This window comes from Lathyrus oleraceus, chromosome 1 (genome assembly GCF_024323335.1).
Source record: "Lathyrus oleraceus cultivar Zhongwan6 chromosome 1, CAAS_Psat_ZW6_1.0, whole genome shotgun sequence".
In the NCBI taxonomy this organism is placed as follows: Eukaryota; Viridiplantae; Streptophyta; class Magnoliopsida; order Fabales; family Fabaceae; genus Lathyrus; species Lathyrus oleraceus.
In genome coordinates this window covers 72,064,584-72,136,672 of record NC_066579.1, presented here as the reverse complement: position 1 = coordinate 72,136,672, position 72,089 = coordinate 72,064,584, and the positions used below count along the sequence as shown (strand labels likewise).

The 72,089-nt window shown below is 35.6% G+C and overlaps 4 protein-coding genes across 8 annotated transcripts in view; 3 read left to right on the top strand and 1 right to left on the bottom strand.

Annotated features, from left to right (window-relative positions):
- The window catches only part of LOC127116115 (probable ADP-ribosylation factor GTPase-activating protein AGD14), a 9,661-nt gene extending 5,079 nt beyond the window's left edge, over positions 1 to 4,582 (bottom strand). For 2 of the 3 annotated variants that reach the window (XM_051047360.1, XM_051047362.1), the window contains exons 1-7: positions 4,382 to 4,582; positions 3,993 to 4,160; positions 1,465 to 1,526; positions 947 to 1,034; positions 782 to 843; positions 605 to 701; positions 34 to 444 (exon numbers count right to left, since the gene is read on the bottom strand). In XM_051047360.1, coding sequence (XP_050903317.1) covers positions 34 to 444; positions 605 to 701; positions 782 to 843; positions 947 to 1,034; positions 1,465 to 1,526; positions 3,993 to 4,091 — 819 coding nt within the window. In that variant the 5' untranslated portion in view covers positions 4,092 to 4,160; positions 4,382 to 4,582. The remainder of the gene's footprint in view (positions 1 to 33; positions 445 to 604; positions 702 to 781; positions 844 to 946; positions 1,035 to 1,464; positions 1,527 to 3,992; positions 4,161 to 4,381) is intronic. The other variant, XM_051047361.1, reaches the window with a different exon arrangement.
- Positions 4,583 to 6,293: 1,711 nt separating this feature from the next.
- Positions 6,294 to 6,899, top strand: LOC127092031 (uncharacterized). The gene has a single exon (XM_051030805.1). It carries the CDS (start codon positions 6,294 to 6,296, stop codon positions 6,897 to 6,899), a length of 606 nt encoding a protein of 201 aa, XP_050886762.1.
- A 31,456-nt stretch (positions 6,900 to 38,355) lies between these two features.
- Positions 38,356 to 39,602, top strand: LOC127116099 (protein SODIUM POTASSIUM ROOT DEFECTIVE 2). The gene is made up of 3 exons (XM_051047359.1): positions 38,356 to 38,980; positions 39,094 to 39,169; positions 39,280 to 39,602. The coding sequence occupies exons 1-3, from the start codon at positions 38,786 to 38,788 to the stop codon at positions 39,414 to 39,416; spliced, it is 408 nt and encodes a 135-aa protein (XP_050903316.1). The 5' UTR covers positions 38,356 to 38,785; the 3' UTR covers positions 39,417 to 39,602.
- Positions 39,603 to 64,985: 25,383 nt separating this feature from the next.
- LOC127116073 (uncharacterized) lies at positions 64,986 to 68,872 on the top strand. Of its 3 annotated transcripts, none has more exons than XR_007801074.1 (3): positions 64,986 to 65,623; positions 67,203 to 67,292; positions 68,535 to 68,872. XR_007801074.1 is itself a non-coding variant. In XM_051047358.1 (2 exons), the coding sequence occupies exon 1, from the start codon at positions 65,140 to 65,142 to the stop codon at positions 65,614 to 65,616; it is 477 nt and encodes a 158-aa protein (XP_050903315.1). In that variant the 5' UTR covers positions 64,986 to 65,139; the 3' UTR covers positions 65,617 to 65,623; positions 68,535 to 68,872. The 3 variants fall into 3 exon arrangements, 1 of the variants encoding a protein (XP_050903315.1); XR_007801077.1 differs by having other exon boundaries at positions 67,203 to 67,367; XM_051047358.1 differs by lacking the exon at positions 67,203 to 67,292.
- The last annotated feature ends 3,217 nt before the right edge of the window (positions 68,873 to 72,089 follow it).

Genomic DNA, 72,089 nt, shown 5'->3' with positions numbered 1-72,089 from the left:
CAAATGAAACATCAGCATCAGTAATAGTTTCACCTGTGTCAATGCTGAGGCATCGGCAGCTTTTCCATTGTTCGGTTTGGGAGGTCCACTTATCCTAAGAGGTACTACATTTTCTCCCAAAATTTCTCTAACGGATGGACCCACAGATGGGCTAGAAGAGCCCAGATTTCTGGCTTGTGCAGGGGAATGCCTTTCCGTCTTGTAACCTCCATCTGATATTCTACGATCTTCACGACGCCAATCATTGATAACTGGAGGACAACCGGGACTTCTCTTATAATCACCAACTTGCCTACTTTCTTGATCATATCCAGGACTTCTTCCACCTGGACTAGACCTGTCACTATAACGGCGTTCATGTGAGTCTTCATATGGAGGGCTTTTAGATCCTCCCTGATAGGCCTCAACTCTCCTGTTTTCATATGACCCATCTTTGTCACCACTCTGAACAACATGCAACACAAGAGAGAAGACTGAAGTTAGAATTTGCTGACAAACTCATCAATTCTAAAGCAAAAGCAATAACACACAACTTGAAATTGAACCTAATATTAAAGTGTCAAATATTTGCTTAAAATAATAATCCAGAAGGGTGAAATCTTACGTTTTTCACTCTTGGTGGTTTGTCAGAGGTACTATCTCCGGTGAATCTCCTATCCACATAAACATGCTTAATAAAGTCTCGGAGCCTGTTAACATTACTGGCACCAAATTTGACAATCAAAATAAATGAATAACGCACTCTGCAACAATACATGAAAACGTACAAGCAAGTACTTACTCACTGTCAGGGAAAGAATGATGTTGTGCATCCCATTCTCTAAAATAAACCTTTCTTGCACGCTGCAAGTATCAAATAAAGCTGAAATAAACTTCAAGAATATATGATATCAAGTGCATTGAAAAAACAAACAGCACAAGTTTTGGCACAAAAAGGCATCAATACCTGATTTCCTCCTTCTTGAAGTGCAGTAACTTCTTGCGAAGTAAATTTAGCCATTGAAACTGATTTCACACGATGTGTAAATTCACGGCTGTCAATTTCCACAAAAAACCCATGAGTTTAGAAGAAAAATGTGCAGTTGAAAGGAAATGTATTGGTCAAATTTTTCAAGTACAGCACAATACTTTTTAAACAAGATACAGATCATGCTTATCATTTATACGCAGAATACATATGAGAGCATACACATTAGACTTAATACAGACCAAAAACACTACAAAAGTAAAAGTACACAACTTGCAGTAAAAATATGTTTCAAGTTTCACCAGAGTTTAAGCTCATCAGCAAAAAGCATGTTTAAAATGCAAAGCATAAAAGCAAAAACAAATGGAAAATTTTCAAAAATTAGCATTACTGCTGGCTAAAGCAGGCCACCATGAACCATAAAAACATGTATTCAACTCAAATCACAGGGTTGAAATATAGGTACTAAAATAAGCAGAACTCTTATAAGGACTTACTGTATTCCACTACAAGCAGTGCAAACAAACGTCCAGAAATTTGTGCACACATATTGTGGTCCCTTCAAAAGTATAAAAAATAATAATTAATTTAACGAATTTGTTATAGCGTCAAATGCAATGATTTCCTTTCTAGATTCTGAAGAATGCAACTAAAATGCTTTAAAACCTGGTTAGAAGTTTTAAACATATAAAAGTCTATAGATAAAAATATCATTATCAGCAAAGATTCAAATTTGTCTCTTTATTAAGGAACCTATTTTTCCATGGAATTTAGAGAGAACCAGCAGGTGTGGGGCACAGTATTTATCCATGTGATTTTTAAACACTAAAAGAAATGATAATTTAAACACTTAATCCATGTCCCCCGTCCCGCGAGGAAAAATTCCGGGTCTTTGGGGCCATAAATTGGGAAATTCCTGCGGGAATCCCCACTGGCGGGTGCAGATTGACACCCCTAAAATAAAGTTAATTATAGTTTCATTCCTATCCGAACATAATATGAGTATGGTTTCAGATGGAACTTCGAATTGGTATTTTTAACTCAGAACTGGACCTTAAATAGCATTGTTTTTTCTCAATGCTCAATACTAACAACAAATATGACATAATATATATAAATTGAAAAGGCTGATGTTGGTCCATAAGTTACTTTACATAATATAATCCAAGGACAAAATACATCCAGCAATTAATAGTCAAATAAGCAATTATAGCTTAAAAAGGAAATCAATATCCTTAATAGTATCATTAATAGGAACGCTTCCCATTATGTAATGTAAAATGAGGAAAGGGTATACGGTGATAGTATATGTATCAGTAGCCGATCTCTAAATGGAACTGCTTTGATAATAATGTTCATCAGCAGGTTTCAAATGCAAGAACCGGTGAGCCCAAGTTGACTAACAGAAACACAAGTAATATGAGGGTTCCGGATAACACGTCGCCTTGCTAGCAGTTTCTATCCAAATTAACGATATATAAGAGTGAATTCCCAAAATCTAATATGAAAATCTTATTATGAGCAGCTCTTTAAATGGAAGCGATTTAATAACAGAAATTTGTTTGTTCATTGTATTGTCGATGGCGGACCATGGTGGAGAGTCAAAATCCTTCATACCAACCGCTTTGCAGTGTCGTTATAGTGGATTATGGTGGAAAAACCCACAATATTGGCAGATATTTACCATTGCGGCGAGCCCAAAACCTTCATGTGTCCGCAATAGCGCTGCCATTGTTCATCAACGAGTTTGGAATGAAATAATAGGTAAGAACCATGTTTCCCACTGCAAACACAAGAAATGGGGGCTATATATAACGTATCACCTCGCTAGCCACTAGTCGAATGCATGATATGAAAAGGGTACGTTCCCAAAACCTAATATAAAAATCTCATGAACATAGATTATGCTTCTAATCAAGTAAAGCCTCGCTCCAATTTTCAACAATTTACCCCTAAGTGGAGAGACCATAGATGTGTTTGGGTATAGAACTTAATAAAGTATTTATTCAGAGAGATATTATAAAGAACTATTAATTATCAAATGCTTACTCTGGTGAACTACTTAAGAAAATCAATATTGTTAATCGCTTTTCACATAGTGGCAGTTCGATCAAATTCTGTTATGCTACCTTGTCATAGCGCTGTATAGCTTCTATTTGACAACACCAATTAAAATAACCCAAAACCTATGAACCTACCATAACTTAATTTTACACGACTAACTTATATCATTAGATGATTTCAAATTACATTACATATTAAAAGAATACATTTACCCCACACTCCAATTCTCAACCATTTACCCCAAAAATGGAAAGATTGTTAGCTAGTAGCAATTCATTTAAAGCAGATAAATTCACATGCTCGAAGAGGTAAAGTCGGATTCAAACCTATTATCTAACAAAGAGTTTAAAGCTAATGAGATAGTTATGTTTTTGTTATATTTCGGTTATTTAGTTAGTTAACCTTCAAGCTACCACTATATGACACTAACACATTTTTCTCATTCAATTCGAGTATCACAAAGCACCATTTGATAGAATCTAATTGTTTTATACACTATTGCTCTTATCTAATTCTCTAGTTTTCTGAGCAATAGCTTCTAAATTTTATAGAATCGGATGTAATTTTCAATCGCATAAGCATCTTAGTAGACTGTTGCACTTAGTATGCATTTGTGATTCCACAAATTCCGTTGGAGTTAATGAGTTAGTTATTTTTTTGTTACAGTTGGATTATTCTTCTAACCACCACTATATATTCCATCTGATATTTCAATTCGAAAATCAGATAGCACATTTGAAAGAATCATATTTAATCCATATATCTTATCTAATTCAGCTAATTATAACAATAGTTATGATGCCAATTCATTTTTTCTCATGGAATTCAAGTATCACAAGATCACATTGCTCTATTTCTACTAGTTAACCTCTGATTTACTAGTTTTTCTCAGCAATATCTTCTACAATTGAAAGAATCTAATCTAATCTAATGTAATTCTCAGTCACGTAAGCATTCTTACCAAACTGTTGCAGTTAATGCATCTTTGATTCGGTTCGAGCCTAAGAAGAGCTCGAATCGCGTGCTCCTGTTTCTCGTCCTCCCTTAACCGACTCGCCATCTCAACTTCAAACTCCAAACTCGATTTCAATCATCAACAGTCAATGAAGTTCACAATACGATCGCAGTTCTGAAAAGACAAACGAAAAAGAAAACGTTCGAGCAAGTCAAAATCAAGAACTCGAAAAATCTGCAAGAAAAATGAAGTTAGAGAAAATGAAAATATTGAATCGAGTGTTTCTTGATAATTTTTTTTCAGTGAAGTGAGCAAGAAACGGAAAAGAGTAGAGCTTAGAAACAGAGTTATGCGAAATTGAAGAAGATGAAGAAGAAGGTGGTTGTGAAGTGAACCCTAAGAAGTTGAGGAACTGAAGAAGAAACGGTTGGAAGTTAGAATGTTGAAGTTCTGGGAGTTTCTTTTTTTAACTATATTGAAAGATTGATAACTGAAACGGAAAGGAGAAAGAATAAAGAAGAAAAAACAGAAAGCTAGAGAATCGGAATGTGTGAAATGAAATGACGGCTTTGGACAGGTCAGAGAGAGAAAGAGGGTTTTAGAATCATTCAATATTCACTTTTTTTTTATCAGACGGTTTAAATATGAATGTCTATGTGTAGTCACAACTGAGTTACCGCAGAGAATCAACTAATATTTTAATTTTTAACGAATAAATAAAATAAAAAATTAATAAATACAACTTAAATTGAATTACAAACATTAAAATTATTTTTTACTTTAGTGACAATGCAATATAAATTATATTAATGATGGTCGAGGTTTTAGTTAATTTTATTGAGATATGTTGTTGAAAAGAAGTTTCACGACTCGATGAGACCTAAGTCATTCTTTGATTTGGTAAAGTTTTGTCGTTCTTTGAAGGTTTTGTCGCTTCATGAAGGTGTTGTCGTAATTTATTTGTTGTTCACAAGTTGGTGTGAATGTTGGTTGGGGTAAAAAAAAATTTATTGTTAAGGTGTTTGGAAATTTATGTTTGGTTTGTTGTTTGTAATAAGATGCATTGTTTATTTGTTTTATTTTTAAAAAAATAGATTTTTTTTTTTATATTTTTAAAAATGATTTTTATAATAAAATAATTTTAAAATATTAAAAAAATTAAAATAGTTTTTTATAAATTAAAAGATTAATTTTATCTTATAACATAAATATACATTATTGAGAAATAAAATATAGTTGAAATCGCAATTTCTTTAAAAATTTGTATCTCAAAAATTATTTTTTATGAAAAGCTATTTAAAATACCTTCAAAATTAAGCAATTTTTTGAAATTTTGATATTCAAAAGAAGTTTTAATAAAATGATGAAATATCTAAAATTACATTTTAAGAGTAATTATTCAAACCAAATTTTCATTTGAACTTTTTATGAAAATTTTCTTTGTAATTTTTTTAAGCAAAATATATCACACTATAAAAATTATTTTAAGAAAAATTAAAACAAATATATATGTATACTCCTGATTTTATGATTGAGTGTTTGACCTATATTAGTTTTGGATGTTAAGGAAAGGTTGTTGAGTGGTTTGGTAATTTTTTTGGGTTGGAATATGAATGTAATATTGTTGTTGATAACCAATAAGAACAAATCCGTAAGCTAACATTCTTCTAAAGTGAATTTGAGGTGTTGAACCGTTGCTTAATTATTACTGTTAGTTAATTTAATTATTTGTTTTTTAATATGTTTAAAAGACTTAGTCTTTACAGGTGTTATTAGTGTTGTTAGTTTGTTTAGTGGGTAGCTAGTTTTTAGGAATTTTAAGTTGTGGCTTTGTTGAATTGTTCTGCTGTACTGCCTATTTATAAGGCTATCTATTTTCAATAAAATTACTCTCTCCAATTCAATTATCAATATCTATCAGTGGTATCAGACTGTGGTTACGTGAGAGGGAGTGCACTGTGAGAGAAACAATGTGAGGGAGAGAGCCAAGAAATTGCAGAGTTGTTTTTCTTTCAACACACATGGCTTCCGACACCCCACTTTGATGGTCATTATGACCATTGGAGCATGCTCATGGAAAACTTCTTGAGATCCAAAGAGTATTGGCAGGTTGTGGAATCTGGATTACCAGAGATAGGAGATGAAGCTGCATTGACTAATGCACAAAAAACAGAAAGAGAAGCTTTGAAGTTAAAGGATTTGAAGGCAAAGAATTACCTCTTTCAAGCCATCGATCGAGCAACCTTGGAGACGATTCTTTACAAAGACTCCTCCAAGTAGATTTGGGACTCTATGAAAAGAAGGTATATGGGAAATGCAAGGGCAAAGCGTGTGCAACTGCAGGCACTTCGAACAGAATTCGTAACTTTGCGAATGAAAACAGGCGAACTTGTCACTGATTATTTATATAGGACCATGGCAGTGGCTAACAAAATGAGAGTTCATGGAGAAAAAATGGAGGACGTGAAGATTGTAGAAAAGATTCTTCGGTCAATGACTCCCAAATTCAATTTTGTTGTCTGCTCCATTGAAGAATCAAAAAACATTGATGAACTGACATTTGATGAGTTGCAAAGTTCCTTGTCGGTTCATGAGCAAAAAATCATCCAGCAGGACACCGAGGAACAAGCTTTGAAGGCTTCAAACTTTAAAAGTTCCGATATAGGAAAAGGAAAGTGGAAGGACAAGAACCCATATCACAAATCAGATGAGGATTATGCATCAGATACGCGAAAGGGTAACAACTACCGTCAATTCAGAGGCAATAAGACGAATAATGACAAGTCCAAAGTTGAATGTTTTCGATGTCACAGATATGGTCACTACAAGTCTGAGTGTAGAACTAAATTGCACCATGATCGTGGTCAGAAGTCTAACTATGTGGAAGAAAAGAAGAAGATATTTCTCTCTTGATGGCATGTCACAAGGAGGAGAAAATGCATGGAAGTATGTGGTACTTAGACACAGGCTGCAACAACCACATGTGCGGGGATAAATCATTGTTTTCAGACTTGGATGAATCATTCCGAAGCACTATAAAGTTTGTAGATAACTCTACAGTTTCAATCATTGGCAAAGGAAATGTCAAAATCTATACAAAAGACAACACAAAACATTGTATTGGTAATGTTTACTTTGCCCCTGATTTGAAAACTAATCTTCTTAGTGTTGGACAACTCCAGGAGAAGGGATTTGAGATTAATATCAAAGATGGGGTGTGTTGTATCCAGAATAAAGAAAAGGGTTTGGTTGCTGAAATAAACATTGTTGGCGTTAGCTGTCAACAAGATTTTAGGAACTATAATAGGAATATAGTTATTAATTGTTAATTACCATGATTTGGCTATAATTATTCAGATTTAATTATAATTAGAAATAGGTTTTCTGTATATATAAATATAACCTATTCCCTCCTTGTAATATACGATTGAAATAATATGAAAGTTGTATATCGGTTTAACAAACATGACATCAAATCGCATGTTTCCGCTACATTTCAGACACACTTCCCAAATTAGTCTCTCAGCGGAATTGAAAGATGAGTCATGGCTATGGCATTTTCGCTATGGTCATTTGAGCTTTGGAGGAATTGCAAACTCTCCAACAGAAGAATATGGTGAAAGGTTTGCCACAGTTTCAAAGACCATCCCAAGTTTGTGAAGAATGTGTTGTTGGAAAGCAACATCGAGAAACTTTTCCAGCAGGAAAATCACGGAAAGTGTAGATGTTTTTGATTGGCTGCATTTTATGTTAAAACACTAACTGTACTCTGATGTCTTGACTGATGTCATTACATGCTTGAGTAGTATGCTGCAGGATTAGCTAATACATGATTTACTGAATGTCAAACTGAATGTTATGACATTCATCCCTGACAGCAGATACTGAATTATAGGCCAGTTAGTTTTTCTGCTATAGTTCAGTATTTATTTCAGGCTATTTTTCAGGAAATTAACAGCTGAGCAAGAGACCTAGCATATAGCCTAGTGTCTGGATGTCAAACTGAATGTTATGACATACATTCCAGACAGCATATGCTAAAGTGTAGGCTAGTTAGTTTCTCTGTTATGATTCAGTATTTATCTCAGGCTATTTTTCAGGAATCTAACAGCTGTGCTAAAATCCAGGAAACTAACAATTGTGCTAAAATTAAGAGGCCTAGCATATAGCCTATTTGTTAGCACCCTAATATGTTGAAATTAGGTTAACTTGTTTAACCTTAATTTTAGGAAATTCAAGTACAAAGCCCAAGTGCTGCATTATAAAAGGATGGCAATCCTACTTTCAGCAACTCGGGGGTTTGAAGCGTAAAGAATTTATTATATCATCATATTTCACTGTTGTATGTTTTATTGTGTTTTGTCTTAGGTGTTACTTGTGAGCCAAGCAATTATCACTTAGATGATTGCATTGGAATAGAGTGTTCATTGAGTTGTAATTGTTGTGTCACTCTAAGCTTTTAAGCGTGAGTGTTGTGTTTCTTGATTAAAGCTTTTAAGCACAATCAAGAGTTGTTTGAAGTATAACTTCACCATTGACTTTAAACATATTAAAGGTTATAATCACTGCGGTGATTGAGGGGGAGTGAGTAGGAACTCAGGTCTTAGTTTAGATTGAAATTGCATTGGGTAGGTCTTAAGTGATAGGATTAAACAGTTGGTTTAAGTCCTGAATTAATACCTCTTATAGTGGATTTCCTCCCTGGCTTGGCAGCCCCCAGACGTAGGTGTGTTTGTCACTGAACTGGGTAAACAATTCTCTGTGCTATTTACTGCCCTTTACATTTACCTTCTGCATACATTCCTGTGCACAGAATTGGATGTCATAACATCCAGTGTGACATCGATAGTCTGTTACTAGAATTTTAATTGGCATCAGAGCAGGCACCCTGCCTGTTAATTTCTGGGTGAGATCTAGGGACGTTACTTTCTAGTACCATGGACAAGGATGTAGGATTCTCAAATAGACCACCCATGCTGGATGGTTCTAACTATGATGACTGGAAACCTTATATGATAGCCTTCTTGAGATCTCTGGATAGCAAGGTCTGGAGAGCAGTCAACAAAGGATGGGAACATCCAACGAAGACAGGTAAAGATGGAATCATTATGCAAGTTCCTGAAGAAGAGTGGGACAAGGAGCAAGAGGCATTAGCTCTTGGAAACTCTAAGGCCTTGAATGCACTGTTCAATGGGATAAATAAGAACATCTTCAGACTGGTGCATCACTGCGAGCTGGCTAAAGAAGTTTGGGATACTCTCAAAACAACTCATGAAGGTACCTCCAAGGTAAGGATGTCTAAACTCCAGATGCTGACTACTAAGTTTGAAAATCTGAGGATGAAAGAGGATGAGACTATTCATGACTTCCACATGAATGTTCTTGAAATTGCCAACACTTCTGGAGGCTTAGGAGAGAAAATGTCTGAAGAAAAACTTGTAAGAAAGATTCAAAGATCATTGCCCAAGAGATTTGCCATGAAGGTTACTGCTATAGAAGAGGCTCAAGATATCTACAATATGAAGGTTGATGAGCTTATTGGTTCTCTCCAAACTTTTGAAATGGGCTTGTGTGAGAATGTTGAAAAGAAAAACAAAAGCATTGCTTTTGTATCAAATACTGAAGAGGATTCAGAAGAAGGAAATATTGGAGGTGATGAAAGCATATCAGAAGCTATAGCCATGCTTGGAAGACAGTTTAACAAGTTCATAAAGAAGGTTGATCAAAAAGGCAGACCAAATGTCAAGAACTTTTCATCTAACATCAGTAGAAGATCAAAATATGAAGAAAAATTCAACCAAGGCAAGGGAATCCAGTGTCATGGATGTGAAGGTTTTGGACACATTAAAGCTGAATGTCCTACCTTCCTCAAGATGCAAAAGAAGGGACTATCTGTCACCTGGTCTGAGGGAGACTCTGAGAGTGAATCTGAAGGAGAATCTGCTAAGCATGTCACTGCACTAACTAGTGTCTGTGCCTCTGATGATGACTCAAATGGAGATGAACTTACATTTGATGAACTTGCTGCTTCATATAAAGAGTTATGTGTCAAAAGTGCAGAAGTGTGTATACAAGGAGAAAAGCAGAAGAAACTCATCAAGGAGCTAGAAGCTGAGAAGAAGAAGCATCTGACAGTCATAAATGGTCTAAATGGTGAGATAACCTTGCTGACCTCTAAGCTAGATCAAATGACAAAATCCATCAGAATGCTGACTAAAGGAACTGACACTTTGGAAGAGATTCTAAAGGTGGGACAGAAATCAGGAACCATGTCTGGTTTAGGCTTTGTTAAGGAATCCTCAACTGAACTCAAAAGCTCAAAGGCTGAAGTTCAAAAAATCAAACAGAAGTCACAACCAATGTTACAACATCAGGGAAACAGAAGGATTAACCATCAAAAGAAGAAATTTCAAAGATGGAGATGTCACTACTGTGGTAGATTTGGTCACATAAAACCCTTCTGTTACAGGTTGCATGGTTATCCTAACCAGACCCCTCAAGTCAGACCTAAGCAGAAGGCATCTAAGCATAATGCCCCCATCAAGAAACAACAATGGGTTGCTAGATTAGCTCACACATCTCTAAGGGCATCTACCAGAGAAGACTGATATTTTGATAGTGGTTGCTCAAGACATATGACTGGGATGGGGAACTTATTGGTAGATAGACAACCTCATACTACCAGTTATGTAACATTTGGTGATGGAGCTAAAGGAAAAATCAAAGGTGTTGGTAAGCTGAACAGTCCTGGAGTTCTAGAACTGAATAATGTGTTGTTAGTAAAAGGACTAACTGCTAATCTCATTAGCATAAGCCAGCTATGTGATCAAGGCTTCAATGTACAGTTCACTAAGGAAGAGTGTGTTGTGAAGAATGGAGAAAACAAGGAAGTTATGAGAGGAGCCAGATCCAAAGATAACTGCTATCTATGGGAACCTGAAGTCTCAAACTACTCCTCAATGTGCTTCTTAGCCAAGGAAGAAAAGGAAGTGAAACTCTGGCATAGAACACTTGGACATCTACATTTAAGAGGAATGAAGAAGATCATATCCAAGGAAGCAGGTAGAGGAATCCCAAAGCTGCTTATGGATGAAGGAAAAGTCTGTGGAGAATGTCAGGTGGGCAAGCTAACCAAGATGTCACATCCTAAGCTTGGACATCCTAAAACATCCAAAACTCTGGAACTTTTGCACATGGACTTAATGGGACCTATGCAAATTGAAAGTCATGAGTTATCCTCACCTATTATTCCTCATCAAAATGGTGTAGTTGAAAGGAAGAAACAGAATTGTGTATCATTATTCACTGCAGAAGCTGAGTACATAGCATCTGGTAGCAGTTGTTCCCAACTGGTATGGATGAAACAGATGCAGACTGAGTACAATGTCACTCAGAATGTCATAATTGGATGCTACTCAGTTTGAAAATTTAAGGGGCAAAGTGGGAATATGTCGTTCTGAGGAATTATAGCAACTAATGATGTTAGGTATTTACTGTTTAATATTTCAAATTATTAAACATTTGAGAGTATGCTTTGATTGGTCAACAAATAATAGCTATTACTCTTGCAACAAGTGTTACCTCTTCCATTGTTTCAACTTTCAGTCACGCAAGCATTCTATCAAAGAGACTTTTCATTTCGCCTCTAAGATATTCATCATGTCTCAACAATCTAACTCATCTTCCTCCAAGAACATGTCTGATTCCTCTAGCTCTGAACCATGCAACCCTAACAGAGAAGATCCTGTTGCTGACTCTGCGAATACCTCACATGCAAGAAGACCTAAAGAATTTGTATCAGGCTTCTCCTCAGCAATCGCTCTTGAGGAATAAACCAGAGAAGGTTCCAGGTATGTTCACAATGCCATTGCCACTATGGTGACTGGAATACTGTCTGGTAATCATAAGGTCCTTGGGGTTTCCATTCCCTTAAACACTATTGAACATGATAGTGTTGCTTATCAAGAAAATATTGAGTCTTTAGGAAAGAATATCTCTGATGATGTTGAGCAAGCTGATGCTCATAAGGAGTCAAATGTTGACAAACCCTTAGATAATGTGGTTGGTGAGGAAGTTCATGTCACTCATGATGTCAGTAACAACCCTAACTGTGAGACTGAAACAGTAGACCTGGAGGAATTTTCTGATAATGAGTTGTTGTCCTCAGTCGTCCCTAGCATAGCCAAAAGGGTTAGGACTAGGAGAGAAGAGAAAACAGTGGCTCAAAGGTCCTCCAGAAAGAAGATTGATGTTCCAACCTCTTCCAATACAAAGGTGGCAGTCGAGAGTTCCCTCAAGAGGAAAGTTCATGGTCCAACAAAATCTTGGAGCAAAGGGGTGCCCAAGAAAAAGAAGACCAAGTCTGTTGTTGTTGAGTCTGACTCAAATGTTCCATGTGATGTCCCTGACACTCTGTCAAAGAAGAAGCCAACCACTAGCAAGCTTGCAGCTAGTGTCCCTGAGGTACCAATTGACAACATATCTTTTCATTTTGCTTCAAGTGTAAACAGGTGGAAATATGTTTATCAGAAGAGGTTGGCTTTGGAAAGGGAATTAGCTCAGAATGTCCTGGAATGTAAGGATATTATGGACCTTATTCAAGAGGCTGGTTTAATGAAGACCGTGACTCAGTTCTCAAAGTGCTATGAGATATTAGTAAAGGAATTTATTGTCAATGTGTCTGAAGAATGTGCTGATGGGAAGTCTAAGGAATTCAGGAAAGTGTAAGTGTGAGGCAAGTGTGTAAATTTCTCTCCCTCAGTGATCAACAAGTATTTGGGAAGGCCTGATGTAGCTCAACCTGAGCTTGAGGTGACTGACAACAAAATCTGTCAAGTCATCACTAGGCATGGCAACATAACCCGTATCTGCGGGTACCCACCCGAACCCGCCCCGAAGTTGACGGGGAAAACCCGCTTTGATTGGGTTTGGGTTTGGGTTTGGGTTTTCCCCGATTATAAAATATGGGGACGGGTCGGGTAATGGGGACACTAGTACCCACCCCGAACCCGCCCCCGAACCCGTTCCGTTTATTTTATTATGTACATTATTATTTATTTTTTATGATTTAAAATATTAAATAAGTGGCCAATGTTTTAATATTTTGATTTGTATTAATTATTTAAAATATCTGAAATATATGTATGGTATTTTTTTATTTTATTATTTGTAATTTAATTTGGTTTTTAAAAAATTAAATATTTCTATTAAAAAACATTGATTTCACTAAATGGATGGTGGCGGGGCGGGGATACCCGAACCCGTCTGGGACGAGTTTGGGTTTTAATTATCCATACCTGTTTGGGTTTGGGGCGGGGAACGGGGATTATTTAGGGATTCGGGTTTGGGTTTGGGGGAGGTAGAAACCGTCCCCGACCCGCCCCGTTGCCATGCCTAGTCATCACTGCTAATCAAGTCAGGAAGTGGCCTCTCAAAGGAAAGTTGGTGGCCAGCAAACTGAGTGTCAAGTATGCAATGCTGCACAAGATTGGAGCTGCTAACTGGGTGCCCACCAATCATAAATCTACAGTTGATGTAATGCTTGGAAAGTTTATATATGCTGTTGGAACCAAAGCCAATTTTGACTATGGATCCTATAGTTTTGATCAAACTTTGAAGCATGCAGGAAGCTTCAGTGTGAAGGGGCCTATAGCCTTTCCTTCTCTCATCTGTGGTATTGTTTTGAATCAGTTTTCAAACATCTTAATAGAGAATGATTTTGTGAAGTAAAGAGACAGCCCTTTGTTCTTTAATCATAAGTTGTTCCTAGGTACCCATGTTCCTGACATTTTCATGACAACAGGTGAGACATCACGTGTAAGCAATCAAACACGTAAAGTTGCTGTCATTGCAATGCTCAAAGAAACTTGCAGGGAGTTAGAGGCAAGGAAGCTGAACTTGGAAAAATTGATTAGCAAGTTGGAGATGACTGAAGGTGATGTGCTTGGTGAAGCTGTTGCTGCTGCAGAAGGAGCTGAAAGACAAGGTGAAGAGGAAGAAGCAAATGCCAGTCCTGATGATGGCACAAATGATGATGCTGACTCTGAGTCAGATGACTAGAACATTTCCTATGTTTCTGAAAATTGTGTGTAATTTTATTTTGTTTTGGTCTGTAATATTAAGTGTTGCTTTGGCAACATTTTTGACAAAAAGGGGGAGTAACACCTGTACCCCAGGACAACAAATTTGTTTGAAAAGATTTGTTTGAAGTTGAAGGTCCTCTAAACAAGAGGTTGTGTTGCTGTTTGCTGTCTACTTGTGTTGCTGCTGTTTGAAGTTTAACTTCTATGTGTGATGAGTGTATTAGCTAATTTGAATCTATGCTTGGATGTGTGCTTTCTGCTACTGTGAACTCTGTTGTGATGCCAAGTTGTTTTAGCCAAAAATTTGCCAAAGGGGGAGTTTGTAGATGTTTTTGATTGGCTGCATTTTGTGTTAAAACACTAACTGTACTCTGATGTCTTGACTGATGTCATGACATGCTTGAGTAGTATGCTGCAGGATTAGCTAATACAGGATTTACTGAATGTCAAACTGAATGTTATGACATTCATCCCTGACAGTAGATATTGAATTATAGGCCAGTTAGTTTTTCTGCTATAGTTCAGTATTTATTTCAGGCTGTTTTTCAGGAAATTAACAGCTGAGCAAGAGACCCAACATATAGCCTAGTGTCTGGATGTCAAACTAAATGTTATGACATACATTCCAGACAGCATATGCTAAAGTGTAGGCTAGTTAGTTTCTCTGTTATGATTCAGTATTTATCTCAGGCTATTTTTCAAGAATCTAACAGCTGTGCTAAAATCCAGGAAACTAACAACTGTGCTAAAATTAAGAGGCCTAGCATATAGCCTATTTGTTAGCACCTTAATATGTGGAAATTAGGTTAACTTGCTTAACCTTAATTTTAGGAAATTCAAGTACAAAGCCCAAGTGCTGCATTATAAAAGGATGACAATCCTACTTTCAGCAACTCAGGGGTTTGAAGCGTGAAGAATTTATTATATCATCATATTTCACTGTTGTACGTTTTATTGTGTTTTGTATTAGGTGTTACTTGTGAGCCAAGCAATTATCACATAGATGATTGCATTGGAATAGGGTGTTCATTGAGTTGTAATTATTGTGTCACTCTAAACTTTTAAGCGTGAGTGTTGTGTTTCTTGATTAAAGCTTTTAAGCACAATCAAGAGTTGTTTGAAGTATAACTTCACCATTGACTTTAAACTTATTAAAGGTTGTAATCACTACCGTGATTGAGGGGGAGTGAGTAGGAACTCAGGTCTTAGTTTAGATTGAAATTGCATTGGGTAGGTCTTAAGTGATAGGATTAAACAGTTGGTTTAAGTCCTGAATTAATACCTCTTATAGTGGATTTCCTCCCTGGCTTGGCAGCCCCCAGACGTAGGTGTGTTTGTCACTGAACTGGGTAAATAATTCTCTGTGCTATTTACTGTCCTTTACATTTACCTTCTGTATACATTCCTGTCTGCGCAGAATTGGATGTCATAACATCCAGTGTGACATCGATAGTCTGTTACTAGAATTTCAGAGAGCAAAACAAGTCTTGGAGCTGATTCATTCTGACATCTGCGGTCCAATCACTCCAACCTCAAATGGCGGTAAACGTTACTTCATAACGTTTATTGATGATTTTAGTCGGAAAACATGGGTTTATCTTTTGCAGGAAAAGTCTGAAGCTCTATCCGTCTTCAAACAATTCAAGGCGCTTGCTGAAAAAGAAGCGGAGATGTCAATTAAAATCCTACGCAGCGATCGTGGTGGTGAATACAACTCACGAGAATTTGTAGATTTTTGTGAGACACATGGAATCCGGAAGTAGCTTACAATAGCTTACACACCACGGCAAAATGGCGTCTCAGAAAGGAAGAATAGAATCATAATGAATATGGTTCGAACAATGTTGAAGATGAGCGGGATGCCAAAAAGTTTTTGGCCAGAAGCTGTAACCTGGAGCATTCACTTGCTGAACAGAAGTCCCACATTTGCTGTCAAGAATATGACACCCGAAGAAGCATGGAATGGACACAAGCCAAGTATTGAGCATTTCAATTTTTTTGGTTGTATCGCATATGCTCATGTTCCGGACCAGAAACGAATAAAGCTTGATGACAAAGGAGAAAAATGCACATTTCTTGGTGTAAGTAACCAATCAAAAGCCTATAAGTTGTACAATCCATCCACCAAGAAAATTATCATCAGTCGAGATGTGAATTTTGACGAAAGCAAGTTCTGGCCATGGAGTGATGACAACATTGAGCAGAAAGTCCAAGTTGATTTTGATGGAGAAGGAGAAAAAAATGAGCAACCAAGTCAGATTACTTCCACTGATTCTCCAAATTCTGATGTGAGTGCAGATTGCGAAATTGAAGAAACTAAGAGGCGAACTCAACGTAATAGAAGAAGGCCTACATGGATGTCCGACTTTGAGGTAACTGGCATCACCGAGGATTCACAAATTCATTTTTCACTATTTGCAGATTGTGATCCTGTCGATTTTGAAGATGCTGTCAAAGAGCCTAAATGGCAAAAAGCTATGGATATTGAAATTGAGTCTATTGAAAGAAATAATACTTGGGAGCTGATAGAACTTCCAAGAGGACAAAAAACCATTGGTGTTAAGTGGGTTTTCAAAACAAAGCTGAAAGGAAATGGCGAAGTCGATAAATACAAGGCACGATTGGTCGCAAAAGGTTACAAGCAAGAGTATGGTGTCGATTATAAAGAGGTTTTCGCTCCTGTTGCACGTCATTATACAATCAGGTTGGTGATTTCTTTGGCCACTCAACATTCATGACCTATTTACCAATTGGATGTAAAATCTGCGTTTCTCCACGGCGAGCTAGAAGAACAGGTATTTATTGATCAACCTCCTGGATATGTAAAATTTGGAAGTGAGCACAGAGTTTACAAATTAAAAAAGGCATTATATGGACTAAAACAAGCTCCAAGAGCTTGGTATAGTCGTATTGATGCTTATTTTTCAAAGGAGGGTTTTAAAAAATGTCCATATGAACATACATTGTTTTCAAAGTTTGGAGATGGGGCAAAGATGATTATTGCCTACTTATATGTGGATGATTTAATTTATACTGGAAATGATAATACCATGGTTGAAAATTTCAAGAAATCCATGATGTGTGAGTTTGAAATGTCTGATCTGGGAATGATGCACTATTTTTTGGGTATTGAAGCGGTTCAATCCGATGCTGAAATATTTCTATGTCAAAAGAAATATGTGCAGGATGTCTTGGACAGGTTCCAGATGAAGCATTGCAATGCTGTCAACACACCAATTGAGGTTGGTTTGAAATTGGCAAAAGATTCCGGAGGAAAAGAGGTGGACAACACTCTTTGCAAAAGAATCGTGGGCAGTTTAATGTACTTGACAGCCACACGACCGGATATAATGCATGATGTTTGTTTAATCAGTAGATATATGGAACGTCCAAGGGAGGCACATCTTCTTGCTGCTAAAAGAATTCTCAGGTACCTTCAAGGTACTAAGAATTTTGGTTTGTTCTATAAGAAAGGAGAAAGGACATATCTGTGTGGATTTAGTGACAGTGATTATGCAGGAGATATGGATGATCGAAAGAGTACTACGGGATACGTATTTATGTTTGGTTCTGCTGTTGTTTCATGGTCTTCTAAGAAGCAACCAATCGTCACTTTGTCAACAACTGAAGCTGAATTTGTAGCTCTGACAGCATGTGCTTGCCAAGCCATTTGGCTCAAGAGAGTTCTTGAAGAACTACACTTTAAGCAAGATGGGGCAACAGTGATTTATTGTGATAATGATTCTACCATCAAACTCTCTAAAAATTCTGTTTTATATGGAAGAACCAAGCACATAGATGTGAGGTTTCATTTTCTAAGGGATTACACAAAGAAAGGTATAATCGATATCTTTTACTGCAGGAGTGAAGATCAGATTGCAGATATAATGAGAAAGCCTCTGAAGCTGCCTATTTTTTTGAAGCTCAGAAAGTTACTTGGAGTCTGCACACTAAATGAGACTTAGTGAACTGAAGCTGAAGGATTTCAGTTCAAGGGAGGGATTGTTAGTCAATTTAATTATTTGTTTTTTTAATATGTTTAAAAGACTTAGTCTTTACCGGTGTTATTAGTGCAGTTAGTTTGTTTAGTGGGTAGCTAGTTTTTAGGAAATTTAAGTTGTGGCTTTGTTGAATTATTCTGCTGTACTGCCTATTTATAAGACTATCTATTTTCAATAAAATTACTCTCTCCAATTCAGTTATTAATATCTATCAATTACATCTTATTGAACCACATTATTTTCTGGCAATTTGTAATATGAATTACTCTTTTATAAAATAGGTTTCATAAAAAACTGACAGTAATTTGCAACACTATTTTGTATGTACACTTATACATTAGTATTTCTTCATGCAACACAAATTCAAAGCAGTCCAACATTCAAACACTAGTTGTTAGTGTGTCTCATTCAACTAGTATCTTTGGTTGAGAAAAAAAAAGGAGAACATTGCTTTTGAGACTTCTTTGTTAATATAAATTATTATGAATATCCATTTGCTAAATTTGTGTCTTTTTTAAAGTATGTTTTATGAAAAAAAGTGTAAAAACAGTTGTTGTTTATAGAAAAAGTGAAAGGAAATCAAACTAAATAAAATTTATATTTAATTTTACTTTCGAAAAGATGCCTTTTTAAGAAAAAGATGCTTAAATGAAATAAAATTGATGATTTTTTCTTATAATTTGTTAGAAGAAAATATTTTTATTTCCTTCCAACAAGATTGGTTGATTGATAGTCTAAAATATAATTATTGACCTTTCATTCCAACTGCTTGTAGGTTGTGAATTTTGTGGAAGTGCATCAAACTTATAGTTATATTTTTTGAAATATTTAATTTCATATGTTAATATTTCCGTTTAGAATTAATTATACAATTTTGTGAAACGGATATGCAATGGCCACCAGTATGGTTTGCTCTGGCAAACCAATCGGAAAAAATGGAGGAAGTGATTTGAAAGCGTGGAGCACTAAATGGATCAAGGAAGGAAATGTAGAATTCTCTTCTTCATCAACCATGTCGGAAGGGTTATGAAGAAATAGGTTTTGATGATGGTAATGGAAGTATCACCGTGGAGATGTCACTAGGCAAGGAAAAACAGAAGGAACAAGCGAGATTGGTTGATGCAACCAAGTTTTACAGAGATTTAGTCTTGGGAAAAGAAGTTGTGAACCATACTGAAGGAAAAGTAATTCAATGCTGGCAGCACGTGGTAAGGTCACATTCAAAGGGAAAGCGAGTGGAGGGGTCAGAGCATAGCAGTGGACAAAGCAAAAAACACAAACGACAAAGTCATGCAAGTTGTGAAAGTGAAGCAAGTACAATCACGTAAAATGCATTGGTTGTAGGAGACAATAGTATAGTATGAGTATTCCTCCCGATAAGAAGACTGAACATCAGAAAATCAACATTGACCGGAAAGAGAAAAGAAGAATGTAATATATGAGAAGCGTGAACAGGTAGAAGCAGATATGGAAGTAGAAGAAGTTCCCGAGACGCCAGAAACTTGCTAAGAACTCCATGCCTGAAGGGATCCACTTTTATTTAAAGATTATTATGATATTACAAAATAAACTAATACTAGTTTGGAACTGTAGAGGAGCGGTCATCAAAGTTTTTTTTTTCATAATTGTAACCAATATGTGTTACACCATAAACCTGATGTGTTTGTTGTTATGGAGACAATATGTGATCCTACTAAGGTTGAGATGTCCTTCAAGCGCATGAGGTATGACAAGAATCTGGTGGTAGATAACAACAGGTACGCATGAGGGAAAAGTTGATATCTTAAACTTGATATGGTTACTAGAAATCCACAATTTATCCACGTTAGAATCAATGATCCAAGAGGGAGGGACTGGATGTTCATAATTATCTATGTTAGCCCTAGTGAGAGCAGAAGGAAATTGTTATGGGAAGAGATGAAAAAGATTTTCGATATGATGTACAAACCGTGGATGCTTGTTCATAACTATCAAAGTCATTCTTCCACTTAGAACTGAATATGGGGAAAACGAGTATTTGTTTGTAGGGATTAATAAATATATCTATTATGTTAAGAGTATTTACGAGAAACTTGTTAGGCGTGATAATTCCATTATAGGAGTTCAGTGGAGAAACTTGTTAGGCATGATATTTCCATGATCATTTATTAACCAATTATAACAAGAGCTTAAAATCCTTAGGTGGAGCTGGTTGTAAGATTTTTGGTAGAGTGAAGGAAACAACCATGCATGCTCTTAGGGATTTACCTAGAGCCATGCAACTTTGGTTAAACAAGGTTCCTGAAAATATTAAGCTGGATTTCTTTTCCTTGGAATTAGCTAAATGGATAGATTTAAATCTCACTATGAGTAGTAAATGGACTATTTATTGGGAGGTTGATTGTCATAGTTTATGGATGTGGAGGAATAAGGAGATGCACGATGATAATTATGAAAGGTCTCTTTTCTCAAGAATTCATGTTCAATGCAGAACAGATAAGTATGATGAAGCTATGAAGAATAACTAGCAGAGAGAAACTCATTATCATGGTTGGTAGGAAGCCACTCGAGGGAGATTGAGTGAAACTTAATACGGATGGAGCTTGCTTTATAGGTAGTTCATCAGGTTGCGGAGGTATCACTTGAGGTATGCATGGCGAGTGCAATGGTGGATTTTCTAAATTCATAGGGAAAAGTAGTGCAGGGAGAGCAGGGCTTTCGGGAATCTTCGAGGGTTTATCTCTTGCTAAGGATTTAGGATTTTTGAAAGTGGAATTGAATGTGGACTCAAATGTAATTATCGATATGCTTAATTCAGGCAAGACAACTGATATGAATGGATATTTGTTAGTCAAACAAATCTTGCATCTCATGAAGATATTTGAAGAAGTGAAGATGGTCCATACTTATAGAGAACCGAACTTATGTGCGAATATATTAGCAAAACTTAATGCTGATAATGGGAAAGATTTGATCTTCAGAGAAGAAATTATGGATTTTATTAGGAAATTAGTTATTTATGATGTTATAGGAACATTTATTCCGATGTTAGTTTTGTTATAATATTTTTCTTATTGTCGGGGTTAAGTCCTTTTTTTTCCAAAAAAAAAAAATTATGTCATTTTTGTCGTTTTATATTATGTTTAATTTTATATTTATCAAAATTATCTAAAAAAATTAATGATTTTTTTGTGCGGACACACAAATTTTTAACTATTTTTTAAAAAGAATTAGTGACATTTGCGGTGGTTTTCTGGCCATATGGTCTATGAATTTAAAAGTGAAAAATATAGAGGAGTTTGTAGCAACTTTGAGCAGCTGAAAACAACTTTGAGCAGCTGAAAATGTAGTCTCGGTATTTTCTTATAGATTTTATTGTGAAAAAATAGTTGGTAATGAGAATTTTATAGAGCATTTTTTTTCATTAGCGAGGGGCTTTTAACCTTGAAAAATGGATTTTATTATTTTTGTGATATTTGATTTGTCCAAGTGCATTTTGTAATAAACATGGCTAATAGATTCAACGTTAATGAGGCATTTTGGGAAAAATATTGGACACCAAATTTTTTCCCATTTTAAGATTTCATCCAAATCCTTATCTTTGATTGTGATATAATCAAGGTTGTTAATAGGAGTGAGATCCTTAAGATTTCACAAAATTTCTTGAAGCTTTACTAATTTATTTATTTTGGTTAACACCAAACTTTTAGTTTTTCATTTAGGGAAGATTGTTTAGAACACATGTAGAGTTTTTTACCTAAATAACTTATTTTTTCAAAAAAAAAATTCAAAAAAATCCACTTTTCAGATTATTTCTCAAACTACCCATTTTGAAGAGGTGTCGTCAAATGAGTTGGCGTCACCTCTCTAAGTTAAAAGGAGGCGCCAATTGAATTGGTTTGTGTACCTAGTGTTGTCAATCCAATTGGCGTATGTGTGTTAGGTTATAAAGGAGACGCCAGTTGGTCTGACACCTATGTGTGTTTCGTAAGTTTTTTTGAAAAACAATGTATATTTTAGATAAAAGTCGAAATCGGACCAATTGACCGGGATGACCTAACAGACCCCCCGTCCCACATCCCCTAGCTACCTGAACGCGTGGGTCTAACCCACATTGTTGATTCACCCCAAGTGTTTGAATATTTAAGGGCCCAGGAACATCACCACCACCTGCAGGAGATTGCCTAAGATATTCAGACAAATCTGTGTAGTCATGTGTGTGCAATGAAGCGATACCACCATAGCTGAGTTTGTGACCCATGCCAGAGTAGTTGAGATGTGTTTGAGTTATTGGAGGGCGACCAGGACGATTGAAGGGCGATATTGGTGTGAATGATGCGTTAAGGAAAGGTTGAAATGATTGTTGTGGTGTTTGGTAGCCATATGGTTGTTGCATGTTTTGGTTTTGTGATGTTTGAGTTTCTTAGCTATAGTAGGAGGAGGGACGATTAGTGTTAAATGATCACTGAGTGTTTTGTCTAAGGCGACTATGGTAAGATGATATGTTGGATGCATATCGATGTTGGGTGTCTTGATGATGATCTACTTGTTGGTGGTGGTACGGAGTATGCTCTTGGTATTGTGGTTGGGTGTTTGGCATGTAAGGGTCGTAGGTCTGTGTGTTTGTGGACCAATTTTTTTGATGGATAGGGGCTTTTGAGTAATCGGTCTGACAATGTTGTTAGGGGTTAGATGTTGAACCTTCTTGTGTGTAAGTTACCTGACGTGGGTCGTATAGGTACATGTCCTTGGCGAAGAACTCAAATCCAACCAATTTGTACCAATTCGTATAATTACGAGTTGATTTTTCTTCGGTTGGCATCAAAGCGTCAGTTAAGACATGGTCATGTCGGTGCTTCTATTTTCGACACTCAGATCTAGCGAAGCTTTTCCAAGGGCTAAAGTTCCAACCCCGTGCTTGGAGAAAAATAACACATCTAGAAAATATAGATGTGTCTTTGTGTGCATTTTTACACAAAGAGCTATAAAGATAAGTCAAACAAGCGGACCCCCAATTGTAACTTCTTATTCTATCTACATGTCTTAGTAAAGGTAAATACATAACATGCATACTAGAATCACTACCTTTGAGAAATAAAAATAAACCAATTAAAAGCATAATATAACACCTGGTTTTTATTATTCGAGCTTCTTCGGTATAATTTTCATCTAACTGTAAGTTGTTATAATATACCTTAAGACGTGAAAGGAGCATACCTTGACCTCTTAAGTTATCATCTAACAAGTCAGCGTCCAAAAGTTCCATGCAAATTGAATTCGCATAGTTGGTTTTACCATTTACCGCCTTACCCTCGATAGGCAGTCCCAATAACATGTAACAATCTTCTAACGTCACGGTACATTCACCGGTTGGAAACCAGAATTTGTGTGTCTCGGGACACCATCTTTCATATAATGCAAGAATAAATTTAGTATCAACCGACCAAGACATGATTTTGCTTAGATGTCCAAAACCGACGAGTTCGACATAAGGTTGAATCAACGCGTCCATGGCAACAAATTTGTGGACACGAGTTCGAAACCTAAAAACATCCTAAAAAATAAACAACAAAATAAGTTACTTTATAAAAAAATGTTAGAAAAATATGACAATAACTAAACGCTTACATAAGTTGTTATGTTTGCAACTATGTCTCTATGTGATTCTTCCTTAGTCATCTTAGAACATATGTCACTCCACAAGCCAATCTCTGTTTGATTTCAGATAGACATGCTACCATTGAGAGAGATTACAATAACCATGATAACGGATGGCATAATCCTCCTTCTACCCATGTCTATTGCATTATACATACAGCACAAAATTTCATGTGTGCAATCAAAGACAAGAACCTTCGTAAGAAAGTGGTGAATATAGGGTATGCTCTAACTCAGTCGTCATTTCAACATTACTGTGACAAAATTTGATTTTATAATGCAGATGCAGGAAGGTGGGTGGATAACATACCATTAGAGCAGTGGATAAGGGCATTTGACAGAGGCTGTCGATGAGGTCACATGACAACAAACCTTGTGGAATGCATGAACGGCATATTCAAAGGCATTAGAAATCTACCAATAACCTCATTGGTCAGAACAACCTATTTTTAGGTTGGCATCTACCTTCTCAACCAGAGGTGAAAGATGGAGTGCAGTGTTAATGACAGGTCAATTATTAAGTGAATGTTGTATAAAAGTGATAAAAGAGGAAACTATCAAAGCTAACACATACGCGGTTACAATCTTTGACCGTCATAGGCAAAATTTCAGTGTATAGGAAACAATGGACCACAATGAGGAGAGGACAAATTTATCCTATGTTGTCAAACTAAATAGAAGTTGGTACGACTATGGAAAGTTCCAGGTCTTCCGTATTCCTTGCTCCCATGTCATTGTGGCATGCGCACATACTCGCTAGGATGCTTACAACCATCTATCTGATGTTTATAAGGTCATTACCGTCATGAATGTCTATAATGAAAGCTTCTCAGTGCTAGCAATGGAGGAATACTAGCCTTCATATGAAGGGGACATAGTTTGGCACAACGATGAGATGCGAAGAAAGAAAAAAGGACGACCAAATGACACGTGTATTAGAACAAAAATGGATACGACTGATAAAATGATAAGATTATGTAGTATATATCGTCAACCCGGATACAATAAGAAAAAATGTCCCAATCTAGGAGCAACCTCTACATCATAATTTAGTACCTCCTTTCAATTTTTGTAACCTTTGGTTTTGATATCTTAATAACTTTTTGTTACAACAAGGTTAACAACAAACATCACTCCAACTTAAACACACTTAAAACCGAACAGGTCTAAATAAACAACACAAACAACAAAGATCAAAACAGATGAAAATACTTAACCACGACATGTCTAACTGATTACAACAATCAAACTGATGTCATTTTATCCAAACATCACTTCCCTAGCATCCTTATCATTTTTTACTCACACCCAACCATGTACGCCATCAAGTATCTCAATACTTCTATTTTTTCCCTTCATGTATGTTTCCATCTAACCAACGAACCAATTCCCTTTTTAGTTGCTCGAAACGACAGATGTTCCAAAACATCATCTCCATTGGAGACTTGTCTCTCAAATAAATCACTTTCCCATAGTGTTGTACCCCAAAATTTACCCTCTTCTTTTCAACCCTAATTGACTTATGTTTTATCATCATTAACATTCATGCATATAATTGGTTTCTATGGGTATGTGATCAAGGTATCTCTCTTTTGGCCTTCTTCAAGCTTTGGAATAAAGGGAGATGACAATCAGTGCAAGAAGGGTGGGGTATCCTCAACTTCATGATTACTCAAGATACAAGGTTTTCCTTATACCCTAATACATCTCAAGTGTCCCATTACTTCACCAGTTGATTGAGAATTGCAAGAGAATGGAAGTTGATTACACTCTCCTATCTTTTGTTTCTTAAGTTAGGACTGTTGATTATCTCAGTGTGTGGCATACCCATGGACAATTTTTGGTTCATCTTGTCATTATACAAAACATCTTTCCTCACAAGTTTCTCCATTTTCCCTAGGGGAATCAAGGTTTTGAAGATGTGCACTTATCTCCTATCTTTTTCGACTGAAATTAGGGTTTATGATAAGATCAGTTTATTTCTGATTTTTTTGAGCAAGAATTGATTCCATGGTATTCTATGAGTCCCTAAGTGTCTATGTGTAGGATATTGTCCATTAATTTTGTTCAGAAGAAGTTCAATTGCTCAGATGATCAATGGTTTGATTCAATTGGGGGAAAAGTCAACTGAGCAGATTAAAAAGACAACTCTTTATTTTTTTGGTCAAAATTGTGTTCCACGAGTAAAATATGGTCTATGGTTGAAATTTGATCAAGAAAAGTCAAGAGATTCATCAAAAATCAAGAATTATGGAAATTTACCAAAATTGGAAATTAGGGTTTCAAAGGAAGGTTACTATTTTGGGCAAGTTTACAAATAATTTCAGTTAATTTCATAGACATGTTTCACCCATATTCAAGCTCCATTTCAAGACATTTTCAACATGAAAATTGTATTACTAAGTTTCCTCTTTCCAATGGTTCTAAGAACTCCTTATTTGATTGGCTACAACTCAAGATATCATCTTCTAAAGTCATGACCTTAAGTTTGTAATTTGGTTTTATACTTGGTAAAATTTTACTAAGTGTTTGGTCAGTTTCAAGCAACCCCCTTCATGGCCATTTTTCACCTAGATGCAAGTTTCATTTCAAATTGACTTAAACATTAAAGTTGTAGATCATATTCCCCTGTCCATTTTAGCTTCAAAAAATTTCTCATTTAGTGGCTTAATGAGCAAGTTATTGAGCTGCCAAGTTGGGACCTCAAAATTGCCAAATAACCTATCATTTGCATGAATGCATGCGGTTTCAAGCTGTTGTTTTCGTGGCCATTTTTAATGGACTTCAAGTCCTTGTTTCAATTTTACTCCAACATGAAACTTGTTCATCTCCCTTCCCTCTTTCCAAAAGTCCCTAGTTTGTTTCATTTGACCAAGAAACCATGAAGTTATGATATCTTGAACATGGTTGATCCCTAATTCCAAATATCATGAGTATTATTGATTTTTTGCGTTGTATTCTCATTTGCTTGCAGCATGGCTTTTTCACACGCATGTCACACCTTTTTCCTTGCCTTTTATGACCAAGCAATACACCTTTTTCATGCATGCACATGATGCCCCAAATTGACGAAATATGGAAATGTTACATTTGACCTTCAATATCTTTCCACTCTCTCCCAAGTCCCAAGAGTTATGACCTCCTTCCACTCCATTTCAACTCCCTAAAATGACACATAACTCACCTCAAACCCATCCAAAATGCAGGATGCAAGTCTCACTCTCTCTCATTCTCATTTTGTCCAAAATGGGAATAACAACTTGGCCACTTGTGTTGACCTTTTTGCCCTCACCTAGGGCTCATATAAAATGATTTTTCATTCTCAAAACCTAAAGAGGACGTGAAAAAGAGGCAGAATAAAAGCATAGCAGATCTGAATATTCTTCACTCTCATCCACTTTTTCTCCATTTTTGAAGCTACTCTTGAGCATTTACCCGGATCAACATTGCTCATCATCTTCCTACTGGTCTTGCTCTTCTTCTTTCTCTAAAAATCAAAGGTGCAGTGGACACTCTTCACTAGGTAAGTTCTCCTCACTTTGTTCTTCTTCATGCTAGTCATTCACCATGCTTAAGTTCATGCATATGCATCTGAAAGGTCTACTCTTTAGTAGATCATGGAGCTATGCTCATATTTTCATGTTCATTTTTGTTTGAATGATGCATAAATATGTTTGGACCCGTATGTTCATGCTCAATTTTCTCCATGTTCCTTTGTCCATTTTTGAAAACTGAATATGTCATGCTATTCTACTATTTGTATACTCCATTTTTGATTCAAAATTTATTTAATTTGGTGGAGAGATGAGGAAGTTATTTGAGGAAGAAGGTTGTATGATGGAGTCGGGTTTTAGGGTTTGTCTAAGTTTTTGATGCATGGCTAAGGTTGAAGATGGAGAGGGGTCGCGTTGTGATTGGTCATGGCCTTATTTTGTCCTTTTGCACTTAAGTGATGGAGTGACCGGTTGATGAAATGTTCCACATGACTGAAACATGACATTCCATTTTATTTTCCCTTTTATTTTTCTATTTTGTTTTTGGACCGGGCCGTGTTCTTTTGTTTTCCCCACCCCCCTTTCTGGCCCATTTTCGTGGCCAACTAATTTCCCTTTGTCCTTTTTACTAATGTGCACCCTTATTCTCTTTTCTTTTATTATTTGATTATTGTTTCTTTTAATTTTATTTTAATTACTTCCTTTGGTCCAAAAATTCCCAAAATAATTTATGATTGATATTTTAAATGTTATTTTATTTTCCACATTTTTTAATTATATTTTTTATTTATTTTGATTTTTGTTTTGATTTTTATATTTAAATATGTTTATTTGACCTAGTTTTAAATATTAGGATTTAATTCTTGATCTTCCCTTTTTAATGTTGATCCAATATTTTGTACACATATAGACACATGTATATAGGTCATTTGAGCTTTCATTTGGTGTTTGGATTGTCAATTTTAAATCTTGTTTGAATCTATTTTTGAAGATTGCTTTATGTGATCATTTGTTTTTGTATTGCACAAGTATTTGGTTTGTTAGAGCACCTTTTACACATAAATTTTAACACGTATCTAAGAAACTTTGAGCTTCTGACTTCATCTTTCCATGTCTAAATTTTCATAATTTTTCTCCATGTTTCAAACTATTTTTCTGGAATTATTCAAGCATGCTTGTTTCTTGTGATACATTTGCACCTAGTTGATTATTTTGGTATGCACTTGTGCACCCATATGGGATCTCTTTCCCATTCTTCCTTGACCTCTTTATCATCATTTAGGAGTCCTAAATTCACCTATGTGGACCATTTTAGGTATCTCCGTTTTATGCTTCTTTGCTTAATTGTCTTGAATGCCTTTTGCTTGCTTTTGGATTTAGTCATGTGCATTCCAACTTGAGTACTATAGGTCCAAGTGGTTTGGATTATTATTGATTTTGCTTTTGACTGACTTGGTCTTGGTACCCTTATACCTTGCTCTTATTATTCTTTGAATGGCATTTCATTGCCATTTCATCATGATGACACATTAAGAGCTACACTCTTCCTTTCTTGACCTAGTTTTGAGTTTGGTAGATGGTGAAGCCCTTAGCAGCTTGGGATCCATTTTTGTATGGTTTGATTTTGTTCTCATTTCATTTATTCATGTATCAATTTCATTTTTCATTACTCATTTGCTTTGATGGGGCAAAGGACTCCTTACTTGGATGATGTCTACCTTTTGACTTGTTAGTTATGCTTGAACTTTGGGATTGTTTGCTTGTTGGTACATCTTGAGGTTTAATGTTTGTATTTGATGATTTAAATATGACTTTGCCTTTGTCCCATGACCTACAAGCATCCCTCTTTTGACCCTTTTTTATCTTGTTGCATTTTGATAAATGATTCCTTTTCTATGATGATATCTTTACTTGTTTATCAAGTTACTTGACTTTGATTTGTGTATGAAGTTGGATGACTTCCCCTGTTGCTCTTGAACCTCATCTTGAGTTAACTTATTGCACAAGTCATACATCTCTTGATGTCATATGTATGCTTCATTGTTTGTTTACTTCTTGTTTAAGCATCTTTGGACTTGTGTGATTGTTTGCCTATCTTTTGCCCTACCTGGAGCATAGCTTGTGTGATTCATTCTTGATGCTTGAGTGACTTGTATGTGGAGTTTAATATGTCATATACTTATAACTTATGTGGTTTGATACCATCTTTCCATAATCTTACTTCATCCATACTTGCTTGAAGTTCATTAGCCTTTAGGAGCATGACTAGGGTTTGATTTTGATCTTTACTTGTCTCAACCTTTGAGTGTGCTTTGGTATGATGCCTTTGTGATGTCTTTATTTTATTAATAAGTATTGATACCATGTCTTTTCTTTTGATCTCATTCATTTACTATGTACTTTTCCATGTCTAATTATCCACACTTATGTTCATTTCACTTTACAACTTTACATGATGATTGTGTACTTTGATGATTAAACCATGTATGCATGACCTTTAGGAGCTAGACAACATGTATTTATGCTTATTTTGATATGATGTTGTTGCCCATTTTGGTTTGGTAATTTGTTGCTTAAGTTGTTTCCTCAACTTGTTTGAATTTTGTCCCTATCTTTCATGACTAGTTTGAATGAGTGGTTGCTATTTGTTAACATGTGACCTTTTTTGGTGACAATTTATGAAGTCTTAAAGAATGCTTAGACTTAAGAATTCACTTTCTATCTCTTGCTTGCTTGATTTACTTGCATCTTCCCTCCCATGACTTGATATGGATTGTTTCAATTTTCACCATGACTTGATATGGATTGTTTCAGTTTTCACCATGACTTGATATGGATTACTATTTCTATTACTTTTTCTTTACTCCCATGACTTGATATGGTATTGTATTATTTATTGTTCCATGACTTGATATGGATTGTCTTTTGGCTCTTTTCCTTGTGTGGATAACATGTTCCCCATATGATTTCTTTGGTTCATTCTTAGTTAAGATTGAACTAAAGTAGACCTTAGGTTTGTTAACCAAGCATGACAACATTAGGTAGACCCTTGGATCCTTAACCCTAGGTAAATCTTTGCATGCTAATTTAGATAGATGTCCCCTTTATCCTAACTTTAGGACCACTTTTGTATGCCAACATTAGGTTTCTCTTTAGAATTCCCATAGATTTTTCTTTCCTCTTTTGCATTCATTCTAAAACAAAAATCTTTTCTCAATCAAAATCCAAAAACATTCTAATACTTGAGCTCTTTCAACAATAAGAGAGAAGTACTCAGATACCTCCTGCCTTGGGTGGATCATTTGATGTATTCTCTCAACAAAAATACTCAACCAATCAAACTTCTTTTGGCACTTGGCTTTTTTCTATGAAATTTTTTAATAAGGGTAGTTATCCATAAAAAGCACCAACAAACCAATTTTCTTTAGAAGAACTATGGTGCTCTGATTCTCTTTAATACGTAGGCATTGGGTTGCAAAACCTAAGTGAGCGCAATAATAAAAAACTTTCTTTTTGTTTGTAAATAATTCAATCTTTTGTATGCATTCCCTTTTAGTTGGTAAGTTTTAGAATAAACACACCCTTTTTATTAGAACAATAAGAGTGGATCCTGTAGAGTACTAAAGACGCGAGGGATGATAATACCTTCCCCTCGTGTAATCGACTCCCTTACCCATCTCTTGGTTGCGAGACCATTAGATTCATTCTTTTGTAGGTTTACTTGGTGTTTCCTTTCCCTCTCTTAGGATAAATAACATTGGTGGCGACTCTGTTTTGTGTGCGCGTTTTTTTTCGAGATGCGACACATAGCGACGAAGAAGACGAAACATGTTTGCAATATAATCAAAAGGGATGTGTAAAAATGAATCACCCAACACCTATTTATACCAAAAAAAACACACAATTGGCGCCTCCTCTCAATTTATACACATGGGCGCCAAGTGGATTGGCAGCACCATGTGCTGTAGCCAATTCAATTGGCGCCCCTCTTTAAAATTAAGGGCAGACGCCAATTGATCTACCACCTACGTCTTAACATTTTTTTTAAACTGGGGGAGTTTGGGAAATAATTTGAAAAGTGGGTTATTTTGGAATTTTTTTGAAAATGTGGGGTATTTGAGTAAAAAATATTATAGATACACATGGATCCGCTCGAAACTCAAAAAATATTATAGATATACGGTATCTGTCTAAGTGGCTCAATTGTCCATAAAAATGACAGTGTCAATCAAATATAGAAAATATACTCTCATAGCATGTGCTATGTAGAGCCTCACCGGCTCTTCATCACTTGTAGTCTAATGTTCTATCCGGATCTCATATATATATATATATATATATATATATATATATATATATATATATATATATATATGCTTCAAATATTCAAACCTAGCTTGAACCCCCTAGTCCTATCCAACTCCTCATTCGCCTCCCCTGGGTCAGCCCCCAGATAGTCTACCATCATCATGAGTGCCTCGTCTTTGGTAATCCTCTCATGATCTATGAGTCGCCCCATGATCGGAAGATGTAGAAAACACGACACATCATTGAGTGTGATAGACATCTCACCAAGCGGGAGGTGAAATGACGAGGTCTCAGAGTGTCATCTCTCCATGAATGCATTAAGCATCCTGTGGTTGACCGTAGTATAACCGGTCATGCATAAGTCCTTCAGGCCAGATAAGGACAAAATTATTTGATACCAATCCTCATTCGGTTGAGGCAAGCCAGTAATCTTCCGCATGTGGTTAATAAACTTTTGTGGATTGATGACTTCTCGACAAGTGTACCGATAATGTCGCAGTAATAGAAAAGATTGAATTCACATGGACTGTTATTTAATAAGACATTATTGTGAAATGCGTGGAAAATACTAAATTAGGGAGGTTTTCGAGTTTTAAATGCGAAAATAAAATAAAATGTTCTAACCTCACTGTGAAAATAAAATATAGAACCCTTTATTTCTCTATTGTTGATGTTTTATTCATTACATGAATGACATTGTCACTATAACCTCACGGCGAATTAACAAAACCGTTATAACCAATCCTTTATGATATAGCTCATTAATCACTACTCGGAGTTTTCTATCCCTAGTCCACCAACGTAAGTAGGATTAGACAATGCAACAAAGTGTTTATTCTTAAGTTATTGTTCGGGGTCTCCTATCCATATTCAACCCGCGTAAGTACAATAATTTTCCTAAGTCTAACACATAAATTAATGGTTAGTATTTCTTATGTGCCCAAAATCAGATTATAAGAGTATTTCACATAAAAAGCATTAAGAACAAGGTGAAATTGAATAGAATTATATATTAAATTACTCGTGCAATATCAAACCAAACATATGTCTCAATAATATCAAAATAGGTTCATCAAACACAACCAAACCTAGAGAGAATTAATTACTCATAATTGAAATTATGATACCAAATATTAGGAAGAGGTTTGCATGAGAATCCCCTTAAAGAATTGGGCTTCAATGGCTTCAAATGCTCTCCAAATATGCCTTTTGGTGTTGTAAATCGTTACTTTTAGTGTAAAGTTGGAGAACCCTTAAAAAAGTACCAAAATTTCCCTTTTATAGCAGCGAAAATGTGTCAGAAAAGCCCAGAAAACAGCCCATCGCGCGCGTGAAACTTTTCCATCGCGCACGTGATATTGAACATATTGCATCATGTGTGTGGTCCTTTCCATCATGCGTGTAATTATTCTAGAATGTATCTATTTATTTTATCTTCATTTTGCACCAAAAAAAAAACTCGCGTCAAAATGAGTTGTGAAACTCCATATACGGTTAATTTACTAGACAAACACAAAATGCAAATTATGCTGAAAATTGCTCGTTTCTACACAATTTTTTCCCGATTTCTTGGTTTTGCTTTGTTTCTTCGACTTCTTCATTTTCTTCATACTTCATATTTATCTCATCTTTAACTTGAGATTTCATCGAATTCATCACAAATACTCATAAAAATCATGTAATGACAAACTGCCATCACGCTCCTGAAAAAATAATAATCAATGTTAGAAATTTGTTACTTAAAATTAACGTAAATAAAAAATAATGAGTCAAACTAATGCTACATCTCCGTTCCAAATATGTTTGGAAGTATGGTTTGGGTACACAGGCAGTAATGACAAATCAACAGGGTCTCCTCCAAATGGCTCTGGCTCAGCATCCGCAGCGGCAACACCCTCTGGAGGTGGCACTAGATCAATAATATGAGGTGGAACAGACTTAAAAGCATCTATAGTAGGAGATGGTACTGGTGAATCAGGTACCTCAGGCGCCTGAACAGGGGAAACCTGGCGCCTGCTGGAGGATGGAATGATACGTCAGATAGTGAATCTTGTCTCCTACGGGAAGAAGAAGATGAAGTGGCATGAGGAGAATCACGAGCCCCAGAAGTAGATGGCTCTGCATGACCAAAGGGACTAGGAGCATCCGGAGCCTACTGAATCTTCTCCCGCCGCACTGATGTGTGTTAAGCAACCCTCTCGTGCCTCAGTCTATCATGTTTATCATCCATTATGCCTATAAGTTCAAATAAAGTAGATAATTAGTGCAGACAAACAACACCACAAGCAAGAAAATAAAAAAAATACTGAAAAAATTTCGGAGATGCATCTCCAGAATCTGGGAAACTAAAACGCTGAAAAATTTCGGAGATACATCTCCGAAATTTTCTGCTGCTCAAAAGTTGTGTAAATAGCATGAATGTAGCCCATGCAATCCCATAAAACATGCTTTGATCATCCTTTACAACCAACAAACGTCTAATACAATATGTCTAAACTATATTAAATGCTATTTATACTTATTTCTAACTTTAATCATCGATTTCTACTCATTTACATAAAAAAATAAAAAATTTATCAAAAACTCAAAAAACTTACAAGAGATTGATGTTTTTGATGTTGTTTTTGTTGCTACAGATGTTGATTGAAGTTCCCTTGAGCCTTGTTGATTGAGTTTTGACTTGGTGTAGAGAAAAAAGTTGAGTTTGAGTAAAATGAGAAATAAGGAAGGAGAAGGGTATGACGCGATTTAACCTCCAAAATATTTCGGAGATGCATATCTAAAATCTAGGGACATTTATGTATTTTTGCATAATCACTAAGAAACATATAGGGTGCATTAAGAAATCCTCAAACTTAAAAGGCATGAGTCTGGCATATGACGTATTATAGGGGTTTTTTTTGTCTGACCTGACCTTTTTAAAAGTCTGGCCTGACTATGCATGGCAACATAACTCATTCCCGCGGGTACCCACCCAAACTCACCCCGAAGTTGATGGAGAAAATCCGATTTGAATGAGTTTGGGTTAGGGTTCGGGTTTTCACTGATTAAAAAATATGGGGACGGGTCAGGTAATGAGGACACTAATACCCACCTCGGACCCTCCCCCGAACTCATCCTGCTTATTTTATTATGTACATTATTACTTAGTGTTGATAATTTGGAATATTAAATATGTGGTCAATATTTTAATATTTTGAAATGTATGTATGAAATTTTTTCATGTTATTTTATTATATTATTTGTAATATAATTTTATTTTGTAAAAAATATATATTTTTATTTAAAAAATTGATTTTACTAAATGGATGGTGGCGGGCGGGGCAGGGCGGGGATACCCGAACCCGTTTGGGACGGATTTTGGTTTTAATTTTACATCCCTGTTTGAGTTTTGGGAGGGGAACAAGGATTGTTTGGGGATTTGAGTTTGGGTTTGGGGAGATAAAAACTGTATCCGTCCTGCCTCATTGTCATGCATAGGCCTGACCTGAAAGTCTTACTTAAAAGTCTATTTCACATTAACGCTTTTATATAGTCTATTTTTTCCATGAAGTTTTATAATCTCTCTCTCTCTCTAACTTATTTTAATATATATTAATTTATAAGTCGGCCTATAAGACTTCATAAGTTTTTTTAATAGTCCAAATCTGCTCTATTTAATTAAACAGGGTCTTAAAAAAGTTTAAGTCTAACATATTTATTAATTAAACCCGATCTATCGCAATTTTAAATAAATTAGACTATAAATCTTTGTAGAATGGTCTGACTTATTCGAAATTGGATCCTCTCATGTTTTATATATTCTGCCATCTCTCTTGTCCCAAATCTAATAGCTGAAAATTATAAGGAATAATTTATTTTAAAAAATATATTTATGAAGAGAAAGAATATCAATTATACTATCACTTTTGGAATTTCTAATAAATGTATTTGTTTAATAAATTATTCCTTACAATTTTTCGGCCATTAAATTTGGAACAGGAGAGATGGCAGCATATATAAAATAGGAGAGGATTCAATTCCGACTTATTCTCATCCATTTGTGATATTAGATTTTGGTATAATCTTTCGTATCTAAGAAACTAAAACATAATTAAAATGCTTTATTACGCGGCTCATCATAATTATAAAGATAATATGAAGATAATTCCGACACCTCCTAACATACATCATTATTTCTAATACATTAACGACGGACACAGATCCTATATATTTTAAAGATTGATGACATCCTCTTTTCAACAATTTAGTCGGAAAATTAGATATATCATTAGATCTTCTAACAAAATCATATATTTATAAATTGGTTTGTTAGGAATACATTTTTCTTCTTCTTCTTCTTATAAAGCAATAAATATACCTTTTTTTCTTTACAAATATATCATATATGATGTAATACATAAATAGATTTAATTTTATTGTCAATTTGAATTGTTTTTCTATTTATAATATTAAAAAAATTGATATGAGAGGACAAAAAACAATGACAATGAAAATATATGGTATTCACTACAAAAATAAATCTTTATGCAATAAGATATCAATTTAATTTAATAAATCGTTTATCTAGTTGGATCAAACGATCTATTCTGAAGGAGAGAACCCCTCTTAAATTCACTATAATTTCAAGTGTTGTTACAAAAGATTATAAATGAGTTCCAAAAAAATAGTTACTTAAGTTTCCAAGAACAAATTCTATTTTTTATCCAAGTATTTTCTAATATCTTCAATCTTATGTGTATGAATCATGCAAACTCAACTCAAGGTACTTAGAATTGTTTCTCAATCCCCTTTAGATATCTCAAAGGGTTTCTTAAATTCTAAGAACATGCTCTTAAGAATTTATCATTATCTCTCTAAGATTATCACTAAAATTCTCAAACTTTTTTTTCTGTCTTCAATTCTAAAGGTCTGAAGATTTTAAAGATAAAAATGATAAAAATACATATTTAAAATTGTTGAAACTCAAATGATACTTAATGGGCCAATCCTTGTCGATTTTTAGGTTGATTTTTAATCAATCTCAAAATATATTTTAATCAAAATGGCATATTTGAACCAAAAATATAAATTTGAATTTATAATAACTTACTTGGAATTCTAATCGTTAACATGTAGTCAAAAGCGCTTCTAATGATACTCCTCTTTTTGTTTGATTTGGATATGAAGTTGGTGCTATATTTTAATTTCCATAAAGTTTCTCTATTATAATCTTATTCATTCCGTTTGCTCTGTTAGTCAAAGTCAAAATAAAAGACATTAAGCATATACTTGATGCTGATGAGGAATTAAGCACATGTTGATTACAAACAAGATACTTTACCACTTTCAGCATTATTTTCTTTTTGATTAAGTTTGCAAATTAAATATATATTAATTATTTCTCTTTCCTAGGTTTCTTTAAACATCTTCAACCTCAAATTGGAAATTAGATTTCTCATGGAGAGGATGATGATGAAAAAGTTGCACTCAATATATTATGGAAAGAGTTTGAAGTGTCGCCAACATCAAGTTATTTTGAAGAATTAGAAGTTTGTTTTTAGCTGTTTTTGTTTTGTTTTATCTAAGGCTAATCAGTTCGAATGTTATTGTTCTTTAAGAGTCTGATAAAATTTTGAAAAAAAATTGTGAACATTATATTAGATTGGATGAAGAAATTGGAATATACAGATCTAAACATTTTGAAAATAGATTGTGAACATGATAATATACTACAATATCCGAAGAAAACTAAAGTCTTTGGCCAAATCATTTACAAAATCCCACATTTATTCTTGATTTATAGACACAAATTTAATTCCATTGTTTCTTTCAAAAAAAGTCAGCTTCTATTTTGTGAGCGTCAAAAACAACAACTGCAATGACATGAAATGAAATGAAGAAACCTAGGTTAAAGAAGTTTGAAGATTCTCCATAAATTGAAGAAGTTTGAAGAAATCCAAATTGAAGAAACCTAGAAACAACAACTGAAATTATATATACACCAGCCATAGTAAAATTATATATAAAATATTTCGCTTTACTTACCAATAGAAAAATAGCTCAAGTGATGGATGATCACTTCATTCTCATAGGCATGGGTTTGAATCATGTTTGTGGCAAAATTTTACCTTATTTTAATTGTTTAAGACAAATAAATAAAATAATATGTCACGTATGCTATTTATAAAAATTAGACGGAAATAATCTAAATGACGTCATTTAAAAACATAAGAGATTGTATTAACACTAAAAGTTAAGAGATTAAAATGGATTTGAGTTAAAATTAAAAGACTGGAAAATATATTTCGCCTACAAATAACTATTTTCCTATACTTTATAAATTTATTTATCTCATGTGAGTGTCATTCAACCTGACATGACTTAGCTCTTAGCATTTGTTTTTCAAAATTCTTATTCTACTACCATTGAAAGGTGGTCACATGGACCAACCTGTGTAGATATAAAAGAACCTTCATTTAGCACAATTATTCAATGATTCAATAATTTTGAAAACCATTATTATCTCATTGCATCCAATAATGCATAACCACCTGTCCCATTTTCCATTATCATATGGTGAAGACAAATATTACCACACACAGTTCCATTCATGACTTTAATTAATGTGCCTCACTCAATTACTTATTCTACTAATTTGTCATTTTTCTCTTACCCTTTTTGTTACTTACAAAATTATAGGAATACTTAAGTCTAAATACATGTAAATAATTTCACATAATCGATGTTGTCCACTATGCACTATGCACTAGTGTTATATAAAGAATTGTTTAGAAAAACCACCTGACCTAAAAATGTTTAAAATTAAATATTTTAAACATGTTTTTAGCAATGCCATTTTCATGTTTTAACTTTGATAGAACCAACTATAGTCTAAACTTCTAAGAATATGTGGCACAATAAACTTTTATATGAGACCTCTTTTCCATGCTTAATTATAGTTCATTATTTGGATTATTTATAGATCTAGATACAAATTTCTTAATTCCATAATCATGAGTCAAGTTTATCCTCTTTTAACTAGATCTAAACCATTCAATCTAGTTGAGCCTTGCTTGAATTTGGTCTTGTGTTTAGTGGTTCATCACATGACAAACTATTAACCACATATTCCATTGTTACTATTTAATATTCTTTATATACTTTATTGAGTTATGTGTTTCTTTTTCCTTCCCCAATAATCTTTGCTTCCACACTCTCTTCATGTCTCTCTCCACCTTGTTATTATAACATAATTGGTTCTTTCAAAAACCTTGTCAAATTTTCAAGACATTGGAATGGGGAAGCTAAGGAGGATGTTGGGAAATTTTTGTCTTTCTTCTTGTTCTAACACTTGTTTCTGTATGAACATTTCTGAATTAGAAGATGAACTTGAGACAAAGTCTTTGATTAGTAGTGAAAGTGATCTTAAACTAAGATTGAAAGATGTTGTAGCTGGAAAACAAACTTTGGCTTTTCAATTGAAACCACAGGTAAGTCCTTCTTTGATGTTTGTAATTATTATATTATAGAGTTTTTATATGAGTCAATATGTTATATAGTTTTTTTGAGTTAATATGATATCTTATATCAAAAAAATATGCAGATAGTTATATTGAGGGTGTCAATGCATTGTCATGGATGTGCAAGAAAGGTTGAGAAACATATCTCAAAATTAGAAGGTAACAAATACACATAAAATCCGATGTTTTTTATTTCAAGTTCGATCTTTTTGATTATTGCACCATGTATTGGTCACTGATGTTCTGAATGCGTGAATTTGTGACGACAGGAGTGAGTTCTTACAAGGTGGATCTAGAAACTAAAATGGTGGTTGTTATGGGTGATATTCTTCCATTTGAAGTGTTGGAAAGTGTATCTAAGGTGAAAAATGCAGAGATTTTGAATTCTCATGCTAATGATGAATAATTGTGTATACAAAATTCCATCTTCAGCAGATTCAGTTAAGACAAGTTGAAGAAGAATGAAGGAACTCTTATTTTATGTTCTGTCATTATTATGTTGTCATATAAAATGTTATTAATACCTATGTCAAGTTTCAACAATTGTTGTGCACATAGTTAAATAAATATAAATTACAATTTTTGTTTGATATGTATTGCCAATTCTAGCAAATGTTGTAGGACATGTGCTACACATGAGAGGACGAGGGACATGTATAATACTAACCTGAGAGATCCAGCTATTTTGGTCGTTTTGCTTTTAAGTCACATGAAAGCATTTGGCTTAGAATAGAAGTTTCATTTTCAATCATCTCATAAAACAAAATAAACAAAATATGCTACTATCTTACAAATCAATGAAGTGCTTGAACCTAATAACATGTCACATGGATAACACTTGTCAAGCTTGTTAAGGAGGTTGAGAAATTTATTATCTCTTGTGGTCCTAATCGAAGAAATTTAGAATTAGTGGATGATAATCCAAATTAATACTTTTATGTTAATTTAAAGGATCGACAAATAATCAATCACTCACGCGTGTTATAGAGAGAAGGTTGAGTTTCTCTCTCTAATTTAATGTATTTCATCCACCACTTCGGTGTGGTTCTCTAGGGTCTTTATCCATTTCTCTCCCTTTTATTGGGGTTCTTTCTAGGGTTTATGTCCTTAGATTTTATCTTCTTGGAGTTGCAACGACGACATCAAACTGTTGATCTGTGGTGTTAGGTTCTTGGATTTGTGTTGTGATTCTTGGAACGATGGAAGAATGTATCTGATGACAGTTTGTCATTACATGATTTTTATGAGTATTTACGATGAATTCGATAGAATTTTAAGTTAAAGATGAGTTAAATATGAAGAAATATGAATAAAGTGAAGAAGTTGAAGAAAGAGAGTAAAGTCGAGAAATTCGGAAGAAATTATGAAGAAACGGGTACTTTTCAGTACAATCTATATCTTGACGTTTGGCCAATAAATTGATCATATATGGAGTTCCGTAACTCGTTTTAAGATGAGGTTTTTTGCAAAATGAAACTAAAAGAAATATCTAACTTATGGAATAATCATGCACACTATGGAAAGTATCGCACACGTGATGCAGCGTGTGCAAAATCATGTGCGCAATGGAAAAGTATCACGCACGCAATTGGTCTTTTTTGGGCTTTTCTAACGCGTTCTGAATGCTTTAAAATGGGAAGTTTTGTACTTTTTTAAGGGTTCTGAACTTTACACATGAAGGAATGGTTTGCAGCACCAAAAGGCGTATTTGAAGAGTATTTTGAAGTCATTGGAGGCAAATTCTTCAAGGGATTTCTTATGCAACCTTCTTATTTGTTTATGGTATTGTAATTTTCACTATGAGTAGTTAATTCTATTTAGGTTAGTTTTTGTTTGATGAACCTATTTTGATATTGTTGGGACATATGTTTGGTTTGATATTACATGAATAATTTAATATATAATTCTATTCAATTGCACCTTGTTCTTAATGCTTTTTATGTGAGATACTATTTTAATCTGATTTTGGACACATATGGAATACTGACCATTAGTCTATGTGTTGGACCTAGGGAAATTGTTGTGCTTACGCTGGTGGACTAGGGATATAAAACTCCAAGTAGTGGTTTAGGAATTAACGCTCTATTGCATTGCCTAATCTTGCTTACGCTGGTGGACTAGGGATAGAAAACTTTGAGTATAGATTAGTGAGATATACATCCAGAAATTGGGTATAGTGGTTTTGCTAATTAATCGTGGGATTGTAGGGACGATATCATTCGCGTAATGCATCAAACATCAACAATAGAGAAATAGGGGATTTTATACACAACCTGGCCGCTTTCATAGTATTGTCAAAACACCTTATTTTCTTTTCGCAATTAAAACTCGAAAACCCCCCTAATTTAGTATTGTTTATGCATTGTATAGTTTTTTGTTGTTAAACAACCGTCCACGTGGATTCGGTCTTTTTTATTACTGCAATATTATTGGTACACTTGTCGAAAAGTCATTAGTACTGCTGTTAGAAGAGGGAGAAGAAGGAATAATGGTGGATGGTAAGGCGGAGTTAGAAGACAAAATTTTCCATAGAACCCTTGTTGGAAAGCTATGCACAGATAATCCGTTCAATAACAGAGTTTTCAAAACAAAAATGATTCAAGCTTGGCGTCTCAAGAACATATTTAAAGCGCAAGACCTGGGGAAGAACCTATTCTTGTTTCGTTTCTCCTTAAAGCCGGATACAAAGACAATCCTAAGGAATGGCCCTTGGAATTTAGACAGAAACATTCTAAATCTTAAGAAAGTATTTAGTGAAGAACCATCATCTAGGTTGGAGATGCATTATGGAGTATTCTGGGTTAGGGTTTATGATCTACCTTTGAAACTTAGATCAGAGACAATGGATAGACAACTCGGTGGCATTATCGGACATTATGAAGATATAGATCCCAAGGAGACTAATGTGATGGGAAGTTTCCTCCGAATCAAAGTCAAGATTATTCTCAGGAAGCTGCTTAAGAGAGGAACAATCATAAAATACCAAGGTCGGCGTCTAAAGGTCTTCTTTAAGTATGAGAGATTGCCAATGTTTTGTTTTGCCTGTGAGAGGATTGGAAACTAACTAAACGACTGTAAGGAACTAGGTGAGAATAGAGCGGAAGGATACAAGGAAGTTGAAGAAAGTGACGTTTCCTTTGGTTCATGGCTCAAAGCTTCACTATTACTGAGGAACTCTGAGGAGCCCAGGAAGGAACATAATTATGGAAGCTGCAATAGAAATCTGTTTGATTCACCAATCAGAGTAAAGGTAGTGCCTCAGGAATGATTGGTAGCATCGCAAAAGAACCCCAAAAAAATTAAGGTAGCAAGGGAGGTGACATGAAACTGTTAAACACAAGAGACTTGGAAGATAACCAAGGATTAAGAGAAGTTAAAAGTGTTGCAGAGTCTCTAGGGGCGGTGGTGATCTCAAAAGGGGAAAACACCATCAGCTAGAACTAAAGCCAAAGGAAGCATAGACCCCCTGAAATGGAGAATACAAAAGGAAGGTTCAGTGTAGGAGAACTCATAGGCAAGGAAAGTTGAAGGAGAACTAGGCAAACAACAACTTGTTGATGTCATGGTAACAATGGGAACTCTGAAGGATGTTAGAGGAAGTGGTAAGAAACAAAGGCAAGTATGTGGAGTCAGTGAAATCAACACTCATAAGCTACCAGAGGTGGTGTTGGATGACCAACACCACCTACCTTAATCAAAATTATTAATTGGAATTGTAAGGGGTTAGGGAATCTGTAACACCCCGATAAAATATGATAATTATTTAATTTAAGTTTAATAGTATATTTATTAATTTAATTAAATAATTGGAATATTATTGGATTATTATTATTGGAATAATAAAGTTGGGAATCAGAAAAGAGTCCCATTTGGTAAAAAGGGTTTTATACGTGAAAACAGAGAACACGTAAGGATTGGGAGAAAAGAGAAGAAACTGAGAAAGGGAGAAGAAGAGGCTAGGGCTCAAGAGGAGAATTCACGATTGTTGAAGGTCAAAGAAGGAATTTCCGGATTAACTCAGGTAAGGGGGGTTTATCGTCGTTTAATGGGTATTATGGGTTAACATGTAATGGGTAGTAATAAGCCATTGAATTGACCCTAATTGGGATGATGAATGCTGCAAATTGTGATGAAAAAATCATGTTAAAACTGTAATTGAATCTATATTTGGGTGAGTTGTAAATTTCTGGACGCGTAGCTTTTTACGGAATCGAAATCGGAGGTCCGGGAGTCCTCCAACGGCGAAAAATGCGGGGAAATCTGCATTCTGTTTCGTGTTAGCGCAGGAACAGCTTTCTGTTTTGCGTTAACCGGTTAACCCAGGGTGTTAACCGGTTAACACTGTTATGATAATTAAAAGAATTGATGTCTGTCTTGCGTTAACCGGTTAACCCAGGGCGTTAACCGGTTAACACTGTTAAAATTTGCCAGGAAGCGCGTTCTGTTTTGCGTTAACCGGTTAACCCAGGGCGTTAACCGGTTAACACTGTTTGAAAAGTGAAAAATTGACGATTGGCCTATATTGGTGTATGATATAGTAGGGACCCTTTCCCGTTGTTTTGAACAGTATAGGTATTAGTAGAGTGTGCTAATACTGTGATTTATTACTGTGGCATGACATGATATGATTAGGTGATAAATATGCTGATGAGGTGTGATGGTATGCATAATGCTGTGAATATGTATGAAATTGTGGATTGTTGTTGATGTTTGCATGCTAGGTGATTTAGCGTGTATAGCATGGCCTTTATGGTGGTAGCTAATTCCCATGGTGAGGAATTAGTGAGTTGTTTATGGCTTAGAGTTTGAGCATATGTCCATTGTGGATTGTCGTTGATGTTTGCATGCTAGGTGATTTAGCGTGCATAGCATGGCCTTTATGGTGGTAGCTAATTCCCATGGTGAGGAATTAGTGAGTGAGTCACTAGGTCTCAAATGAGTGGGACTAGTGAGCTTGGTAGCCGTATCTGGGTTTGATCGGTGAGGTTGAACTATGTGTTCACGAATAGTCGGTACCGCATGCATGGAGTCTCATTACATAATGTATGTATGGCGTATAATATGAATGGATGTATTCCAATATTATACGTGTGTTTTGTGTTTGTGTTGAGTATGATTATGAGTTGATGTTGCCGTTGCTGAATGTGTGATATGATTAGGGTGATGAATGTGGTAATTTACTTAGCATTACATGATATTTTATAATGCTCATTATATCGATTGAGGAACTCACCCTTACAACTATGTTTCAGGTAACGAGCAGTGATTGAGTAGAAGCTAGTGCTTGGAGTCTAGTGTAGTTCCTTAGTGGGTCATGCTCTGGTATATGTAACATCGGGACGGGATGTTTACTTTGTTTTCATTTGTGGTTGTTGAACAACTTTACATGTAATGTGTTACATGGTTTGCATGTTGTTGGATTTCTATCCGCTGCGAATTGTGCAATGTTTTATTTTGATTAATAAATGAGCATGACAAGTTATTTTGGTGAATGGTGTGAAGTGTCAAGTGTGACACCCTGAAATTGCATATCTACTCTGATTTATATTATGTTGTTTTAATTAATTATTGGGGTATTTTAGAAGGGTGTTACATTAGTGGTATCAGAGCATAGTCGGTCGAGTCGAGTCGTAATTATTCTGTTTCCCTGTATGTGATGGATGTTGTGTAACCCTATCAGTACTTATTGTTTTAGCTTGTTGGATTAACTCAGAATAGAGATGGCTGGAAGAGGTAGAGACGATGCTGCGATTGCTGAGGCTCTGGGTATGCTAGCTGGAGTACTTGGAGGGAATCCGAATGTTGTAGGAATGGGAGCTGCTCGTCAATTGAGTGAGTTCCAGAAGAACAATCCTCCAATGTTCAAGGGAGCATACGATCCAGATGGTGCTCAGAAGTGGTTGAAGGAGATCGAGAGGATCTTCCGAGTGACTGAGTGTGCCGATAACCAGAAGGTCAGGTTCGGTACGCATATGCTATCAGAGGAAGCAGATGATTGGTGGGTTGCTGCCCGCACTGAGTTGGAAGCTGCTGGGAGTGCTGAGATCACTTGGGCGGTGTTCAGAGAGAGATTCCTGAGGAAGTACTTTCCAGAGGATGTCAGAGGAAAGAAAGAGAGATAGTTCTTAGAATTGAAGCAGGGCAACCGGTCTGTTACTGAGTATGCTGCTAAGTTCACAGAGCTGTCGAAGTATTACACTCCCTATGATGAGGCTACTGGGGAATTTTCAAAATGCGTGAAGTTTGAGAATGGGTTACGTCCCGAGATCAAGCAGGTTATTGGGTATCAGCGGATTAGAGTGTTTTCTGACTTGGTTGACTGTTGCAGGATTTTGAACAGGATACCAAGGCCAGAGCGGAGAGCTATCAGCAGAGGGTTGATAGGAAAGGCAAGAATCAGAATGATCGTGGGAAACCGTATGCAGCTGGCAAAGGTTTCCAGAGACAGAGTGGGATGAAGAGACCTAGTGGGGGAGACTCCAGTGCCCCTGCTAAGTGTTACAGATGTGGTCAGGCTGGACATCGTATCCATGAGTGTACCAGTACTGAGAAGAAGTGTTTCAAGTGTGGCAAAGGTGGTCACTTGGCTGCAGAGTGCCGATTGAAGACTATGACTTGTTTCAACTGCGGAGAGGTGGGTCATATTAGCCCACAGTGTCCTAAGCCGAAGAAAGAGAACCAGTCGGGAGGCAAGGTCTTTACTTTATCGGGTTCTGAGACTTCTGCAGATGATCGTTTGATCCGAGGTACGTGTTATATTAATGGCTTTCCTCTCGTAGCTATTATTGACACAGGTGCGACTCATTCCTTTATATCTTTGGATTGTGCTGTGAAACTTAAATTAGAGAGATCTGAGATGCTTGGGAGTATGGTGATTGATACTCCTGCGAAGGGTTCAGTGACTACTACTTCAGTTTGTTTAAATTGCCCTTTGAGTATTTTTGGTAGAGACTTTGGGATGGACCTCGTGTGTCTTCCACTAGTGCAGATTGATGTTATCTTGGGTATGAACTGGTTGGTGTTTAACCGAGTTTATATCAACTGTTTTGATAAGATTGTGATCTTTCCTGAGATTGAGGAAGGAAAGAGTTTATTTCTATCAGCAAGGCAGGTGAATGAGGCAGTAGCAGATGGGGCAAAGTTGTTTATGCTGTTAGCGACTTTGGAGGCTAAAGATAAACTGGTGATTTGCGATCTAGCTGTGGTGTGTGATTTTCCTGATGTGTTTCCTGAAGAAGTGAATGAATTACCGCCAGAGCGTGAAGTTGAGTTCTCGATTGATTTGGTACCTGGTACTAGGCCGATATCGATGGCTCCGTACCGTATGTCTGCTGTTGAGTTAACTGAATTGAAGAGTCAGTTGGAAGATCTGTTGGATAAGAGATTTATTCGTCCGAGTGTGTCACCGTGGGGCGCACCAGTGTTATTGGTTAAGAAGAAAGAAGGTACTATGAGGTTGTGTGTGGACTACAGGCAACTGAATAAAGTGACGATCAAGAATCGTTATCCTTTGCCGAGGATTGATGATTTGATGGATCAGTTGGTTGGTGCGAGTGTGTTCAGCAAAATAGATTTGAGATCGGGGTATCATCAGATACGTGTGAAAACTGAGGATATTCAGAAGACTGCTTTCAGAACAAGGTATGGACATTTTGAGTATTCTGTAATGCCTTTTGGTGTGACTAATGCGCCTGGGGTATTTATGGAGTATATGAATAGGATTTTCCATCCGTACCTAGACAAGTTTGTTGTGGTGTTTATTGATGATATTTTGGTGTATTCGAAATCTGAAGAAGAGCATGCTGAACATTTGAGAGTGGTTTTAGGAGTTCTACGAGAAAAGAAGTTATTTGCTAAACTGTCCAAGTGTGAATTTTGGTTAGAAGAGGTTAGTTTTCTTGGTCATGTGGTTTCAAGAGGTGGTGTTGCTGTTGATCCTTCTAAGATAGAAGCGGTATCTAAGTGGGAAGCTCCGAAGTCAGTTTCTGAGATAAGGAGTTTTCTTGGACTTGCAGGTTATTATAGGAAATTCATTGAGGGATTTTCTAAGTTGGCGTTACCGTTGACGATGTTGACTAGAAAGGGGCAAGCGTTTGTTTGGGACTCAAAATGTGAAGAAGGTTTCCAAGAGTTAAAGAGAAGGTTAACTACTGCTCCTATTCTGATATTACCAAGTCCGTCGGAACCATTTGAGGTTTATTGTGATGCTTCATTGTTGGGTTTGGGTGGTGTTTTGATGCAGAATAAGCAGGTTGTAGCTTATGCTTCGAGACAACTGAAGGTTCATGAGAGGAACTATCCGACACACGATTTGGAGTTGGCAGTTGTGGTATTTGTTCTGAAGTTATGGAGGCATTACTTGTACGGGTCAAGATTTGAGGTTTTCAGTGACCATAAAAGTTTAAAGTATTTGTTTGATCAGAAAGAGCTGAATATGAGACAGAGGAGATGGTTAGAGTTTCTGAAGGATTATGACTTTGGTTTGAATTACCATCCGGGTAAAGCAAACGTAGTGGCTGATGCATTGAGTCGGAAATCATTGCATATGTCTATGTTAATGGTTAAGGAATTGGATTTAATTGAGCAGTTTAGAGACTTGAGTTTGGTGTGTGAGAGTACTCACAATAGTGTTAAATTGGGAATGTTGAAGTTAACGAGTGGTATTCCGTCGAGTATTGTTTCGGACAGAGATCCTAGATTTACATCGAAGTTCTGGGAAGGTTTGCAGAGGGCTTTGGGAACTAAGCTGAGATTGAGTTTTGCATATCATCCGCAGACTGATGGGCAGACTGAGAGGACGATTCAGTCACTGGAGGATCTTTTGAGGGCTTGTGTTTTGGAAAAGGGAGGTGCTTGGGATTGTTATTTACCTTTGATTGAGTTTACCTACAACAATAGTTTTCATTCGAGCATTGGTATGGCACGGTTTGAAGCTTTGTATGGTAGGAGATGTCGGACACCTTTATGTTGGTATGAGTCCGGTGAGAGTGTTGTGGTTGGACCGGAGATTGTTCAACAAACTACGGAAAAGATTAAGATGATTCAGGAGAAGATGAGGATTGCTCAGAGTCGTCAGAAGAGTTATCACGACAAGAGGAGGAAGTCACTTGAGTTTCAAGAGGGAGATCATGTGTTTCTTCGTGTTACTCCGATAACTGGGGTTGGTCGAGCTTTGAAGTCGAAGAAGTTGACACCTCGATTTATTGGTCCTTATCAGATTTTGGAGAGGATAGGGGAGGTAGCCTATCGTGTCGCTTTACCGCCGTCACTTGCGAATTTGCATGAGGTTTTTCATGTGTCTCAGTTGAGGAGGTACATTCCTGATCCGTCGCATGTGGTCCAAGTAGATGATGTACAGGTGAGAGATAACCTGACTGTTGAAACATCACCTATGAGGATCGAGGATCGAGAGTTGAAGCAGTTGCGGGGTAAAGAGATTGCTTTGGTAAAGGTAGCTTGGGGAGGACCAGCAGGTGGCAATGTGACTTGGGAACTTGAGAGTCAGATGAAGGAGTCTAATCCAGAGTTATTCGCTTGAGGTATGTTTTCGAGGACGAAAACTCTTTTAGTGGGGGAGAGTTGTAACACCCCGATAAAATATGATAATTATTTAATTTAAGTTTAATAGTATATTTATTAATTTAATTAAATAATTGGAATATTATTGGATTATTATTATTGGAATAATAAAGTTGGAATCAGAAAAGAGTCCCATTTGGTAAAAAGGGTTTTATACGTGAAAACAGAGAACACGTAAGGATTGGGAGAAAAGAGAAGAAACTGAGAAAGGGAGAAGAAGAGGCTAGGGCTCAAGAGGAGAATTCACGATTGTTGAAGGTCAAAGAAGGAATTTCCGGATTAACTCAGGTAAGGGGGGTTTATCGTCGTTTAATGGGTATTATGGGTTAACATGTAATGGGTAGTAATAAGCCATTGAATTGACCCTAATTGGGATGATGAATGCTGCAAATTGTGATGAAAAAATCATGTTAAAACTGTAATTGAATCTATATTTGGGTGAGTTGTAAATTTCTGGACGCGTAGCTTTTTACGGAATCGAAATCGGAGGTCCGGGAGTCCTCCAACGGCGAAAAATGCGGGGAAATCTGCATTCTGTTTCGTGTTAGCGCAGGAACAGCTTTCTGTTTTGCGTTAACCGGTTAACCCAGGGTGTTAACCGGTTAACACTGTTATGATAATTAAAAGAATTGATGTCTGTCTTGCGTTAACCGGTTAACCCAGGGCGTTAACCGGTTAACACTGTTAAAATTTGCCAGGAAGCGCGTTCTGTTTTGCGTTAACCGGTTAACCCAGGGCGTTAACCGGTTAACACTGTTTGAAAAGTGAAAAATTGACGATTGGCCTATATTGGTGTATGATATAGTAGGGACCCTTTCCCGTTGTTTTGAACAGTATAGGTATTAGTAGAGTGTGCTAATACTGTGATTTATTACTGTGGCATGACATGATATGATTAGGTGATAAATATGCTGATGAGGTGTGATGGTATGCATAATGCTGTGAATATGTATGAAATTGTGGATTGTTGTTGATGTTTGCATGCTAGGTGATTTAGCGTGTATAGCATGGCCTTTATGGTGGTAGCTAATTCCCATGGTGAGGAATTAGTGAGTTGTTTATGGCTTAGAGTTTGAGCATATGTCCATTGTGGATTGTCGTTGATGTTTGCATGCTAGGTGATTTAGCGTGCATAGCATGGCCTTTATGGTGGTAGCTAATTCCCATGGTGAGGAATTAGTGAGTGAGTCACTAGGTCTCAAATGAGTGGGACTAGTGAGCTTGGTAGCCGTATCTGGGTTTGATCGGTGAGGTTGAACTATGTGTTCACGAATAGTCGGTACCGCATGCATGGAGTCTCATTACATAATGTATGTATGGCGTATAATATGAATGGATGTATTCCAATATTATACGTGTGTTTGTGTTTGTGTTGAGTATGATTATGAGTTGATGTTGCCGTTGCTGAATGTGTGATATGATTAGGGTGATGAATGTGGTAATTTACTTAGCATTACATGATATTTTATAATGCTCATTATATCGATTGAGGAACTCACCCTTACAACTATGTTTCAGGTAACGAGCAGTGATTGAGTAGAAGCTAGTGCTTGGAGTCTAGTGTAGTTCCTTAGTGGGTCATGCTCTGGTATATGTAACATCGGGACGGGATGTTTACTTTGTTTTCATTTGTGGTTGTTGAACAACTTTACATGTAATGTGTTACATGGTTTGCATGTTGTTGGATTTCTATCCGCTGCGAATTATGCAATGTTTTATTTTGATTAATAAATGAGCATGACAAGTTATTTTGGTGAATGGTGTGAAGTGTCAAGTGTGACACCCTGAAATTGCATATCTACTCTGATTTATATTATGTTGTTTTAATTAATTATTGGGGTATTTTAGAAGGGTGTTACAGAATCCACGTATAGTTTGATCCTTATCATGGCTCACAAGCTTGAAAATCCCTCAGTGTTCTTTCTTATGGAGACATGGCTTAAAGATGTGGAGTTGGAGACAATCATATTGAAATACGACTTCAATTATTGTTTGGGAGTTAGTTATGTTGGGGAACTAAAATATGGGGTGGGAGGGCTTGCATTGTTATGGGCTGATCAAGTAAAGATTACTGTAATTTCTTACTCCCTCCATCACAATGGGGCTTTCTATGAAGATGACATCAGTGGAGATAATGTCCTCTTTTCTGGAATTTATGGATACCCGGAGGAGCAAAGAAAGAAGGATAATTGGGATCTCATTAGAAGCTTGAGGCCCACATAATTCATATGGTTTTGTTTTGGTGATGTTAATGGCATGATCAGTAATACGGACAAGTTAGGAGGAAACACCATATTAAGTTCTTAGTTGGAGTGGGGCAGACAAGCGTTGAAAGACTGTGAACTCATTGATGTTGGCTATGAAGCACACCTTTTCACATGGTCTAATGGTAGAGAAGGAGACAAGAATATTCAATTTAGATTGGATAGGAGATAGGGTAATGTATCCTTCATCAACAAGTTTTCTTTGGTTAGAGTCTGCCACCTTTCTAAAAGATGCTCTGATCACGCTGCTCTGGCAATTGATATCGAGGCTATGAATCAATATCAGAAGAGGAATAAGAGGTACATCTTTAGGTTCTAAGAGGTTTGTACGAAGGATGATAGATGTGAAGATGTTATTCACATGGAATGTTCCAAGCCTCACTCTGTAGTTATAGAGAAAATCAAGAATCTTAGCTCTCTGGGCCCTTTGTTTGGTAAGTATCGTAGGGACAACATCAGAAGGGAGATTTTAAAAGTGGAAGCAGAAATCAATGACCTGAACCTTTAGCCTTCCTATGCTAAGGATATTTTTAAGATGAAACAACTTAATAAGAACCTCGATGACCTCTTGGCCAAAAAAGAGATAATTTGGCGCCAACGGAGCAGAGTTATGTGGCTGGAAAATAGGGACAAGAATACAACCTTCTTTTATGGAAAATCTTATCAAAGAAGGAAAACTAATACGACTATGAGGATCAAGGACGCCAATGGGGTTTAGTAGAAGCATGGAGAAGACATCGAGAGAACCTTAAGAACTTACTTTCGTAAGCTTTTCGCTTCAGTTGGAACAGAAGGTGTGGATGATATCTGTGAGGTGGTGAGAAATAGGTTTCTAATATGGATTATGAGTGGTGTAACTTCCTATTTTATTCTTCTAAAACTAAGGAGGCCATTAAATAGATGCATCCTCTTAAGGCCCCTGGCCCTGACAGAATCCCTGCTTTATTTTACTAGAGATATTGGCACATCGTAGGTGGAGAGGTCGAGAATATTTTTATTGATATCCTTAACAATGGTAAAAGTCCTGAAGCCCTGAACAAAACCTTTATTTACTTGATTCCTAAGGGTAAGAACCCTTAATCCCCAAAAGATTTTCTCCCTATTAGTTTATGTAATGTCACTATGAGGTTGATAACCAAGTGCATAACCAATAGATAGAAGCCTATGTTGCCTAACATTATTGATGAAAATAAAATGACCTTTTCTCAAGGAAAACTTATTACTTATAATGTCCTTATTTCTATGGAGTGTTTCCACTGGCTCAAAAATAAAACAAGAGGTAATAAAGGTAACATGATGCTAAAGCGTACGACAGAATTGAGTGAGAATTTGTGAGAGTTATGCTAACATCCATGGGTTTTCCAACCAACTTAACTTCTGCTATCATGAGATGTATACAAGTGTTTCCTATCAGCTCCTTATCAATGCCCAACCATCTAGAAGCTTTTCTCCAGGCAGAGGTCTTAGGCAAGAGGCTTCACAACATCAACGGGATTAAGATGGATATGGGTGCTCCTTTTATTTCTCATCTCTTCTTTGCATAAGATAGTCTGCTCTTTACCAAAGCCAACCAAAGAGAAGTTGAAGTTATCATGAATACCCTTCTAGCGTGCCAAAAAGGGTATGGACAACTAGGGAATCTGGATAAGTCTAAAGTGTCCTTTAGTAGTAATGTCAGTGCTGATTGTAGGAATTTGATTTGCAAAAAGATGGGAATTCAACAAGTTACCACTTATTCAAAATACTTTGGCCTCCCAGTAGTGTTTGGTCGTTCGAATAAAGAAGTGTTCTCCTTTGTGGATGATAGAATTTGGAAAAGACTCAAAGCCTGGAAAGAAAAGGCGCTTTCAGGGGTGGGTGAGTGAAGTTCTCATCAAAGCAATGTCCCAATCAATTCCAAACTACATCATGAGCTGCTACAAAATCCCAGAAGGATGTTGTGAAAAATTTGAAAGGATGATATCGAACTTCTGGTGGGGGGAAAAGGTGGGGCAGAGGAAAATACATTGGCTTAGATGGGCTAGGTTGCCGAAGGCGAAGAGAAAAAGGTATGAGATTTAGGAGTGTAGGTGATTTCAACAAAGCTCTGCTTGGAAAACAAGGTTGGAGGTTGTTGCACGGTGAACACACCTTACTTGGGAAGATCTTCAAGGCTAGATACTTTCCTAAATGTAAATTCATGGATGCTCCTTTGGGATTTTCTACAAGCTACGTGGAGAAGTATTCTTAGTTCTAGGGATGTCCTCAAGTCTGGTTACAGGTGGAAAATCGGTGATGGTAGGAAAGTTCAAATTTGGATGAATCATTGGGTTCCCATAGTCCCTGTTCTAGGGGGGGCGAGAGCTAATGGTATCCTTAATTGTGAAGCCTTTATGTCTGGTCTTATTGATTATGACCTAAAGGTTTGGAAAGATGACTTAATCCATGACCGTTGTTTGGAAAGATGCAATCCACGACTGTAAAGCATCAAACCTAATGAGAATGTCGTCCCAATTAAGGTCTCTGGCCATCTCCAAGCACCATCTGACTCCCATGGCCTCAACAACGCAAGCCTCCACAGAGATAACTTCCTTCTTGCAAGCACACATAATTGTAACAACCTGCATCAACAGTAGCAAGGAAATTTAAACTCATAGTCGCTCCTTTAGTGGTCCCCAGGTCCACGAAAACCAGTAGAACAGGGGGCCTTGGAAACAAGATTGAACTCCTCAACCAATGAACCAACATCCTTCAAAACTCCAAGGGCTTGAAAATCTTATTATGGAAGAAAGAAAAAAGATGTTTACCTTGCCAAGTTTTCTATAAAGCCACAAACACCAATTGAGCACCCCTATGGTCCTTGAATTGGAAGTAACTAAGTAACCACTTCCTGACATCAATGTTATCTGGGACATGAAAACCTAAGGGAGGCGCAAATCAGATTCTTTTGCCCATGTGACAGTGGATGAACAAGTGATCCTTTGTCTCAATATCAGAGGAACATAAGGGGTAGATGGGAGTCAATTTGCCCTCTCTTGCAGAGGTTCGCTCTTAAAGGAAGAATACCTTTAACCAAATGCTAGAAAAAATTCCTTGCAGTGTAGGGAGATGAACATGCCATATAGCTTTCCACAGAGAAACATCAGGATCTTTATAAGATCTAGCCAAAGCTCTAAACCCTATTGTGGATAATTGTTTATGTATTATGTCTAATTTTAATTTTGTTATTGTTCGTTTTGTTAGTTGCGACTTCAACCCGGAGGCTCATGACCTTGTTGACATTGCATATTATGGTGTTTCTAGGACTTGGTTTGGTGGTTCTCTTGCTAACCATCACTCAATTTCCCCTTTCTCTGCTTAATGAAGCTATTTTTACCATAAAAAAAGACAAATAACCGATCTATCAAAATAGGAAAAGATTAGCATAAAATCGCAAGTTTGATGAAAAAGGTCAATAGAAAGAAAATTAGTAGATGTGTCAAGCTACAGTCCGCTCTTCCTATAAGCACGGGTAATTAAGAACATGATCATTCATCACGCGGTATATTAAAATACTAATTTGACGAAATATCAATAGACAAAAGATAATGATAAAGATGTCTCTTTATTTCTTTATTTCAAACATTCGTTAATAATAGGTAACGAATAGGTACTTGAGAGAATAAATGACCAAATATTTAATTTTTCAAATATACCTTTAACTATAAATAAACTCAAACTTTCCATAATATAAATTATAAATTCCATGGTCTTTAAATTCTTTTTTTACTTCCTACAATTTAAATTTAAAGCAAATTACTTGCATTTTCCCATTTTAATATTCAATGTACTAGTATTTAATTCTATAATCTTTCTAATTCAAATCATTTGATTTTCCAAACAAATTAACTTTAAATTTTATTCCGCCAATTTTGATCTTAAAACCCAAATCTAATTTGGAGACATTTTCAAAGCAACTCTATAAAAATGTGAGCCTACTTATTATTGAGACCAAAAATACCTAGAAATAGATTAGCACGCCCAATGGAACAAGTTTCTAGTAACTTAAGATTATTGAATTTTTGTTTTGACAGTTATTATAAGGTTGTGTGTCTTTTAAGAAATGAAAGAAATCTTCAAACCGAACCTTATAACAACTATGGCACTAATAATATTATGTACAATACACAAAGTGCTAGAACTTCAATTAGAATATCTAATATGCATGTGATAACAATTGTTAGCAATTCAGAGGTTACTATGTCATACTATTACCGTCTTTGCCTAGAAATAGAAAGGCTGTTATATCGTTCCTTTGTAGTTTGTGGACTATAGTCGGATCATAACATAAGAGATGGTATGACATGTTCAAACTTTTCATTCGTCACGCCTAGTAGTCACTAGCCTACAATCAAGCCTATCCATGATTTTACTAACCATTGGTAGGCATGTCGTATGGTCAAAATCCATTTGACCAAAGATATACATGCTCATGTTTTACAAATATACCACAAAATACGCTACAAAAAATCTTGTTACGTGGACTTTAAGATGGAAGAACATCTGTTTGAGTTGTCAAAATATAAAGAAACGTTAGATTATACTTCCAAAAATCTTCAAATGATTGCCCTCTGGTATCATTGCAACAAACATAACTTTTAGGCCCTTGAAAATTACTATAAAAGTCTAATGAAGACATTGGATCTAAGTACAGGCTATTTTAACTTTTAAAAAAATTCATCACGACAATAAGTAATTTAAATGTAAGAATATTTGCAAATTCTTCTATCATCAGAGCAGAGCAGAAACCCTCATTTGAATCACCCTTATATCAAAATGCACTCATTTTGTGTGAAGAAGAAAGGTCTCTCTCGGATTAAAAACTATATAAAAATTACATTTTCATATGATTTAATTGGATGTATGTCTAAAATATTTGTACACCATGAGAACATAGCTACTAATCTCTTTTTTAGAAGTATACAAATTATTTCATCCTAAAATTTTGTTAGATTAGTAACAAGATGTCACACACAATGTTAAAATAAAGTGCGAGACAAAATGATCTGAATTAAGTAATGAACAACTAAACATATAATAAATAAAAGACACGAGAAATTGATAACTCAGTTTGGTGCAATTATCTCCTATGTCTGGAGGGCTACAATCCAATGAAAAGGAAAATCATTAATTATAAATAGTCAATAGTAAAATCCAATGAAAAGGAAATTCATTAATCTTTGCATGTTTTCCCACAAGGGGTGGCGTGGTAAACGAAATAATGTATCACTTAAACAACTTCTGATAACCCATTTACTAGACTGATTGCCTGTTTGGTGGATGTAACGTTCATTCTGCGAATACACCGCTCATTTCATGGATAACTCGCCTGAAGCGTGGGAACTTGGGAAGTGACATGTCCCAAGGTCATAACAGTGCAGAGAATGAGTTAGAAGAAATTAATCACGCTCTCTTGAATAACATGGAACTTATTGTCTGGTTTCCATGATCCCGTGAGCAGTTGCCACTTCCTAGGAGTATGAGATTAAGGCCCAATGACTTCAATAAATATCTCAACCTTAAGCTTGAGAAGGCTAGTCTCATTTCCGCATATATATATATATATATATATATATATATATATATATATATATATATATATATATATATATATATATATATATATATATATATATATATATATATATATATATATATACCCTATAACAAATCCTAAAGCATGTGCCAACCCTTAATGACTAGGGGTTGTCATGTATTATACTTTTAGCAAGTACAATTGACATCCACTATGGAACCCAGTAAAACTCACATGGGCCACACTCATCGTATCCATCATTCGCTTTCTCCATTTTTCCACGATGATGTTTAAGAAAAACCCCAAAACTGACATCAATACCATCGTCGGTAGTGGAAAATCCATTTCCTCCTGGAGAAAGTATGTCAGTGAGTTTTTGACGGCAAACATCATATTCGCTAACATCACCAAATACCTTGGAGAAAGAATCCATAATCACCTTCTCAAATAAAGATGCTTGTGATGTTCTCCCATACAACAATGATCCAATGGTCATCACAATGCAATATGATGGCTGAGGTGTAAAGAGAGTGTGAACTAATCATGTAAGTTTGGTTGATGCCTTATTGTGGGGTGCCTTCCAAAGGCTTCAACTTAACCTTGACATCGTCATGCCTTTTGGACTAAAGAATGCAGGCACAGCCTATCATAGACTCATAGACGCGGTATTCTCAAAACAAATAGGGCGCAAGCTAGAAATCTACATTGATGACATGATAATAAAGACCTCTGAGGGGGAGAGTCACACCATAAACTTAGAAGATATCCTAGGATCCGTCAAAAACTACAAAAAGCGCCTAAATCCCTCAAAGTGCTCATTTGGCGTGCAAGCAGACAAGTTTATTTCTTTTATGTTAACCAAGAGAGGTATAGATTCAAATCCAGACAAGTTTCAGAACATCATCAATATGAGAAGTCCTTACAATGTTAAATAAGCTCAGCAACTAACGAGGCGCTTAGCCGCTCTATCTCGTTTCCTTTGTGCAGGTGACAAGGCTTTTCACCTTTTTGCAACTCTGAAGAAAAAGGGAAATTTTAAGGGGACAAGTGAATGCAAGGAGGCTTTCTCAAACTTAAAGGCTTTTCTAGCGTTTCACCTGTCTTGACATGCACGATAGCCTGATCTCCCTTATACCTTTATTTGTCTGTTATTGACCGAACAATGAGCTCAATACTCGTCTAGGAAATAGATAAGGTGGAGCGAGTTGTCTATTTTATGATTAATATGTTTAAGAGCACTGAGGTCGAACATTATAAGATTGAGAGACTTGCTCTAGAGGTTGTAGTAACTGCGAGGAAACTCATACCATACTTTCAAGTGGCATCATGTAATGGTAAAAACCAACTACATCATGCGACAAGTCCTAAAAATATGTATTTGGCGAAAGAACAGTTTCCTGGGCGGTTGAATTATCTTAGTATAACATCTAGTATATACCCAAGAGAAGTATCAAGTTACATGCACTGGCTAATTTTTTGTCAGAGTTCAATTTACCAGTAGACAGGTAAGCTCCCCCACTTGGACGCTATAAGTTAATGATGCATCTAACTTGAAGGGAAGTGTTGGAAGGACTAGACAACATGTTGATCGAAAAATTGTTGAAGTTTTAGTTTAAGGCTAGCAACAATCAAGTTGAGTATGAAGCTATAATCCTCGTCATGGTCCTTACCCTTGAGATGGACACTTCGAATTTGAAGGCCAAAAATGAATCCCAATTGATAGCAAATAAAATTTATGAGTGTCATACCCTAATTTTACCCTTAAGATTCTACCTATCATATCATTTGCATTTTAACCGAAATCACAAGAATGGTATCCTTCTAACCTTCACCTCTTTGGATTTGCCTTTGTGGGAGATCATCAAGCACCCTTTGTGTTTTCTTTTTACCTTTTTGCTTGCTTGCATTCTAACTTTGTTAACCTTATTCAAAATACAAAAATATGTGTTGTTTCCTTTTTCTTATTGTACAAGGCAGGGACTTTCAATCAAAAGATCAAGTTTGGTTTCTAAATTAGGGTTTTGATTCCCAAGGTCAAAGTTTGGTCAACAAGTGGTCCACAAGAGTTTTTTGAGTTCTGATTGAAAAAAAATGGGTGTTTGACGTTGGATCAAGGGTTTGCTTATTACTTTGAAATGGTGACATTGACCTAATTCCTAAGAGATCAAAAGGAAAACAAGGAAGAAAAGTACAACCAAAGGGAGAGGGGTACATGGAAATTTACAAGGGAAATAATGCGAGAAATAAAGGGTCTCGTTGTAAGGTAGCCCATGAGAAAATCTTATGTGTGTAAAGTGGCTTAAGCTAACAAATGGATAATATACTCAAAATATGTCTCCCTAGGGTAGTATCGCGAATGACATTCTTACAATAAAAGATTGCAAGTCTATGATGAAACTCAAAATCAAAGCAATAGGTCAAATGTAATAATGTCAAGGTACAAATACAAGTGTCTTAAGAAGTCCTCTAAGTCTAACATTAGGTCACAGGTGATACATCTTTTTGGTCTTTTCATTTTATCATGTTTTTGTCCTTTTTCAATGGATTAGATAACAAGAATTAAAACGAAATAGCTAAAGTATAAATAAAATGCATGAAGATGAAATAGATGACAATGATGAAGTAGATGATGATGGTGATGATGATGATGATGATAGATGATAATTAGAATGCATAAAGTAAACAACAAAATGTTGATGACAAAAGGTATAAGTTAAATGTTAGAAGTCAGGTTACAAAAGGCAATCCCTAGGGGTTCTCTATCCACAATTCAAAGGACTCAAAATATGATGCATTAAGGGATAACCTATCATTGATTCAAAGTGTCAAAAATCAATGATCATTTATCAACATGTTTGAATCAAAGAAGACTGAATCAACTGAAACGTCCATCTATCAATGATTTGAAGTGTGGAAGATCTTATCACCCATGCAATCACAACAAAAGATGAAAATAAATTAAAATATAACAAGGGGATAGAAATTAGTAGTTAGGTTAAATGAAGTTAGTACAATAGAATGGATCATCATAGTACAAATTAATCAAATAATATACTATTAATAAGATGAAGGAACAAAATCGAAATTAATTGCAAAATAATACAAGGATTAAATTGCAATATAGAAAGAAAAATGGGATTGGATAAAAGACCAAAATGCAAAGAGAAATTAATTTGTAATATTAATATTAATTATTAAATTGCAAATTAAAATAGTCAATAAAATGTAAAATAAAAATCACCTTCAGATTGCAAAGTAATATGGAAATTAAATTTCAAAATAAAAGTGTAAAAATGCTTGAATTAAAATATACATTTTAATCAAAATTAATTTGATAACATAATTATGGAAATTAATTGCAAATTAAATCAATTAAAATTGAAAAATAATATTAATTATTATTTTGCAAAATTAAAATTGATGAAAACTAAAAATCAAGATTTACAATTGAAATAAAAATAAAAATAAATCAGAAATTAAAACAATTAAAAAAAATCAGATAATAAATAAAAGGGGGAGGGGTGCAATCTGGAAAAAAGGAGCCCAAAAAGCAAATGGGACAAGCCCAGGGCGCTGAAGCCCAAAACCCTATTTGAGTTGACCATGTGATTCAACGCGTGGTCCATCCAAATAATCAGATCCATTGGATCTGATCTAATGACCCAAACGCGTTATGTGGAAGACCAACACCCACCATTGGACCAGACTACTTAAAAAAGTAAGCAAAAGGAAAGGCCCAGATCAAGAGTACCAATCACATGTGTTTTGACCAAATCAGATGTGAGCATTGGGAGCCACATCACTCGAAACAACCAATCAACACGCGCCATGTAAATGCTTTTGAATTTATTTGAAAAATGGAGGGAGTTGAGTCACGAAGACTTCGTCTTCAACCTCCAAACATATGAAAATCGAATCTCAACATCTAACTGTTTGAATGCACAAACAAGTGTCTGTTGTATTCGTCTTTGCTCATGTATGCTTCCTCCATGCTCAAAATCCATCGATTCAACCTGAGCATGGAGAATTTTGACTTACATTGTAAAGAACAGATAACCTAAATCAAAAATTAAATAACAACGACAAAGCAATAGGATCTCAAAACATAGGGTTGTTGATCACTAGAGCACAACGAGCATAGTGGTAACTTGTTTCAAGTGAAATGATGGTGTTTTCTACCTTGCCGGAAAAGGTGACAGTTGCAGATTTCAACGAGTTGGGGGAGCTTATGTGATGTGGATTTGAATGGTTATCTTGGTCTGGTTAGCTTCAAGGAAGTTCAGGGAAGGTGTTTGGATGCTCAGGTTGTGTTGAAAGCAACTTAAATGTTCCAACCAAATACTCTGTTTTGAAGCTTGTTTGTGAGTGATTTCAACAGGGATTTTGTGGTTGCAAAGCTTGGGAAAATGGTGGAAAATAATGCTCTATTTATAGGAAAGTTGCAGGTGTCTCATACGTGTGAAAAGGTGGAGTAATTATGTGTATCTGAAAAAGTGAAAAATGGAAACTTGCTCACTAAGTGTTGGTGAGCTAGCATGTGAGAGTGTGTGATTATTCCTCCTCTCATTTCGTGTTGTAGAGAGGAATATTTTCCAATCATTTGTGGTCCCCCCAACATTCTGATTTTGCATTTTGCTTGGGCCCATGTTTTACTGCATTTTGGTGTCTTGTGTACCTCACTTTTTGATGCACATGTACTCCACACTTAGCCTCTAATTGTTGCTTTCTATTGTTTTTGCACATGCTTTGGTCATTTGGGAAGGAATGCACATGACTTTGTGACTTGGAACAAAGATGCATAGTTGTTTGGCTTGGTCTAGTTTTATGCACACAACTTGGCAAGACACCATGTTTAGGCTTTGGCCAAATGAAATTGACTTGTGAATTTTAGGCCAAACTTAGGCCAAATAATCCTTACCATGATTTTAACAAGATGCAAAAAGAATTAGGGCAAGGTTTGAAGTGAGAATTCCATAGGTATAAAGTAGTGGTCATGACATGGTTTTGGGCCTGCCTTGGCAGCTTGACTTGTCTTGGCCAATTCAAAATTTGAGATCTTTAGAGGTTGAATTAGGGTTTGAGCCTTGAAAATAAGTTGTAGAGGATTCCATTTATGACATTTGGATTGAAGTAGATCTCCAAAAGGTTTAGAAGTTATAAATTTATGGGGTTTGGACCAAATGGTAGGCCAAACTTGGAAACTAGGCAAACCAACTGTGCACTAACTTGTATACTTTGACAATTTCTTGAATCCCAAGGCACAATGATGGCCATTTGAGGGCTAAATGATGAAGTCTTGATTGAACCTTGATTAACCATGATGATATCTTGAAGTTTGAATGGTATGGCATGGAAATAAACTCAAGAACCATACTTGAACCAATGTAGCAAATGAATCCTTCTTTGACCATGATGAAACCCTAGTGCCATGATGAATAAGTCTTGACTATGATCCTTTTTTCCTCTTGATTTAAACTTAATACCAAGACCTTCTCAAGTGCATCTTGCACATTTTGATACAAGGTAGGGTATCAAGAAACCCTAATTATCAATACCTTGCATTCTATTCATGATCAACCATGCTTGAGAACCAAATGATATGCTAATGAGATGATATGCTAATGAATGAGATGATATGCTAGGATGAAATGAGGGTATGACACATATAATGGAAGGGTTGAAGTAGAAAAATAGAATTTTCTCTATCTTGTCTTGTTCATGTCGGGACTGGTTGGTGTAAGGTCTCCTGAACCAGTCAGGACCACACTGTCGACTAGAAAAAGGTGCCATAGACTCAGTAAAAGTTTTACATTTGTAAAACATTTGAAAGTAATCCTCAAAGATATCTAAAGTGACCATCTTCCCATCAACAAGAGTGAGCTTAACTAGTTAAGGTCATTTGATTCCAAACTCAGGGTTAGGAGGAACTCGAGTCTTTAAAGAGGATTCAAAAGTGGCATTCAACCATCATTGCAAAATCCAAATAGGACCACATGTTTGGAGGTTGTTAGGGTTATTTGGTCTTACCATGTCAGCAACATCCAACACCAGGGATTCATAAAATCCAATAGTATTAATCTGCTCATGCAGATCTTTCTTCCGTCGTGAAGTTGGGTGGCAAGGGGCACGTATTTCTTGGCCACCTGAATGGGTCAAGTGCATAATACGTACCTCGACAACCAATAAGTTAGGAAGGCAATATGTTCGTGTGCAGAAACATCACTTGTTGTTTTTCGATGATCTTCTATAAAAGAACCATAAGTTATTCTGAAGAAGGTGAAAGCAGGATCAATTCTTGTTGCCCTTACAGGTTCGAAATTCAGCCTAGTTGGTCGAAGATCAACTATATATATATATATATATATATATATATATATATATATATATATATATATATATATATATATATATATATATATATATATATATATATATATATATATATATATATAAGAAAGTGGGAGTTATCATCCCACAAGGTAGTTGAAAAGTGTTTGTGGAAGTATCCTAGAAACACATAGAGGCCACAAGCATGTGGGGGTTATAGACAAGACATACTTTGGACAGTTGGATTAGGTCGTAAATCCCTAAATCCTTCCAAAAATGTTCCTTCTTTTGCCCAACCCTATTCAACCACTTAATATACTCAACATTTTCAATTGGAGGAAAAGAACAGAAAACCTGATTTTTGAAGAGGTTAAACTTGGAGGGTTAATCAATGAACACCAGTGGTTCATACCCACGATATATGCGGAAAAAATCCTTAAGAAGTTTGGGTTTCCTAATATATTTAGGTAAATGACCCATAAACGCATGCACCTTACCAGCAAGGATGTAAGGGATGAATGTGGAGCGATACTAGACTTGTATTCCCTCTACTTCCATAGGAGGTTCTGGTACATAAGCATGATCATTGGCGAATATGAGAAGTACAATCTCAGTTGCGAAGCCTGCACAATGTTGTTCTGGAAGCGCCATTTAAAGGTATTAGGTTTTTTGAGTAAGAACTTAAGGAAGAAGAAAGCAAAAGCTAGGGTTTCATTTTTTTGTATGTGATTTGCAGAAATTGGAAGTAGATAGAAAAATGTTTGAGTAAACACATTAAATAGCAAGAGAAGAAAAATGATTCAGTTTTTCTACAGAGAAATTCGGCCACGTGTTGTCTGAGTCGACAAATGGCACATAAAAGCCATGGGGAAAGACAAAATGGAATTTATTTTTTAGTGATTCCATTTTATTTAAAGCTCCTAGAAAATATGAGGTAATCATCATAAATTTTCATGCACATTTGTGACATTTTTGTGTAAAGTAGTCATGATGGCTGCAATAACAATTAATTCCTGAAGTTTTAATGATGTGATGTGTACAAAGGTGAGCAATGTCGAAAGGGTTTAAAAATGTCACCTTTCTTCCACTTGATCATGATCGAAAGTGGATTTTGGGGGGGGGGGGGCATATGTTGACCTGAGATTTTTTGACAAATGATAAACATAATTCGATAGTGATGGCACATTGACCAGATGACCTAGACTGACATCTTAAAGTGTTAGTCTGAGAAACCTCAAGGAGATATATTGAGAAATAAGTTGAAAGAGTCTCAGGAATATACCTAATAGGCTATTCGACATTATCTTGAGAGAACACTCTCCGACAGACTTTGGATACTTAGAATATTAAGGAAATCAAAGATGAATAGGGCTTTACGCACCCAACAAATATCTTCATCGAAGGAGCAGTTGCTAACCTCTAAGTAGTTGGAGAACATTGGATAATGACTTTAGCAGTTTCCAAAGCCATAACAACGTGGTAGAACGTGGAGTAAAGAGTTGCATGCATTCAAGTGACGTGTCAGTGCATGTAGCATTAGAATTGTCGAAGACAGTTAATCCTAGGTAATATTTATAGCAAAAGGTTCGCAAGTTTCACATAAAATTCTTTATAGAACTGGAGTATCCAAGCTAGAGAGAAACATTTTGTGAGAAATTATGTGAGTATGCGTCCCTCTTTATTTTTATACTTTTATGTTTCCTTAATTGAAACAACTTTACTTTTCTTGTCATTTGCTGCATTCTCTTTTAATGTTGTTTATTTCAAATTCTTTTTACTTCAATTCAAACGATATTTTCTTTGAAGTCTATTCACGAATTGTCTGCAATCAGACAATTTTGGTTACGTCTCACACGTACGTCACATTCACATTTTTCACACAAAATCGATCCCGAGATTTTTCGAATTAATCTCGAGGACTTTCAAACTCGTGATTGTTCGTTAAAAATATCTGCGAACAATCTCCGAAATAAAATTTAAAAAATATATTGAATATAATTCAATTTTAACATTTTAATTGAAACAAATAATTTATTCAAATATACATCTTCAAAATTTAAAAAATAATTTAAATTTTTTGTAGGATACTTTTACCACTTAGGATCGAATTAGTAATTATCTTTCTTTATAATCATACAAATGAACCTAAATTTTGGACCAAGCCCAAGGCCTATTATGTGGAAAAAAAATCAAAAAAGAATGTCGTTTTTTCCGTTATACTCGTGGAATATCCTAATCCACTCTCGTCGTTCTCGTCGTGTCACACTCATAACAGAGATGCACAATAATTAAGAAATACTACGTAGTTACTGTATAAAAATATTAATAAAAAATATCAATTTTATTTTCACATATTAGGAGAGTCTATAGTGAAAAATAATAATTCAAACGAAAAAAGAAAAACCATGGATCCCAAAATTCTCATTGTGTTCGTTCTTTTTCTGAATCTCATATCAAAATCGTTCCAAAACCCTAACCCTGATCCTAAAATCCCCAAATCGACTCCATCACCGGCACACCTTGAGCTCGCCAGTTATGGTTTCCCCGTTGGTCTTCTTCCCGACACCACCGTCTTATCCCACGTCATTAACCAAACATCCGGCGATTTCTCCGTCAAGCTCGGTGGCGCGTGTAAAATCACGCTTCCTCCCGATAACTATGTTGCTACCTATTCCGACACTATCACCGGGAAAATTGTGAAAGGTAAGATCGCCGAGCTTGACGGAATTAGGGTTCGTGCTTTCTTTAAGTGGTGGTCTATCACCGGAATTCGCTCTTCCGGTGACGATATTGTTTTTGAGGTTGGTGTGGTCACCGCGAAGTATGCTTCGAAGAATTTTGATGATAGCCCTGCTTGCGAGGGTCAGCACTCTTCTTCATGATGAAAAGGTTAGGGTTTCTCTTTTAATATACGTTGGTGTTTAATTCAGAGTTATTTGTTTACTTTTTCAGTTCAAAATCCATGCAAGTGAATCCCTTCATGTTAGATTCTATAAGAGTGGAGTTAAAGTTTTGATTTTAAATATAGTTTTATTTGAGAATCTTCACATTTGATTGCGAATCCACTTTTTGTGTAAAGATATATTTTGATGCTTTGTCATCACTAATATTTGATTTTAATCCTAACTATTTTAAAAGTTACACATAAGATAAGATGATTTGTGATTTTGGTCTACTTTTTAAAAATTGATAGTGTATTAAAAGTTAACTCCTTTGTTCCTTTGGATTTATGTTGCAAATCAGGATATAAAGATTTAAATATGGATAGAATGACAAGAGATATCTACTACTCCTAGATAGTGCTTTCATTTTTTCTTTGTCCCGACTCTTCGTTCTTGAGGAAAGGGTCCGTTGTTAATTAGAGTTTGATCAGAAGATAAGTGAAGTCTGACGAGTTATTGTTTTGATAAGATGTCAAAGTTGGATATTCCAATCGGTTCGATCTTAAATGAAATCCATTAATCTTTTGTGCCATACCCAACCAATTGGTTGATAGTGCTTTCACTTTCATGCCGTGTGAGCTAATCCACTATGTCTTATTTGTTAGTTTTTACATTGCAAAAGGCAAGAAATGACATGGGGCCCTGCAAGTAATAGATATCTAATCTTTTGGGGACCTTTGTGTTCTTCACTTTCAGAGATTTTTATATCTGCCTGCTTTATGGCTTGTACATATTGACTCGTTCCAACTACAAGCCAACATGTCTCTTATCTAGGTATTAATTTTTTGAGACATCATCATGGAGTTGTGGATTTGAATTTAAATATGATTGTAAAGATATCAATCAATTTTAATGATTTTGCTTGCTATATGAGCTTTTGACAAAGTTCTCTGTTGGTTGTTTGTTTCCTACCGACAAGTTTTTATCTTTTCTTCAACATGAAGATCCATGTAGAGCATTTTGTTTAGGCTGCTAAAACTTTTGTGGTGCTTTAAAATTTTCTTTCTTCTCTCGTTTGTAATAGGTGATATCAGACTTTGAAATAGTTCTACGTTTCTTCTGCAGTCAATTTGTCATTATACCATTGTTCCCCTCAAAATCTTTTTCGTATCTCTTTTGAAATTTTTTCACAGCTCTATCAAGTGTACGATAATGTGGATTTGACTAATATTTTTTTACTGTATTTAACTATTTTTTACATTGTCAATGTTTTTTACATGATTAATCATGTCCCGTCTTAGTTGTCCCTTTTTTATTTGGCTGAGATGATTCATATGGATTAGTGGAACTTAATGTCTTTTGATTTCGTTACACTTCTTTGGAATTATCATTTCTATTGCCTTAAACAAGTGCCTAAGTGGTTGTTTTGGCCCAATTTAACCAATCTTTCTATTGGCTCATATATATTATATTTATCTGTAAACTGCATTTTCCCCCTTTACTACATACCATTGTTCTATTATTACTATTTAGAAGTTAAGTAGCTTATTTGATTAGGTACTTATGTTCATTTTGGTTCTTACCAGTTAACTGGTTCTGCGGACTGCATATTGCATTTCCTAAGTTTGAAGCCTTTTTTGTTAAGCTCGAGTGCTTGACCTTCCACGTAACAACAGGTTGATTCACTTTAACTTAGTACAGCAACAAAAAAAAAAGCAACAACCAAGTTTTATCCCACTAAGTGGGACCGGGTACATGAATCAACTTCTATCATAATATTTTATCTAGAATCATGTTTCTATCATTGATTTTCCATATCTGTATTTATAACTTCTCTTTTAGTTTTTCTAGGTTTTCCTCTACCATAGAATCTACATGTCTTCTCTCTACATGCCTAAATTATCTAGGATCTGTTTGGATTGACTTATTTGAATTTATCTACTACCATAAGTTTTGTGACTTTGTTTGAGCGACTTTATCAAAACAGCTTATAACGTTTTTTAAATTTTTCAAAGATAGCTAGTGAAAACAACTTATAACATATATAAAAACAATTTTAATGATTTTAATTTTTGTTAGAAAAACAGCTTATACGGGCTTATTCATAAACACTTATTTTGTTAAGCACTTGTGTTATAAGTTGCAAGTAAGTTGTTTATTCAAATAGACCCTAAGGCTATTTTCTAATATCTTTTCTACTATAGGAGCTACACACACCAACACTCTCTAATATTGTCATTTATTTTATTTTATTCTGTCCCGTCTTAGCACACATTTAAAACAATATCTTCAACTCCGGTACATTTACTTTAGTCTATCTTACCACACATTCAACACAATATTTTTAACTCTGGTACACTTTATTCTTATGTTGATTTTTAACTGGTACACTTTATTCTTATGTTGATTTTTAACTGTCCAACATTTTGTCACGCATAACATTGCAAATCTTGTTGTAGTCCGATAAATTTCATGTCTCATAATATCTGATTTTAAAAAAATAAAATAAGAAGTAAATAAAATGAATAAGAACGATATATATCTTGTAATAAATACGATCCAAGAAGTGAGCCGGGTTAAATTATGCTGAAGCCATGCCCCGATGATTTGGTGTATATAACTTTCCTTTTTCTTTTAGGAATAGATGATTGAAACGAACGTCAAGCTTTCATTATTAAATTTATTATTATAAAATACCTCTATTTTATTTTTCTAGGTGCATGCATTATTATTAATTATGCATAAAACAAGTTGTTTTGGTGTACCAGAATTTAGGCCAGTTGACTTGACTAATGATATTATATTCAAACTTGTGAAGTTCACGGCACTATTTCCTTTTTAACCACCTTGTGTGTGTGTGTGGAATTTAACGTATATTTCTTCATATTGTTGACATTTTTGTCCTCTCCTTTATACAGGATATTAGGTGCTTATTCTCAGCCTATGTAAAATTCAGCTCCACTAAGTGAAGATAATTTAGTAGCAGCTAGTATTGTGTGAAATATTACTAGGCTAGTAGTGCTTTTATGTAATGGAATCTATGCTACGACGAATTGTGTTGGTCACGTTACTCATTGGACTCTAATAAGAGCACTCTGAACGTATTTTATTTGGTATTCTATGTTGTCATTTGTATATGATGCAATAGTAGTGTGACTTGACTTTCCTAAGTTAAAATGTCATGCAAATTAAATATTCCTCACTTTTTATGAGAGAAGGTGGAAATAAATAATAAAAGTGAGGGATGTAATGGGTATGATTCTATGATCTAATACTTTTTATTTATTTATATTGCTTTAAGGTATGAAAGTTAGCTTTGTTGCTTTTTTTTCTTCCATTATTATCAAGGAGACTCTAGTTTAACTTTATAAATCACTAGAGGTATATATTATTTTTCGTTTCAATTCTATCTCTCTACTACAAAGTACCTTAATTGGACACAAATATGGAGATTGAATTTTCAAATACAGATAACTTTATATTTATGAAATCTCTATAGCTACAATTTTCTAAAAAAAACAAATAGCTAAGAACTAACAAAAAGGCAAACAACTAAAAACTCGAACTCTACATAGAACATACTAAGCATACTAGATCTCACACCACCATACCACCATCAAGAGGATTCACACCTGCCATCTACTCTCATAATCAATATGAAACTTTCGATCTACCATTGGATTTCAAGAAGAGGTGTACCATTTTAAGAAGAGGTGTGACACCTGTTATCCACTCAGAATCATTACAAAACTTTCAATTTGCTATTGGTTAAGATAAATGAAAGAGTTTTTTTTAAATTGTAATTTCTTGGGTCGAAACAGGTTGTTTGATAGAAGTAAGGAAGTGTCGAACTGTGTAAATATCGAAACACTGAAGTAGTGTATCTCGATAGAAATTTTGATTTAGGTCTAATTTTATCGTGTTAATATAATTAGGTATTTTTCGCTTTGTTTAAGAAGCAAGCAAACTCAAATCTATAAATAAGGAGTAACCTCTATCATTGTGACATTGAAGTTATAGTTGTAAAGATTAAAATCTCAGTTTGAGAGCAGAGAGAAACTCTGCAAAAATTTATTCTTCTTCCTTTGCTCAAAAATTCTAATTTTCTTTTCTTCCCCAATTTAGAAAGATTGATTCTTCTTCATCAAGTTTTGGTGAACTTCTTGAGCGAAAATTGGCGAATTTCTAATATTTGATATCTAGAGCATTGACTGAGTGATTCATGGGAAGCAAAACACTATGGCATTGAATCATCCGAACGAACATTTTTCGGTGAGTCTCCCAATTTTCAAGGGTCATAATAATGAGAATTGGTGTAACCATATGAAGGTTGTTTTCTATTGTCAAGATCTTGGGATCTTGTGAAGGAGGGAGTGACGTCGCTCGAAGAAAACACAACGAATGAAGGTATACTTGATTTTTTTACTAGGGTTACAAAACTGGTGAATCAAATCAAGGTATGTGGAGAAGTGTTGACATTAAGATCAATTATTGCAGAGATTTTGAGGTCATTAGCTCCAAAGTTCGACCACGTGATAGTAGCCATAGAATAGTCGAAAGATTTATCAACATTGACAAAGAAAGAGCTTCAAAGGACACTTGAATCTCATGAACAAAGAATGAATGAAAGAGTTGCAGGCAATTCAAAGAGTGATGTGACTTTGCAGGCACAACCAACAAGAGAAAAGAAAGGTAAAGGGAAATGGCTCGAGAACAAAGGTAGAAGAGACTACAACAATTTGACTGTTAAAATCAGCAAGAAAGAGGTTGTTCGAATTAGAGAAAGTCCTCATACCAAATCAATCAAAGAGATGGTGATGCATGTAGAATAGGTGGTGGTCAAAAACCTGACAAAAGTCACATTCAATGTTTCAATTGTCAGAAGTACGATCACCACTCAAGTGATTGGCTTGAAAAACAAAAGAATTAGGAAACTTATGCAAAGTTTGCATAGAATGAAGAATAAGAGATGTTGTTGATGGTCACAACAAAAGATGAAGAAAGACTCCAGGATCAATGATACCTGGACTCAGGATGCTCATCACACATGACTGGAAGGAAAGGTTGGTTTGTCAACATACAACCCTCAATCAAGAACATGGTATATTTACAAATGACAATACTCTAGCAGCTGAAGGTGTTGGTGATGTTCTGATTATGAAAACAGATGGAAAGAGGTCATTAATTTCAAATATACTATATATACCAGGCATGAAAAATAATTTTCTCAACATAGGGAGTTGGTCAAAAAGAACTACAAAGTGTCGATCAAAGACAAGATGATGAGAGTTCTCGACTTAGGTGGAAAGTTAATCTTGAAGGGTCAAATGTCTAAGAATAGAACCTTCAAGATTGAACTTAATGTGATGGAGCACAAGTGCCTTGCAACTGCAGCTAGCATGGATGAATAAATGTGACACTATAGACTTTGTCGTCTCAATTTCAAAGACATCAGAGATTTGAAAAGAAGAAATATGGTTTCAGGGTTACCAGAAATCGACATTCCAAATGAAGTATATAAGGAATGTGTGTGGGCGAAGCAGCACAAGAACAACTTTAGCAAGGATGCAGAAAGCAAGTCGAAGGAAATTCTTGAAATCATATACTCTGATGTATGTGTTCATATCCATGTGTAATCGATTGGAGGTAACAGATACTTTGTCATTCATAGATGATTTATGTCAAAAATTATGGACTTACCCGATCAAGAAGAAAAGAGAAATGACCGAGGTATTTATCAAGTTTAAATATATGGTCAAAAGATAAAGTGATCGAAACATCAATATTCCGAGGACTAATGGTGGTGGAGAATATGTGTCGAAAGACTTCGAGATGTTATGTGAGAAAGAAGGGATTGTGCATGAAGTGGTGCCACCCTACACTCCACAACAAAACGGAACCACAAAAAGGAAGAATAGAACTATCATGAATATGGTGAGAAGTATGTTGAAATGAAATCATCTACCCAAAAAATTATATGGAGAAGTTGTGTTAACTGCAACATATATTTTGAACAGATGTTTGACGAAAAAACTAGAAGGAATTAAGCCAGAAGAATGTTGGTCTGGTGTCAAACCTAGCTTGTGTGATTTGAAAGTATTTATATATATAACACATAGACATGTGCTAGATCAGTTGAGAAGAAAATTTAATGATAAGTCGAGTCAAATGATCCTGATAGGATATCATTCAATTGGTGGATATATGTTGTTCGAACCAGTGAACAAGCAAATAGTGATCAGCAAGAACGTGATCATAGATGAGCTTAAGGAATGACATTAGACTAAAAATGTAAAGAAGGATTCAGTGTGAATCCTATGTGAAAAACTAATAAGTGAAGTCGAAAGAGAAGTTCGACAAGAAGAAGTCAGAGGACAAGCAATCACAAGCAGACCTCGACACATACCTACAAGGTTGCAAGAATGTGTGATTACATCAGATGATGTGGTCGATGATGAATGTGAGCTGATACA

What these genes read in the sequence shown, in the direction of transcription:
- LOC127116099 (XM_051047359.1), top strand. Translation starts at nt 38,786, where the DNA reads ATGGGGAAGCTAAGGAGGATGTTGGGAAATTTTTGTCTTTCTTCTTGT. An exon ending in CTTTTCAATTGAAACCACAG is followed by an intron (nt 38,981 to 39,093) that starts GTAAGTCCTTCT and finishes AAAAATATGCAG; the next exon opens with ATAGTTATATTGAGGGTGTC. An exon ending in ACATATCTCAAAATTAGAAG is followed by an intron (nt 39,170 to 39,279) that starts GTAACAAATACA and finishes TTGTGACGACAG; the next exon opens with GAGTGAGTTCTTACAAGGTG.
- LOC127116073 (XM_051047358.1), top strand. Translation starts at nt 65,140, where the DNA reads ATGGATCCCAAAATTCTCATTGTGTTCGTTCTTTTTCTGAATCTCATA.
- LOC127092031 (XM_051030805.1), top strand. Translation starts at nt 6,294, where the DNA reads ATGGGAAATGCAAGGGCAAAGCGTGTGCAACTGCAGGCACTTCGAACA.